This window comes from Cinclus cinclus, chromosome 3 (assembly GCF_963662255.1).
Source record: "Cinclus cinclus chromosome 3, bCinCin1.1, whole genome shotgun sequence".
In the NCBI taxonomy this organism is placed as follows: Eukaryota; Metazoa; Chordata; class Aves; order Passeriformes; family Cinclidae; genus Cinclus; species Cinclus cinclus.
The window spans coordinates 108,857,175-108,928,714 of record NC_085048.1 but is presented as its reverse complement, the minus strand read 5'-3'; the positions used below and the strand labels follow the sequence as shown (position 1 = coordinate 108,928,714).

The window sequence follows — 71,540 nt, the reverse complement described above, 5'->3', positions numbered from 1 at the left end:
AAACCTACAACAATTTTGGTGGGAAGGCCCCTTTAACCACCATCTAGTCCAACCCCTGGGAAACGGAACATCTTCATCTGGATCAGGTTCCTCAGAGCCCCATGTAAACTGGCCTTGAACACCTTCATAGATAAATCAACAACAGCTTCTCTGGAAAAACCCTTGCAGCATTTCATTGCCTTCATTATAAAATAAATTCTACCTAATATCTAATCTAAATCTACCTTCTTCCAGTTTAAAAATCAAACTGCAGTGATGCTTCCCCTAAGAAACAAGGAGAAGCCAGTGTTGCTATGCTTTCGTTTTCCTGTTTCAGAGGCAGGCTGGGCAAGTTCCCAAAAGAAAGTGCAGATAAGCTTGGGTGGTGCCCTGGGGCTGAGTGCTGCCCCCGAAGGTCCCTGCTGCCGCCCTCGGGGCAGCGCACACAGCGCTGCAGCCAGAGCCCCTCAGCCGGGATTCACTGGGGAATGCTGCTTGCTCCTGGGGCTACAACAGAAGCACTGCCTCAGGGCTTCAGCACAGCTCTACAGTGCCAGCTCCTTGGAGGGGAGTGGCTCGAGAAGGATCTCTGGTCTTTTCATCAGAAGGTGCTGAATTTGGTTTCTTCCAGGTTGCACCTTGGTGGAAAAGCATTCTTCTGCATTCACATTGCCTGGAAGCTGCTCTTCAGAACAGAGTCTGAAGGGCAGGCGACTTTCCAAGACTGAATTTTCTACTCTGAAAGATTTTAGAGGTGAAGGTGGGAAGCTGATACTCTGTTACTAAGTGAGGCCATGGGCAAGACAATTAATGCCTCTGTGTTTTTCTCTGCAAAATGGAAATCATTCCTATGCAAGCTTCCACTCAGATGCAAGTGCAACAGCCCCCCAGTCTGATTGCAACACTGTGCAGAGGGTAAGGAAGAGCTCAAAAAGGACCAGCAGTGTAGACACCACTTACTTGCTTCAGCTGCATCCCTGGGCTCAACTCTCAGTGGAGGCAGCTTTAAGGATGATAAAATTTCATTCCTCTTCTTCATCTCATTCTCAAAAATCTCAGTTTTCTTCTGCTCTAACTTCTTTTCAGCCAACTTGCACAATGAAGAACGAACCTAGTTGCAATGGAAATACATCACAGACTGTAAGCAGAGACACACAAACCAGGCACATCATCTCATCGGGAGCATAGAGTCCACAGAGTGCCACAGACATTAATCCAGCTCCATATGCATTCCAATAGTTTCAGGAGAATGTCTCCCATCCTCACCTTGGCAATTATACACCGTCAGGTGGAACACTTTAGTGCCACAGCCTTACTCTGCTCCAACTGTGACAGGAAACCCTACTTGAAACATGGAAGTCATAGGAATGCTCCAAGACAAAGGAAGAGCTCCCATGAGCAATGAGCAGGCAGTTCAGTTCCTACAGGCCATGGCAGGAGAATAAAAGCCATGTGCATTATGCAGCAAGGAGGGGTAATTAGCTGATGCTTAACACTCATGGCCAGGAAGTGCAGCTGTTTGTCACTTCCTGGCTTCTGAAAGACTGAGCTCTGAAAGACTCTCAACGACTTGGTCTCTGAGACCAGGAGACCAAAAGGAGGAGGGAGTCATGTGAAAACAATTTGGAGGAGCATTGATATTAAGGAGCAGAAAATGTGAAAATGAGAGGGCTGTGAGATACAGCCAGAAAGATAACCAGGAGACATCAAACTGTCCCGTTTTATTTTGCAGCCTTGCTTATACTCAATATTAGCATTTTGCTTCTCTGCTTCTGAGGGTGCCCTTTGAATTAGCTCACTCCTGTGAAGCTTGATCTGCCATTCAGAACTTCTCTGAAATGGCCTTTGCATATAAAGAATGCTTCAGGCATGACCTTGGCACCATCTCCATGCAGTGACTTTTCCACAACTGGAAACAGCCAAGCAATTGCTCAAATAGCTGTCAAATATATTCCCAAGAGAATCCCCAACCCCCAAGAGTGGAAGATTATGGTTTTCAGAGGCATTTTGGGCCAAGCACTAAACAGCCACTGGAATGGAAGTCTGCTCATCCCTGTTCTTATCCCTTACCTTTCCAAAGCCCTCTCTCAGGTCTCTGTCACTTGTTAGACCAGGACTGGTGGGATGATCCATCTCCTTGAGCTGGCTCAGTGGGAGGCCTGGTACTGGAAGCAAAGGTTCCTGTAAATCTCTGGCACACTTCAATTGCCCAAAAATGTCATGCTTGGCAACAGGCAAGACAGGTTCCAGATTACAGAGCTCTAACAGGGCACAGAGATGGTGCAGGAAAGCAGCAAGCTACATATGCCTAGACCCTCTCCCAGTGGATGGGCTCCTGGAAGGAGACATGACATTGCTCTGTGGATCAGCAGACTGAAACCTGCTGCCTCAGCCCCTAGTTGCTGGAGAGCCTCTGTGTTTGATAGAGAAGGGCAGAGATGGAGATTGCTCTTGACAGAGATTCTTATCTGCCCTTATGCTGATTTTAGTAAACATCTTCTTTCTGGTTCCGAAAAGTAGTCCCAGGTTCTAAACCTGTATGCTTTCAGATCAACATTTTGGGGCAGCAGGGAGCCCAGAGCCCTGTGCTTCCCAGCAATGGCTCAGCTGCACATGCAGCCTCCTGCTCCTCTCCCTGCCCCACAGCTCAGTAGCCCTACAGCTCCACGGGTCACTGGCAGCAGCACAGCTCATGGCAGGGGGCACCTGCAGGGCACAACTGCTCCCTGGCAATGTGCACAGGCTCTCCAGGCTGGCACAAGACCCTTCCTCCCACCAGAGAGCGGCCCAGCTCCCACCTTACCTCTGTGGGAGGCTGAGCCATGCTGGTCTGTCCCCTTGTCCTCCTCCCTGGCAGTGACCCTGGGGACAGCGCTGCTCAGCTGCCTCTGCCGGGGCTCCTGGGCCAAGGCCCCCTGAGCCGGCCGGGAGCCCACACCTCCATTCCCAACGCCGGGGTTCCGCACATAGGTCTGCATGCCAAACACCTCAGCGAGTTTCCTTGGGAACAGAGGCATCCCAGGTCCTATCACACACCAAGAGCTCTTTGCCTTCATTCTCTGCGTTTCTGTTGTAGACTCAGAAGAAGCTGTAGACAGGTACAAGAGAAGAAGCGAGTTAATTGAACTCACTCCTTTACAATCAACCCATCTAAAGAGTGGGGAATTCAAAGAGCACTTCAGCTACTGAAATGATTAGTTGTTTTTTTTATTTTTCATGAAACTTATGTCTAACTAACTTGAATTTCTCTGAACAATGTGGATCTTGCAAGCCAGGAGAGATGGGTTCTATGACTTGATGTGCTGCTCGTTGTCTCCACACTACTACAGGATTCCTTTCCTTCCAAAGAGTTGGAAACTCACAGTAGTCTCTAGAATTTGACACTATCTAGGAAGTGATTGTTTTCAAAAGTAGATTTCAGGTTATTGTTTCTGTAACTCCCAATCAGTTCTAGGCTGGGTTTTTTATTCTGGGGATCTTTTTAATTCCTCTTTGTAACAAAGGAAGTGGTGGTACACAATCAAGATCACTACATGTTACATGCAAAAAGGGCTTTGCTTTCCCAATTACATGTCCCCAGTACTCTGCAAGCCCATAGTTATAGGGAATAAAGTGGTCATCCAGAAGTTTCACTTTTGCTCTACTTCACTCTTTGACGGGTTTATTCCTTGCTTTCTTTCCTGCACAGACACCTAAGCCCAACATAAACATGACCTGCCTCAAAACATTTCTGATCATGGCTGACACTGACAACTGAAGGTTTTCAAAATGGAAATAGCAGAGGGCAGGACATTCTGAAATACTCTTCAACAGAGCTGTTAGATATAAGGCAACTAATTATTTTGATGTGGCTAAACACGGGGTAAAATCATGTAGCAGCCAAGCAATAAGAGTGGAATAACATTCTTTAAACTGGGTTGTTTTCTCCTGTAGAATGTTCTACTGAGTTATAAAAGAAAGGCAGGTAAGGTTTAATGACATAGCTCGTTTCTAGTCCAGAGTAAATCCAACAAAACTGTCACCTTACTTATTGAGCAATACTTCTCCCTAGCTGCATTAAGCATTCCAGCTGCATATCACCAATTAAGGAGTCATTCCAAAGGAGCCTACCCAGGATTTCTCAGAAATAACCCTGCGCAAAGGGACCCGGCCTCTGATCCCTTTTTCTCCATCAGCAAAAGTCTTTCTTCAAATTTCATCTCTCCTATCATTACCTGCCCAGTGATGGCAAAGGAACAACAACAACAGGCTTTGCTGGAGGCTTTCAACTCAAAGGCATTGGCTGGCACAGATGCACCAGAGACCGCAGTTTGTCTGGCACAATTCTACTTGTCAGGGATCAGGCAAGGCAGGGACAGGGGGACGAGGCAGAAGGCATCTCCTCCCCCAGCCTCAGCCTGCAACACTGACACAGGCAGAGAGAGTCAGGGAAGAGATTTGTCATTGTGAACATTCCACAGGTGGCTTTGGGCTTGTGCTGTCAGAGGATGACAAACTCCTGGTTTGAAAGACAGGTGTTTGCTGAGGAAAGCAGAAGCCTCCCTTTGAACTGAAAAATGTGATCCTTCCTTCCTACAGATTATTATGATTTTGAAATTAAGGGAGCTCTCAGGCAAAGATATGGGGGTAGGAATAACAGTTCTTTACTAGTATATGTAACAAGACAAACAAGAACAACAACAGCTATGAAATTACCCACAAACAGAACAGTAACTCAGTCCCAGTCCCTTTCTGGCTGCAGGCACCTTTTCCCTGAGCTGCAGTTCCCTGCTGCTGGGCCGGTCCCGCAGAGCTGCAGGAGGACTGGGGGTGATGGCAGCGCTGTCCCAGGTGGGGAAGAGAGATGGAGAGAGTCCTTCGCTCACGGCGTCGGTCCTGGAGGATGGCTCCCGGCGCTGGGATGGCAGGGATGGGACAGAGGAGGCAATCGTCCTTCTTGTCCGAACTCCGCGGGGAAAATGGGCCGAGGCCCAGCCTTCGGCTTCCACTTCTGGCTGTTTGAATCCCGCGGGGTTACCCTCTCCCCTCTCCCCTCCCCTCCCCTCCCCCTCGACACCAGGGCCCAGTCAACAGGTATCTTAGCATGACAATGGGGAAAATTCCACAGAGGGAAAAGGGAAAGAACCAACCCCCAACATTATCCACCCCAAATTTTCTCCTACCATCATGCTACATCAAATTAAAATCTTCAAATTATAGACATCCATACAGTTACAGATACAGGCACAGTATTGTAGGTAGTTCACCCTAAAACAAGGTCTCCTTGGGGTATGCATCGGGTCTCTCCATCCCTTTGCATGATGCACCAGGTGCAACCTGGCCCTTGAGCAAAAACCACCTCACGAATTGCATTGTCTTTGCTGGATGCAGAGTTCACCCAAACAATTTTTCCTAGCATACCTCTCATGTGCACCATTGGAACCTTGTGCCCGTCTGGTGTTCTCAAGGGCTCAGACTGGGCAGGGCCTGCTCGAATAGTGGAACCTCGGGTGTTCACTAACCATGTGGCCTTTGGTAGATTAATCTCCCAGTTCTTGAAAGTCCCCCCACCCAGTGCCTTCAAGGTGGTTTTAAGCAATCCATTGCACCGTTCCACTTTCCCAGCGGCTGGTGCGTGATAAGGAATGTGGTACACCCGCTCGATGCCGTGTTCTCTGGCCCAGGTGTTTATGAGGCTGTTCTTGAAATGAGTCCCATTGCCTGACTCAATTCTCTCAGAGGTACCATGTCTCCAAAGGACTTGCTTTTCCAGGCCCAGGATGGTGTTGCGGGCGGTGGCACGAGGCACAGGGTAGGTCTCCAACCATCCAGTGGTGGCTTCCACCATGGTCAGCACATAGCGCTTGCCTTGGTGTGTCTGAGGCAGTGTGATGTAATCAATCTGCCAGGCCTCCCCATACTTATATTTGGACCACCGCCCCCCATACCAGAGGGGCTTCACTCGCTTGGCTTGCCTGATGGCAGCACACGTCTCACAGTCATGGATAACCTGGGAAATACTGTCCATGGTGAGATCCACCCCTCGGTCTCGTGCCCACTTATAGGTAGCATCTCTGCCTTGATGACCTGAGGCATCGTGGGCCCATCGAGCCAGGAACAATTCTCCCTTATGTTGCCAGTCTAAGTCTATCTGTGACACCTCTATCCTTGCAGCCTGATCTACTTGCTCATTGTGTCGGTGCTCCTCATTAGCCCGACTCTTGGGGACATGGGCATCTACATAATGGACTTTTACGGGTAGCTTCTCTACCTGAGTGGCAATGTCTTTCCACTCATCAGCAGCCCAGATTGGTTTTCCCCTACGTTGCCAGTTAGCTTTTTTCCATCTTTCCAGCCAACCCCACAGAGCATTGGCTACCATCCATGAATCAGTGAAAAGGTAAAGCTTTGGCCACTTCTCTCTTTCAGCAATGTCCAGGGCCAGCTGAATGGCTTTGAGTTCAGCAAGTTGACTTGATCCACCTTCTCCTTCAGTAGCTTGTGCAACTTGTCGTGTGGGGCTCCATACGGCTGCTTTCCACTTCCGGTTCATCCCCACGATGCGACAGGAACCGTCAGTGAAAAGAGCGTAGCGAGTTTCATCTGCTGGCAGTTGGTTGTATGGCGGGGCTTCATCAGCCCGGGTCACTTGTTCTTGCTCCTCTTCATCAGCAAGACCAAAATTTTCACCTTCTGGCCAGTTTGTAATTATTTCCAAAATCCCAGGGCGATTTGGGTTTCCAATACGGGTGCGCTGTGTGATGAGGGCGATCCACTTGCTCCATGTGGCATCGGTGGTGTGATGGGTAGAGGGGACCTTCCCTTTAAACATCCACCCCAGCACTGGTAGTCGGGGAGCCAGGAGGAGCTGTGCTTCTGTGCCAATCACCTCTGAGGCAGCTTGAACTCCTTCATAAGCAGCCAAGATCTCCTTCTCTGTTGGGGTGTAGTTGGCTTCAGACCCTCTGTAACTTCGGCTCCAGAATCCCAGAGGTCGGCCTCGGGTCTCACCAGGTACCTTCTGCCAAAGGCTCCAGGACAAGCCCTTGTTCCCGGCTGCAGAGTAGAGCACATTCTTCACCTCTGGTCCTGTCCTGACTGGGCTGAGGGCTACCGCATGAGCAATCTCCTGCTTGATCTGGGCAAAGGCTTGCTACTGCTCAGGGCCCCAGTGGAATTCATTCTTCCGGGTGACCAGGTAGAGAGGGCTGATGATCTGGCTGTACTCAGGAATGTGCATTCTCCAAAAGCCTATGGCACCTAGGAAAGCTTGTGTTTCCTTCTTGTTGGTTGGTGGAGACGTCGCGGTGATCTTATTGATGACCTCAGTGGGGATTTGGCGCCGCCCATCTTGCCACTTTACTCCCAGGAACTGGATCTCTCGGGCAGGACCTTTGACTTTGCTCCTCTTGATGGCAAAACCAGCTCCCAGCAGAATTTGGATGATCTTCTCTCCTTTCTCAAATATTTCCATTGCCCTGTTCCTCCACACAATGATGTCATCAATGTATTGCAGATGTTCTGGAGCTTCACCCTTTTCCAGTGCAGCCTGGATCAGTCCATGGCAGATGGTGGGGCTGTGTTTCCACCCCTGGGGCAGTCGGTTCCAGGTGTACTGCACGCCCCTCCAGGTGAAAGCAAACGGAGACCTGCACTCTGCTGCCAGAGGAATGGAGAAAAATGCATTGGCAATGTCAATGGTGGCGTACCACTTTGCTGCCTTGGACTCCAGCTCGTACTGGAGTTCCAGCATGTCCGGCACGGCAGCGTTCAGCGGTGGAGTCACTTCATTCAATGCATGATAGTCCACAGTCAATCTCCATTCTCTGTCAGACTTGCGCACAGGCCAGATGGGGCTGTTGAAGGGTGAGTGGGTTTTGCTGACCACCCCTTGGCCCTCCAGCTCACGGATCATCTTGTGGATGGGGATCATGGCATCTCGATTTGTCCCGTACTGCCGGTGGTGCACTGTCGAGGTGACAATTGGCACTTGCTGCTCCTTCACCTTCAGGAGTCCCACTGCAGATGGGTTCTCTGGCAGTCCAAGCAAGGTGTTCAATTGCTTAAGGTTTTCTCCCTCTACAGCAGCTATTCCAAAAGCCCACCTGAGTCCCTTTGGGTCTTTGTAATAACCATTCCTGAGGAAGTCTGTGCCAAGAATACACGGTGCCTCTGGGCCAGTCACAATTGGATGCTTCTGCCACTCCTTCCCAGTCAGGCTCACCTCAGCCTCCAGCAAAGTCAATTCCTGTGATCCCCCCACCACCCCAGCAATAGAAACAGGCTCCTCCCCCACATGTTCTGATGGTATTAGGGTGCACTGTGAACCAGTATCAACTAATGCCCTATGTTTTTATGGCTCTGATGTGCCAGGCCATCGGATCCACACCATCCAAAAGACCCGGTTTTCCCGTGCCTCTCCCTGGCTAGAGGCAGGGCCCCTCTAGCACTGGTTATTATTTCCTTCCTGGGCATACATATTGGAAGTTCCCTCAAGGGGATCTGACAAATCATCCTCCCTTTTGTGGTACCCTGCATCTTGGTTATGGGAAGTTGAGGCTACCTTCACTTTAGTGGAGCTCCCTTGGTTAGTGTTTCCCTCCCTGAGTTGACGCACCGGTGCTGCCAGGGCAGAAGTGGGTTTCCTATCCCATCTTCTCATGTCTTCCCCATGGTCATGCAGAAAGAACCACAGGTCAGCTCGTGGGTGTACCCTCTCTCCCTACCTGGGGGACGTTGGGCTCTAACTCTGGCATCTGTGACTCGCACTGGTGCTGCACTGACCTTCCTCATCTCTTCCCTCACCCCACTTATCTCCTCCTTAAACTCCTCTCTGAGTTCCCTAATCACGGCACAGACCTGAGCCTGCATTGGGCCATTCATTATACTCTCAAAATTTCTGAGCTTATTGGCAACAGAACCCACTGTCTCGTGGTTGGTGTCAGCATTAATGGCTGCAATGAATGTGGTGTATTGAGATGGCCCCAGGTGTGCCAGATTCCACAACATCTGCCCTGTGCACCTGACCTTGTCGGGGTCATTGTCATGTTGTCCACTCCTCCCAAAGAGTATCTCCAGTACTGCCACTTCTCTCAGCTGTTGGATCCCCTCCTCAGCGGTCTTCCAGCGCATTCTATGGTGGTGCTCTTGCATTCTCTCTCTATGGACAAACCTCTCTCTTACACTCATTAAAAGCCGCTCCCAGAGGGAAAGGGGGCCTGGTTCCCTTACGAATACGTGATCCACACCTGAGTCCTGGGTCAGGGGTCCCAAATTCCTTGCCTCAGTACCATCCAGCTGCACACCTGTACCCATAAGGTCCCAGACCTGCACTAACCACGTTGTAAAAGCCTCACGGCCCCTTCGTACAACGTCTTTACGCAGATTACGGAGACTCTCGTATGACAGGGACTCTGTGATGATCTCAACCTCTGGCTCCCCTGCTGGTTGTGAGGACCCTGTTTTCTGATCCTTATAATCCAGGTGCTTTGTTTTCACCTTAGACTTTCTAGTTTCCATGGGGGCAATTGCTGCTGGTTGTGAGTGCCCTTGCAGTTCAGCTGGAACCTGGAGAGATGTAACATTTGTGGGTTCCACTGCTGCACCATCAGGTTCTCCCTCTTTAAGGCAGGGGGAGTTTCTCAAGAGCTGGGGAAAGGTACTCCTTCAGCATTTGGCCCATCTCCTTCACTAGAAACCCCACCCACTCTGGGTGGTTCCTTTCTGAGGTGAGCTCTGGGGCAGAGTCAGGCTCAGGGGCAACATCCTTAACCTCTGGGGCAGAATCCTTAGTCTCTGGGGCAGGGGCAGGGTCAGGGTCAGGCTCTGGGGCAGAATCCTTAGTCTCTGGGGCAGAGCCAGGCTGTGGGGAAGAATCCCTATTTCTTGGGGGACGTATCAGGGTTGTCATCCAAGTCATTCTCCCCTCATCTCGGAATGTTAAATAGAACAGGTTTACAAGGCCTATTAGCAATGTCAGCCACTGTATGATATCATTACTACTTACAAGAGATTTGAACCCATCAAAAGCTGGTGGAGCAGACCCAAAAAACTGTGTAAGGGGTTGGGACAAAATTTTTCTTGGTGTCATATCCTCACAGTATGTACCATTATTAATGTAACCCCAAAACCATACAGTTAGAGTGTGATAGCCCTGAATCCATGTGCCCACCTTCCAGAGGAAGTTAAAAATCCATGAATTTCTCACGTTATCAGCCCACAAAATGAACTGGATAATAGTTACAGCAGCCTGAGTTATAGGACCCATGTTCAAGTAAGGGATTGCAAATGGGAGAGATAAAGCTGTGGCCACATGGAGCCCAAACCATGGTAAGCTGGACAACATGATGCCACCTAACACAAAACTGAGGTAACTCAAGAACTGTTATTCCTTTTTCGCCCTTTCCTCTCAATGCCCTTGGGCCTCATGTTGGGTGGCCAAAATCTGTCCTGGTTTGAAAGACAGGTGTTTGCTGAGGAAAGCAGAAGCCTCCCTTTGAACTGAAAAATGTGATCCTTCCTTCCTACAGATTATTATGATTTTGAAATTAAGGGAGCTCTCAGGCAAAGATATGGGAGTAGGAATAACAGTTCTTTACTAGTATATGTAACAAGACAAACAAGAACAACAACAGCTATGAAATTACCCACAAACAGAACAGTAACTCAGTCCCAGTCCCTTTCTGGCTGCAGGCACCTTTTCCCTGAGCTGCAGTTCCCTGCTGCTGGGCAGGTCCCGCAGAGCTGCAGGAGGACTGGGGGTGATGGCAGTGCTGTCCCAGGTGGGGGAGAGAGATGGAGAGAGCCCTCCGCTCACGGCGTCGGTCCCGGAGGATGGCTCCTGACGCTGGGATGGCAGGGATGGGACAGAGGAGGCAATCGTCCTTCTTGTCCGAACTCCGCGGGGAAAATGGGCCGAGGCCCAGCCTTCGGCTTCCACTTCTGGCAGTTTGAATCTCGCAGGGTTACCCTCTCCCCTCCCCTCCCCTCCCCTCCCCTCCCCTCCCCTCCCCTCCCCTCCCCTCCCCTCCCCTCCCCTCCCCCTTGACACCAGGGCCCAGTCAACAGGTATCTTAGCATGACAATGGGGAAAATTCCACAGAGGGAAAAGGGAAAGAACCAACCCCTAACACAAACTCAGACCCTGCATAGGCTGCATCCATTTGGAAGTTTCCATGACCATGATTGCAATTTCAAAAGGAATTTCTATAGCAGGATGTTTCCCTATTTCCCCTAAAGCAAAATCAGGTCATGACCATCAATCTCCTATGGATCTGAAAGGTTTCAGCTGAAAATCTGCCCCAAGGACAGGTGTTTTCACTTTACTGGGCAAGAGAAATGAGTGGGAATATTTCTAATTTCCAGAAAAATGCATAATTTTTTTCTGCAAATTGTGACATGAGAAACACTGCATGGAGATAAAAGGCATGTGCAGGATGGAGAGGAATGCTTCCTTTTCCTGCACTGCACTTCCAGGGTCCCAAGGTCCCACTGCAGCTCCTCCCACTCAAGACTTCACAATGGAGGAATTCTCACTGCACCACCACAGCACACTCCCAGTGACTGCACTCCAGGAGAGTCCACTGAGCCCATCAAGGAGTGAAACAAATTTAAAGAAATTCTTAAAGGAATGGATTTTAATAAACCGTGCAAAATGTCATGTCCAAGTCCAGATTCCAATAGTCATTTTAGGAGAAACATGCCCTGTACCTCCCTGCATGTTCAGACTTCGTCTCTTTGATACTGCGGCTTGATCTTGGCCTGGAGAAAATGGAAAACACAAGAACATATCAGGAGGGAGAAAGAAAAAGGAAGGAAGAGTTGTAGCATGACAGCAGGCAAACCTTTCAAGCTTGGTCACCCTGATGAAGGAGAAAATGCAACACATCAAGCCAACAAGATGCAAAGCTCATTAATTGTCCTTAAGCATTCAGTTGCTGCAGTCACTGGCCAGAGCTGGCCAGGCTCCAGCTGAAATATAACAGTCTTTCCTCAGCATACATCATAACTCCCCAATTGTGCTGTCTTTTCTTTTGGAGCCAAGGGGCTCCTACAGCCTCCCTCAAGCAGCAAGAGCTGCCAAGCTGAGACACGAGTCTGCATGGAGGGCAGCTACTTTGGTTCTGCTGACAAAGCTTGGCTTTGCCTGCTTGTGGCTTTCACTGGTACCAGTCTCATGCTACATGTGGTCCGAACACGGCAGTATCCTGAGAAGGATATTCCACCTCCTTGCTCTCTCAAGAAGGAAAAGCCTTTTACCAACTCAACTGCTAGGCAAGTGTATTCACATTGCACTTTCAATGCACTACCAAAGCTTTCCAGTTGGAATGACATTTTTGTGACTCCTTCATTATTGCTGTCCTTCAGATAAGCTACATTGACAGCTACATTTTCTCACATATATTCAAGCCAATATCTTCCCATCAGGTACAGTACTATAACTCTTCTGTACCTCCTTGCCCTCTCTGTTTTAAACCCAGACCTAAATATTAAACATTGATAGGATTTTACATCTATACCCGGAAAATATAGCTGGGTTCTCATTTCACAGCGCCGTCCCAGGCACAGAGAAATTATGCCTGACATATACAGAAGCAGCACGTAAAGACAGAGACACCCCTCCAGCATCCAATATTTGGCCAAACAGAGTTTTCCAGTGCTGAAGTTGCCAGTCAAGGATCACAGTATTCAAAGATCTGCAGGATCCAGAGCTGTGCAATACAGCTCCCAAATGACACCACAAACATTACAGAGGGAATCAATACCAAGCCCAGCAGAGGACCCATCTTCAGATGCTTTTAAGCCCTGCCTCCTCTTCCCCACCACCACCACCTCTGCTCTTGGGACACATGGTGTGGGGTTTGACATGGAGCTGGATCATCACAGATGGGCCAAATGGTGAATACACAGAGGTTTGCCTAAATACATGGGAGAGAGCTGACTGTGCAAAGGAACCTCACAAGATGGCAAGAGGGAGCTGAATTGCAGAGTGGAGCAGCAGACACCTTGGATTACCTCATCTCCTGGGACTCTTGGACATCCAGCTGCACAGAGCTGTGCAGAGACCCTGCAGCACTGCCAACACGGGGACTGACTGCCTTGGGTATAGGGGGGACGAAAGGCAGTCCCAATGACCCCTTCTTCATATCCCCACCTCTGGGATACAGCAAGGATGCCTGGAAAGAGTGGTACAAAGTGCTGAGATGAAGCATTCAGCCCTTCCTCACTGATGGCTGAAGACATTTAGCCATGCTTTTAACTGGGACCTGGCAGGGAAAGACCAGTCAAACTGCTGGAGTAGCTTGGCCTAGCATGGGGAATGAAAAGGCAAGTGGTGAGGGCGTGCTCATGCCCTAGACTTGCCAACTCTCTCCTTGGGCTCAGTTCACTGCAAGTGTGGCTATGATCCCAGCTGGAATCCACATGTTTGGTATCAAGATGTTCGGCAGAGCCACGGCCTCCACTGGCCTTTTGGATGGTATGGGAACAGGTTCAGATCACTGTTCTCTCCCTGTCCCTTAGGCACCTCACAGCCAGTGCTGATCTCCAGCCAAGTCTCCACAAAGCCATTCTGCAGGATGTCAAAACCTGCTTTTCTCAAGCCCCTCAATTCTTCTGCTGCTGCCCTTCCCTCTTACAGTTGCCCAGCAGCCTTTCAGCCCAGAAGCTGCTGAGCTCTCGCGATGCTCCGTGCTCTCCAGCTCCCACACCTCCATCATCTCAGGCTCACTGGCATTTAGGAAGTTCAGCAGAGCTCCCTGCCCTGCTGCTCTCTGGAAGGTCTCTGCCTGCCCAACTTTCTCCAGGGCCCCCATGCCATGGCCAGGAAGGGAGGTGGAGGCAGTGGAGACAGATGCACGCCCTTCCTCAGTATCCCATCATTTCTGGCACAACTAAAGGGCCAAATCAGGACCTATTTGCACTGCAGTGGAAGGATTAGATCCTGTCAGGAATACATTGGGCCTTTCCTCAGCAAGGCTGGAATCAAGTACATCACCCTTTGATTGGACATTCTGTTTGCCAGAGCTGTTGCTCATCTGCCTCCTCCTGCACCCCATGGCAAACCCAAAACAACTGCAGGTGCTGGCCCTGCTGCAAAGGCAATCGTGTACCTGGGCTTTGAGCTCCTCTCCCCATGGCCACCTCCCATTCCTTCCCTCTGGACAAAGCCATGCCAGAGCACACAGCTGCCCAGAAGCTGACGAAATCTAGAAATAGCATCAGAGACAGCTGTGTACAAGGCCATGGCTGTACAACTCAAAAGCTGAGACCACCTGGAACTGACTTTGTAGCACTGCCTGTTCCAGCAAACTCCTTTTTCCTTAGCAATCAGACACAGCTGAAAGAAAACATATCCCAGACACAGACATGGTTCAAAAATACATGTAGGTTATAAAATCTAACATGCTTGCTTGGCAGATTGGACAACATAAGCAGCTTGGCCTGATTCTTGGGCTTTTCTCAGGCATAAGTCAGACAAGGAATTATGACAGAGCCCAGAAACCATTCAAAGACCGCTCCTGCCTTTGATGCATGCTGAGGATGTGAAGTTTGCACTACACACCCATTGCAAAGGCAGCGTGTTCTCTGACACTTCCCAGAAATGCAGTGTCCAGCTGAGCTCGTCTTGGCTCAGCTGCTTCCATGTGCTCACACCACAGGAAAAGCTCTCTGAGCTCTGCTTACAGTGCAGAAACAGAAAATCTATCACACAGGACTTAGCTTGGTCTCCTTACCATCTGTTCTTTTCCCTCTGAACTCAGCTCCCTGTTATTTCTAACTTCATCCTCACAGCCAGTGTCGTTTCTCCCAGTCTCGTGCTCTCCTCTGGACACTGTGCTTGGCTTGGTGGAAGGAGAGTCCTTCTGGATGGGAGGCAATGGCTTGGAGGGAAGGAGCATAGAGGGATTTGCCAGGGAAAACCTCTTGGCAAGAGGGTAGCCTGTCAGGCCTGCAAAGCGGACACACAAAATGTAACAAGAGGCTGCAATGCAAACTTAAAACATCAGAAGCTCCATGTTTCATGGGACACATTTCCTGGAAACTTTCCTGGAAACTTGCTGCACAGGGAAACATGCACCTGACAGCAGCCACCTGAGGCAGGCCACAGGATCACACCCTGAGCCACTTCCACAAAGCTCCCAGGGGAACTCCCTGGCCTCTGGGCTGCCCTGGGACAGCAGGGAGCCCAGAGCCCTGTGCTTCCCAGCAATGGCTCAGCTGCACATGCAGCCTCCTGCTCCTCTCCCTGCCCCACAGCTCAGCAGCCCTACAGCTCCACGGGGCACTGGCAGCAGCACAGCTCATGGCAGGGGGCACCTGCAGGGCACAACTGCTCCCTGGCAATGTGCACAGGCTCTCCAGGCTGGCACAAGACCCTTCCTCCCACCAGAGAGCGGCCCAGCTCCCACCTTACCTCTGTGGGAGGCTGAGCCAGCCTCACAGGGGAACAAGTGAGTTAGGTGAACTCCCACTTTTACAATCAATCTGTCTAATGGATGAGGAACACACGGGAGTTTTGAATTAATCAGAAAATCACTTTGTGGTTTTTTGTTGTTGTTGATGTTTTTTCCATGAAACTACCATCACTGTAATTCCTCTGAACGGTATGGAGCTGGCAAGCCAGGAGAGAGAGCTTCTACTCCTTTCCTTATGTATTACTCATTGCCCATCAAGTACTTTGGGATCCCTTTCCTTCCAAACAGTTGGCAAACCACAGTGATCACAAGTATTTGACAATTACACCTAGGAAGTAGTTGTTTTCAGATGCTAGTTTTCAGGGCCTTTGTTTCTCTAAGTCCCACTCGGTTCTGGGTTGGGTTTTCTTGGTTGCTTTTATTTCGCTTTACAACAAAGGAAGTGATGGTACAAGAACAATGGCACCCCATGTTACAAGTAAAGGAAGCTTTGCGCTCCCCATTACATATCCTCAGTATTCAAGGAGCCCAAATCTTTAGGGAACAAATTAGCTTTCAAATGTTCCACTTCTGCTCAAATACTTGTCCCGTGGGTTTTATTCCCTGCTTTCTTTCCTGCAGACACACCCAAATTCAGTATAAACAAGACCTGCATCAAAACATTTCTCATCATGGCAGTTAAAAGCAATTCAAACTTTCCTTAATGGGAATGGAAGACGGCAGATCATAAAAAGAAGAACATCCTTAAACCAATCTTTTATTTATCCATAGAGAATGTACAGGTCAATTTATGAAAGCACAACAGGTAATATTTAATGAAATTGCACATTTCTAATCCAAAATGAATCCAGCAAAAATGTCACCTTACTTACTGAGTAATACTTCTCCCTAGCTGCATTAAGCATTCCAGCTGCATATCACCAATTAAGGAGTCATTCCAAAGGGGCAAAACCCAGGATTTCTCAGAAATAACCCAGAGCAAAGGGACCTGGAAATCTCATCTGCTTTCTTCATCAGCTAATTATTTCTTCAAATTTCATCTCTCCTATCGTGACGTGCCCCAAAATGGCAAAGGAACAACAACAACAGGCTTTGATGGAGGCTTTCAACTCAAACGCATTGGCTGGCACAGACGCACCAGAGACCGCAGTTTGTCTGGCACAATTCTACTTGTCATGGATCAGGCAAGGCAGGGACAGAGGGACAAGTCAGAAGGCATCTCCTCCCCCAGCCTCAGCCTGCAACACTGACACAGGCAGAGAGAGTCAGGCAAGAGATTTGTCATTGTGAACATTCCACAGGTGGCTCTGGGCTTGTGCTGTCAGAGGATGACAGACTCAGACCCTGCATAGGCTGCATCCCTTTGGAAGTTTCCATCTCCATAACTGGAAAATTCAAAAGGACTTTCTCTCACAGAAGGTTTCCCCTCTTTCTCCCAGAGCAAAACCAGGCAATGGCTTTGATAGTCCATGACTCTCTTTCAGATGTCAAAGGTTTCAGCTCAGAATCTGCCCCAAGGAAATGTTTTCACCTTCAAGGGCAGGAGGAAGGATTGAGAGGATTTCTAATTTCCTGATAAATGCCTTCTTCTTCTCTGCTAATTCTGACATGAGAAAGACTGCATGGAGATAAAAGGTGTGTGCTGGATGGACAGAAATGTTTCCTTTTCCTGCACTGCACTTCCAGGGCCCCAAGGTCCCAATCCAGCTCTTGCCACTCAAGATTCACAATGCAGGAATTTTCATTGCACCACTGCAGCACACTCCCAGTGACTGGGCTCTGGGATAGTCCACTGAGCCCATCAAGGAATTCAAATGAGTTTAAAGAAATTTTTAAAAGAATGATTTTTAACAAAGCTTTCAAAATATCACCTCTAATTCAAGGCTCTAGTAGTAATTTTAAGACAGACATGCCCTGTACCTACCTGCATGTTCAGACTTCTTCTCTCTGATGCTGCTGATTGATCGTGGCCTTAAAAAATGGAAAACACAAGAACATATGAGGAGGGAGAAAGAGAAGGGAAGGAACATGTGTAGCAATCCTTCCTTGCTTGGTGCCTCTGATGAAGGAGAAAATGCAACACATCAAGCCAACAAGATGCAAAGCTCATTAATTGTCCTTAAGCATTCAGTTGCTGCAGCCAGGCAGAGCTGGCCAAGCTCCAGCTGAAACTCAGCAGTCATTCCTCAACTTACACCATAACTCCCCAGTTCTGCTGTCTTTCCTTTTGGAGCCAAGGGGCTCCTACAGCCTCCCTCAAGCAGCAGGAGCTGCCAAGCTGAGACACGAGTCTGCATGGAGGGCAGCTACTTTGGTTCTGCTGACAAAGCTTGACTTTGCCTGCTTGTGGCTTTCACTGGTACCAGTCTCATGCTACATGTGGTCCGAACACGGCAGTATCCTGAGAAGGATATTCCACCTCCTTGCTCTCTCAAGAAGGAAAAGCCTTTTACCAACTCAACTACTAGGCAAGTGTATTCACATTGCACTTTCAATGCACTACCAAAGCTTTCCAGTTGGAATGACATTTTTGTGACTCCTTCATTATTGCTGTCCTTCAGATAAGCTACATTGACAGCTACATTTTCTCACATATATTCAAGCCAATATCTTCCCATCAGGTACAATACTATAACTCTTCTGTATATCCTTACTGTCCCTGTTTTAATCCCAGACCTAAATATTAAACATTGATAGGATTTTACATCTATACCCGGAAAATATAGCTGGGTTCTCATTTCACAGCGCCGTCCCAGGCACAGAGAAATTATGCCTGACATATACAGAAGCAGCACGTAAAGACAGAGACACCCCTCCAGCATCCAATATTTGGCCAAACAGAGTTTTCCAGTGCTGAAGTTGCCAGTCAAGGATCACAGTATTCAAAGATCTGCAGGATCCAGAGCCATGCAATACAGCTCCCAAATGACACCACAAACATTACAGAGGGAATCAATACCAAGCCCAGCAGAGGACCCATCTTCAGGTGCTTTTAAGCCCTGCCTCCTCTTCCCCACCACCACCACCTCTGCTCTTGGGACACATGGTGTGGGGTTTGACATGGAGCTGGATCATCACAGATGAGCCACATGGTGAATACACAGAGGTTTGCCTAAATACATGGGAGAGAGCTGACTGTGCAAAGGAACCTCACAAGATGGCAAGAGGGAGCTGAATTGCAGAGTGGAGCAGCAGACACCTTGGATTACCTCATCTCCTGGGACTCTTGGACATCCAGCTGCACAGAGCTGCGCAGAGACCCTGCAGCACTGCCAACACTGGGACTGAGTGCCTTGGGTATAGGGGGGATCAAAGGCAGTCCCAATGACCCCTTCTTCATATCCCCACCTCTGGGATACAGCAAGGATGCCTGGAAAGAGTGGTACACAGTGCTCAAATATAGCATCCAGCCTTGCCCTCATTCATGACTCAAGACAGTTACACATGCCCTGACAGGAAAAGTCAATATCATATATAGCAGATTGTCCTAGGAAGGGGAAGGGTGGCATAGGAAAGGGAATTGGTGAGGGAGAGACCATCCCAGCAGGAATCCACATGGTTGGTATCACCATGTTCTGCAGTGCCACTGCCTCCACTGGCCTTTTGGATGGTATGGGAACAGGTTCAGATCACTGTTCTCTCCCTGCCCCTTAGGCACCTCACAGCCAGTGCTGATCACCAACCAAGTCCCCACAAAGCCATTCTGCAGGATGTCAGAACCTGCTTTTCTCAAGCCCCTCAATTCTTCTGCTGCTGCCCTTCCCTCTTACAGTTGCCCAGCAGCCTTTCAGCCCAGAAGCTGCTGAGCTCTCGCGATGCTCCGTGCTCTCCAGCTCCCACACCTCCATCATCTCAGGCTCACTGGCATTTAGGAAGTTCAGCAGAGCTCCCTGCCCTGCTGCTCTCTGGAAGGTCTCTGCCTGCCCAAATTTCTCCAGGGCCCCCATGCCATGGCCAGGAAGGGAGGTGGAGGCAGTGGAGACAGATGAACGCCCTTCCTCAGTATCCCATCATTTCTGGCACAACTAAAGGGCCAAATCAGGACCTGTTTGAACTGCAGTGGAAGGATTACATCCTGTCAGGAATACATTGGGCCCTTCCTCAGCAAGGCTGGAATCAAGTACACAAGCCTTTGATTGGACATTTTGTTTGCCAGAGCTGTTGCTCATCTGCCTCCTCCTGCACCCCATGGCAAACCCAAAACAAATGCAGGGGCTGGCCCTGCTGCAAAGGCAATCGTGTACCTGGGCTTGGGGCTGCTCTCCCCATGGCCACCTCCCATCCCTTCCCTCTGGACAAAGCCATGCCAGAGCACACAGCTGCCCAGAAGCTGACGAAATCTAGAAATAGCATCAGAGACAACTGTGTAGAAGGCCATGGCTGTACAACTCAAAAGCTGAGACCACCTGGAACTGACTTTGTAGCACTGCCTGTTCCAGCAAACAACTTCTTCCTTCCCAGCCAGACAGATTTGGCAGAAAAAAAAACACCAAGGCTTAGACATGGTTCAAAGTTACCCTTACGTTACTAAATGCAGAAGGATGGTTTCCCTTTTGGGCAACTTTTGCTGCCCTGACTTGCTTTTGGTGTTTTCTCAGCCATATTACAGAGGAAAAGCCATGACAGAACCCAGAAACCATTCAAAGACCTCTCCTGCTATTGGTACATGCTGAGGACTGTGAAGTCTGCACTACACACTCATTGCAAAGACAGCCTGAAGTGCAGTGTCCAGCTGAGCTCTTCCTTGGCTGAGCTGCCTCCATGGGCTTAGCCCACAGGAAAAGCTCTCAGACTCCCTCCTCTTGATGCTTTAAGTTTTAGCTTTCACTTTCCTCAGATTCTGTGCTGACTTGGTGTGGGACTCTGAACTTCGTATTAAGTGTTGGTAGGTTCTCTTCTCAGGGCAGTTAGACACAGCAATCTTTTTCCAGCTTAAGAATCAAGGACAACCATTACCCAAAAATCATAAACAATGGGAAAGCACCGGGAGTGGACCAGAAGGATGGGACTTGGTGACCTGAAGCTGTAACTGGACAATTAACCCCTACTATATAAGTTGACCAAAGGTTATAAAAGTGTAAAAACTCATGAGCGGGATCCATCTTGGATCCCTCCTGGGTGTAGCCCGGGCCAGGCTCTTGTACTGCCCAAGGTGTATCCTTTTAAGGCCTCTTAATTATCACCTACTGTATTCCTTTAACTATGCGTGGTCTCTCTTCCAGATCAGCCTCTCTAGGAATCACTACAGTGCAGAAATTGAAAATCTATCACACAGGACTTAGCTTGGTATCCTTACCTCACTCCCTTTTCCCTCTGAACTCAGCTCCGGGCTGTTTCTACTGATATCTTTGTAGCCAGTGCCATCTTTCCCTTTCTCTTCCTCTCCATTGCACATTATGATTGGCTTGCAGGAAGGAGAGCCCTTCCGGATGGGAGGCAACGGCTTGGAGGGAAGGAGCATAGAGGGAGGTGACCCAGAAAGATTCTCGGCAATAAAGTCACCACTCAGGCCTGCAAAGTGGGAAAACAAAATGTAACAGAGGCTGCAATGTAAACCTAAAACATCAGAAGCTCCATGTTTCATGGGACACATTTCCTGGAAACTATCCTGGAAACTTGCTGCACAGGGAAACATGCACCTGACAGCAGCCACCTGAGGCAGGCCACAGGATACCCTGAGCCACTTCCACAGAGCTCCCAGGGGAACTCCCTGGCCTCTGGGCTGCCCTGGGACAGCAGGGAGCCCAGAGCCCTGTGCTTCCCAGCAATGGCTCAGCTGCACATGCAGCCTCCTGCTCCTCTCCCTGCCCCACAGCTCAGCAGCCCTACAGCTCCACGGGGCACTGGCAGCAGCACAGCTCATGGCAGGGGGCACCTGCAGGGCACAACTGCTCCCTGGCAATGTGCACAGGCTCTCCAGGCTGGCACAAGACCCTTCCTCCCACCAGAGAGCGGCCCAGCTCCCACCTTACCTCTGTGGGAGGCTGAGCCAGGCTCACGAGGGAAAAAGTGAGTTAGGTGAACTCCCACCTTTACAAACAATCATCTAATTGATGAGGAATACAAGGGAGTTTTGAATTAATCAGAAAATCACTTTGTGGTTTTTTGTTGTTGTTGATGTTTTTTCCATGAAACTAGCATCACTGTAATTCCTCTGAACGGTATGGAGCTGGCAAGCCAGGAGAGAGAGCTTCTACTCCTTTCTTTATGTATTACTCATTGCCCATCAAGTACTTTGGGATCCCTTTCCTTCCAAACAGTTGGCAAACCACAGTGATCACAAGTATTTGACAATTACACCTAGGAAGTAGTTGTTTTCAGATGCTAGTTTTCAGGGCCTTTGTTTCTCTAAGTCCCACTCGGTTCTGGGTTGGGTTTTCTTGGTTGCTTTTATTTCGCTTTACAACAAAGGAAGTGATGGTACAAGAACAATGGCACCCCATGTTACAAGTAAAGGAAGCTTTGCGCTCCCCATTACATATCCTCAGTATTCAAGGAGCCCAAATCTTTAGGGAACAAATTAGCTTTCAAACGTTCCACTTCTGCTCAAATACTTGTCCCGTGGGTTTATTCCCTGCTTTCTTTCCTGCAGACACACCCAAATCCAGTATAAACAAGACCTGCATCAAAACATTTCTCATCATGGCAGTTAAAAGCAATTCAAACTTTCCTTAATGGAAATGGAAGACGGCAGATCATAAAAAGAAGAACATCCTTAAACCAATCTTTTATTTATCCATAGAGAATGTACAGGTCAATTTATGAAAGCACAACAGGTAATATTTAACGAAATTGCACATTTCTAGTCCAAAATGAATCCAGCAAAAACATCACCTTACTTACTGAGCAATACTTCTCCCTAGCTGCATTAAGCATTCCAGCTGCATATCACCAATTAAGGAGTCATTCCAAAGGGGCAAAACCCAGGATTTCTCAGAAATAACCCAGAGCAAAGGGACCTGGAAATCTCATCTGCTTTCTTCATCAGCTAATTATGTCTTCAAATTTCATCTCTCCTATCGTGACGTGCCCCAAAATGGCAAAGGAACAACAACAACAGGCTTTGCTGGAGGCTTTCAACTCAAAGGCATTGGCTGACACAGACGCACCAGAGACCGCATTTTGTCTGGCACAATTCTACTTGTCAGGGATCAGGCAAGGCAGGGACAGGGGGACAAGGCAGAAGGCATCTCCTCCCCCAGCCTCAGCCTGCAACACTGACACAGACAGAGAGAGTCAGGCAAGAGATTTGTCATTGTGAACATTCCACAGGTGGCTCTGGGCTTGTGCTGTCAGAGGATGACAGACTCAGACCCTGCATAGGCTGCATCCCTTTGGAAGTTTCCATCTCCATAACTGGAAAATTCAAAAGGACTTTCTCTCACAGAAGGTTTCCCCTCTTTCTCCCAGAGCAAAACCAGGCAATGGCTTTGATAGGCCATGACTCTCTTTCAGATGTCAAAGGTTTCAGTTCAGAATCTGCCTCAAGGAAATGTTATCTCCTTCAAGGGCAGGAGGAAGGAGTGAGAGGATTTCTAATTTCCTGATAAATGCCTTCTTCTTCTCTGCTAATTCTGACATGAGAAAGACTGCATGGAGATAAAAGGTGTGTGCTGGATGGACAGGAATGTTTCCTTTTCCTGCACTGCACTTCCAGGGCCCCAAGGTCCCAATCCAGCTCTTGCCACTCAAGATTCACAATGCAGGAATTTTCACTACACCACTGCAGCACACTCCCAGTGACTGGGCTCTGGGATAGTCCACTGAGCCCATCAAGGAATTCAAATGAGTTTAAAGAAATTTTTAAAAGAATGATTTTTAACAAAGCTTTCAAAATATCACCTCTAATTCAAGGCTCTAGTAGTAATTTTAAGACAGACATGCCCTGTACCTACCTGCATGTTCAGACTTCTTCTCTCTGATGCTGCTGCTTGATCGTGGCCTTGAGAAAATGGAAAACACAAGAACATATGAGGAGGGAGAAAGAGAAGGGAAGGAACAGGTGTAGCAATCCTTCCTTGCTTGGTCCCTCTGATGAAGAAGAAAATGCAACACATCAAGCCAACAAGATGCAAAGCTCATTAATTGTCCTTAAGCATTCAGTTGCTGCAGCCAGGCAGAGCTGGCCAAGCTCCAGCTGAAACTCAGCAGTCATTCCTCAACTTGCACCATAACTCCCCAATTCTGCTGACTTTCCTTTTGGAGCCAAGGGGCTCCTACAGCCTCCCTCAAGCAGCAAGAGCTGCCAAGCTGAGACACGAGTCTGCATGGAGGGCAGCTACTTTGGTTCTGCTGACAAAGCTTGACTTTGCCTGCTTGTGGCTCTCACTGGTACCAGTCTCATGCTACATGTGGTCCGAACACGGCAGTATCCTGAGAAGGATATTCCACCTCCTTGCTCTCTCAAGAAGCAAAAGCCTTTTACCAACTCAACTGCTAGGCAAGTGTATTCACATTGCACTTTCAATGCACTACCAAAGCTTTCCAGTTGGAATGACATTTTTGTGACTCCTTCATTATTGCTGTCCTTCAGATAAGCTACATTGACAGCTACATTTTCTCACATATATTCAAGCCAATATCTTCCCATCAGGTACAGTACTATAACTCTTCTGTACCTCCTTGCCCTCTCTGTTTTAATCCCAGACCTAAATATTAAACATTGATAGGATTTTACATCTATACCCGGAAAATATAGCTGGGTTCTCAATTCACAGTGTCGTCCCAGGCACAGAGAAATTATGCCTGACATTTACAGAAGCAGCACCTAAAGACGGAGACACCCCTCCAGCATACAATATTTGGCCAAACAGAGTTTTCCGGTGCTGAAGTTGCCAGTCAAGGATCACAGTATTCAAAGATCTGCAGGATCCAGAGCCATGCAATACAGCTCCCAAATGACACCACAAACATTACAGAGGGAATCAATACCAAGCCCAGCAGAGGACCCATCTTCAGGTGCTTTTAAGCCCTGCCTCCTCTTCCCCACCACCACCACCTCTGCTCTTGGGACACATGGTGTGGGGTTTGACATGGAGCTGGATCATCACAGATGGGCCAAATGGTGAATACACAGAGGTTTGCCTAAATACATGGGAGACAGCTGACTGTGCAAAGGAACCTCACAAGATGGCAAGAGGGAGCTGAACAGCAGAGTGGAGCAGCAGACACCTTGGCTTACCTCATCTCCTGGGACCCTTGGACATCCAGCTGCAGAGAGCTGAGCAGAGACCCTGCAGCACTGCCAACACTGGGACTGACTGCCTTGGGTATAGGGGGGATCAAAGGCAGTCCCAATGACCCCTTCTTCATATCCCCACCTCTGGGATACAGCAAGGATGCCTGGAAAGAGTGGTACAAAGTGCTGAGATGAAGCATTCAGCCCTTCCTCACTGATGGCTGAAGACATTTAGCCATGCTTTTAACTGGGACCTGGCAGGAAAAGACCAGTCAAACTGCTGGAGTAGCTTGGCCTAGCATGGGGAATGAAAAGGCAAGTGGTGAGGGCGTGCTCATGCCCTAGACTTGCCAACTCTCTCCTTGGGCTCAGTTCACTGCAAGTGTGGCTATGATCCCAGCTGGAATCCACAGGTTTGGTATCAAGATGTTCTGCGGTGCCACGGCCTCCACTGGCCTTTGGGATGGTATGGGAACAGGTTCAGATCACTGTTCTCTCCCTGCCTCTTAGGCACCTCACAGCCAGTGCTGATCTCCAGCCAAGTCCCCACAAAGCCATTCTGCAGGATGTCAAAACCTGCTTTTCTCAAGCCCCTCAATTCTTCTGCTGCTGCCCTTCCCTCTTACAGTAGCCCAGCAGCCTTTCAGCCCAGAAGCTGCTGAGCTCTCGCGATGCTCCGTGCTCTCCAGCTCCCACACCTCCATCATCTCAGGCTCACTGGCATTTAGGAAGTTCAGCAGAGCTCCCTGCCCTGCTGCTCTCTGGAAGGTCTCTGCCTGCCCAACTTTCTCCAGGACCCCCATGCCATGGCCAGGAAGGGAGGTGGAGGCAGTGGAGACAGATGCACGCCCTTCCTCAGTATCCCATCATTTCTGGCACAACTAAAGGGCCAAATCAGGACCTGTTTGAACTGCAGTGGAAGGATTACATCCTGTCAGGAATACATTGGGCCCTTCCTCAGCAAGGCTGGAATCAAGTACACAAGCCTTTGATTGGACATTTTGTTTGCCAGAGCTGTTGCTCATCTGCCTCCTCCTGCACCCCATGGTAAACCCAAAACAACTGCAGGGGCTGGCCCTGCTGCAAAGGCAATCGTGTGCCTGGGCTTGGGGCTGCTCTCCCCATGGCCACCTCCCATCCCTTCCCTCTGGACAAAGCCATGCCAGAGCACACAGCTGCCCAGAAGCTGACGAAATCTAGAAATAGCATCAGAGACAACTGTGTAGAAGGCCATGGCTGTACAACTCAAAAGCTGAGACCACCTGGAACTGACTTTGTAGCACTGCCTGTTCCAGCAAACTCCTTTTTCCTTAGCAAGCAGACACAGCTGATGGAATACATATCCCTGACACAGCCATGGTTCAAAAATACATGTAGGTTATAAAATCTAACATGCTTGCTTGGCAGATTGGACAGCATAAGCAGCTTGGCCTGATTCTTGGCCTTTTCTCAGTCATAAGTCAGACAAGGAATTATGACAGAGCCCAGAAACCATTCAAAGACTTCTCCTGCCATTGATGCATGCTGAGGATGTGAAGTTTGCACTACACACCCATTGCAAAGGCAGCGTGTTCTCTGACACTTCCCAGAAATGCAGTGTCCAGCTGAGCTCGTCTTGGCTCAGCTGCTTCCATGTGCTCACACCACAGGAAAAGCTCTCTGAGCTCTGCTTACAGTGCAGAAAGTGAAAATCTATCACACAGGACTTAGCTCGGTCTCCTTACCATCTGTTCTTTTCCTTCTGAACTCAGCTCCCTGTTATTTCTAATTTTATCCTCGCAGCTGGTGCCGTTTCTCCCGGTCTCGTGCTCTCCTCTGGACACCGTGCTTGGCTTGGTGGAAGGAGAGTCCTTCTGGATGGGAGGCAATGGCTTGGAGGGAAGGAGCATAGAAGGATTTGCCAGGGAAAACTTCTTGGCAAGAGGGTAGCCAGTCAGGCCTGGAAAGTAGAGATATAAAACTGTAACAGAGGCTGCAATGCAAACCTAAAGCATCTGAAGCTCCATATTTCATAGAAGACATTTCCTGGAAACTTTCCTGGAAACTAGCTGCACAGGGAAACATGCACCTGACAGCAGCCACCTGAGGCAGGCCACAGGATCACACCCTGAGCCACTTCCACAGAGCTCCCAGGGGAACACCCTGGCCTCTAGGCTGCTCTGGCCTAGAGCCCAGAGCCCTGTGCTTCCCAGCAATGGCTCAGCTGCACATGCAGCCTCCTGCTCCTCTCCCTGCCCCACAGCTCAGCAGCCCTACAGCTCCACGGGGCACTGGCAGCAGCACAGCTCATGGCAGGGGGCACCTGCAGGGCACAACTGCTCCCTGGCAATGTGCACAGGCTCTCCAGGCTGGCACAAGACCCTTCCTCCCACCAGAGAGCGGCCCAGCTCCCACCTTACCTCTGTGGGAGGCTGAGCCAGCCTCACAAGGGATGAACTGCGTTAGGTGAAGTCCCATCTTTATCATAAACACGTCTAATGGGTGGGGCATTTGCAGGATTCTTGAACTTTGGAGAAAATTTCTTAGGTTTCATTTTTCAAGGACCTAGCCTGTGAACTATTCCTCTGAACACTATTGAGTTACCATGGCTGAACAGAAAGTTGGATGGCTCCAATGGGAAGAGGGGAAAAAAACTCCTTCTCTAGTGTGGCTTCTGTGAACACCCAATAAAGACCCACACAGCTGTGACTGCTGTTTCTGCAAACTACAAAGAGCTCTCAGCAAGCAGGCAGGACTTGCTGGCGTTTTCATAGCACCTTAATATCATTCTCAGTGTTAGACCCAATTAGCAAGCAGAGGAAGAACAGGAAATTTATCTGTTGTGAGACCTGACATTGGTGGCAAACAAAGGAACAGAACTTGCGTCTCATGACCGTGTCCAGTTTGTGGTCAGCTGTGGCCACAGTCCCTGTCCTGACTGAAAGTTTGAGTGATTTGGCTACTGTGAAAAGAAGAGGACGCTAATGACAAAACATAATGAGTAAGCTAATGAGAAAATGTTGTGATGCCAGGGCTGTCCTGGCAAGATCACCTGTAGCTCACAGCCACCAACTCTGACACAGAGCCAGAACTGACCACCATGGACCAATTTTCCCTGAAATCTGGTGGAATTTGTCTCCATTTGACTCGGGCCTTTCAGCTCCTTTCTATCCTCACCTTTTCCTTCCGTGGTCTTTCCTTTTCCAGTAAAATCCATCTTTGAACCCGTGCTTCTGTCTCGCAGAAGTACCTGGGGTTGAATTTGGGAACTGTCTCGGAGCAGACGGCGATAGGAGCTCGGTCCCCAGCCCTAGAACAAGGTGGGGTGACTCCAATCGCCAGCAGTCGGCACAGACGGGCAGAGCCAGACGTGTCTCCTGCCACTGTGTCCGTATCAACCACAACCTTCACAGCCCCTTGCGGGGCTGCCCCTTTGTGACGCGCTGGCCCGTGGTTCTCTCGTTTCCATGGCCACAGAGCCCCCACCCCAGCTCCATCCCTTTCCCTTCCCTTCCCAAGGGCAGCCAGCCCTGGTCTTGGTCGGAGGGTTTGGCACTGTCTAGGAAGTAGCCGCTTTCCTAAGCTGCTTTTCAAGGCCTTTATTTCTGTAATTCCCACTCCGTTCTGCCTTGCAGCTTGTTGGTTGCGGATTTTGATTACTTCTCTTCACAACAAATAAGGTGGTGCCTTCCCCTCAGCAGCCCTGGGGATGTTCCTATGTGAAGCCATCTGTCTCACACGGTTTTAGACAATTTAAAACAGAACACTATGGATAAGCCGTCTCCTCTAAAGTGTTCCAACAATCCCGTTTCCAGCAAGAGGAAGTGAACAGTAAGAGATAAAGGTGGAAAAAAGGCCTGCCTCACCGCCCACACGGCCTGGGGGAGAGACAGCTGGGCCCCGATCTGGCAAGGGCCCCAACCTCGGCTGCTGGGCAAAGGAAAAGGAAAACCACCAGCCCACCACTAACATTACGTACAGCAAACGCCAAAAAACAACCTTACAACCAAAAAACTCATCTCCGCTTTCTGGCCGGGCCCTACAATCCAAGCCCGGCCCCGGCGCGGCCTTAGAAGGCTCCTTATGGTAAAGAGCTCCGGCCGCCCCACCTAAAAACAATCACAGAACCCTCTCCTGCCCCGGCAAAATATTAACTTTTTCACTGCCCAAAATATGACTTTACAAATACTTTATTCTCTGTCCTGTGGAAAAAAAAAAAAGAGAACCAAAATGATAATATGTACAAAAACAGCACAAAAAACACCAAATTCAAAGTACGAGAAGAGTCAAGTCTCAGCTGAGGGAAGGAAGACATAGACTGAAATTCTTCCCTTTTTTTATGCTATAGAAAAGCATCCGTTGTTTCCCTATAACACATAAAAAAATATGGGGTGGATTAAAGATTCTAACTCTAGATGTAAGAAGAAGCGTTGGTGTTAAATTAAATCAATGTTAAAATTGCTGTAAGTGCCCTAGGTTTAAATAGTGAAAAAACCCCTGCTTCTCCCTAGGGAAGAAGAAGAAAAACACCCTCTATTTTTAAAAGTGGAGTAAGCTTTTGTTTCAACTATTATAATCCTTTAAGTGTGCCTCATAAGTTGATATGGTCCTCAGTATTAGTTATGAATTAAAATGTTAGTTGAGAAAAAAAATATTACATAATAACCAGATCTCTATCCTCCCTGACGGCTAAACACTAGAACAGCAAGACCACTTAAAAATGGTTTCTTATGAAAAAATCTCTATAGGCTGAAGAATCTCCTCTCTGAAAGAAACAAGTAAATGACTATTTTAGAAATGGTAAACTAACTGAGTTGTTCTTTGTATGCTGTCAATGTAAAAAAACAAATGTGTGGAAAGAAGAAGAGTAGTCTGAAGTTTTATTCTAATTTTTCTTCTTCTTTTTTCCCCTATAGTTTCTGGTAATAAAGTTTGTCTTTGTACCATTTAAAGCTAAGCCTGTTTTATCTTCCTCCTAATCCTATCTCACAACTAAAAACGTTCAAATTAACAATCCAAAACCACTACACTAAAGCAGTGTCTCCACCCAAACTCAAACTGAACCCAAAACACCCCACTGTGGAGACCCTAAAAGGCATTCCCTAGTTAGGGAGACACGAGAGGCTTCTCTCATAGCAAGCCCTGTTCTGTCATGCCAATGTAGCCCTGTTCTGTTCCCTGGGCCAGCCCCCTGCCCTCTCCCTGTCTCTCAGGCTTTCGGTCACTCCCACCCTGTTTCCCTGTTGGCTCCCATGCCCTAACCCCACCTTTGTGCCACCCCCATGTCTCCTGGTAAGTGCTCCCTGATGCTCCCCCTGCCCAGGACACCCATCTGCTTCAACCTGGACCCTCACCCCGACGTTCCCCTTTGTCTTTGCCTCTGACCCTGGACTATCCACGCAGTGGCTGAAATAAACATCTCCGTGGATCCCATACAAAGGCCCTTGCTGCTCCTTTACCTGCAACCATCTTAACAGCTATCCAGGCTACAACACCTGGGGAGACAAAGGAGACAAGAAGGATGTCCCAGCTCCCAACATTTCCTTTATCCCTACAGTAGCTGTACTCCAATTACTGCACACGAGAGTTTTACTTGATCCCTTTAATGCCAAGGGACCATGAAGGACTTGAACCTTGTTCAAGTCCAGCCTTGCCTGCCTATTTTGGAGTGGAGGGCAAAGACGCAGACATCTTTGGGCGGGGTAGAGCTGAAATTGCATTTTGCTGCTTCTGATTTCCTCCCTGCTTTTGCAGCAGAGGGACATCTTTGTCCCTGCAAACCACTCCCCTTTCCAAGTGAAATGTGGGCCTGGCTACCAACTCCAGGTTCTTGAAGAGACTGCTGCGGTTGGCAACAGGAATTGTTGCTGAACTTTTTGTGTTACTTAAACCCCCCCACCAATTCCACCAAGTGGATGAGGAAAGAGGCAAAGAGATTTCGGTGGAAGAAGGGAGGCCAAAAGCTTGAAAAAAGGATGAAAGAAATGCTCCGATGATGATGATGATGTTAGTAACAAGAATGATTTATTTTTGGCAGCAAATGAACACCCGCTGCCGTCCAGCCCTCCCAGACTGGCAGGTCGAGCGGTGCCGTTTCCATGGCATGAGCTGCTGGTAGCCTGGGGACAGAAACCAGAAAGCCACGGTCAGTGGCAGCAGGCTCCTGTCCCCCCTGTCCCACCACGGCCTGTGCTCAGGCCAGGCTGCTGGCTGTGCTCAGAGCCCAAACCTCCCAGCCCATTCCCTCCTTGTTAGAGGAGAGCAGCGTGGCAGGACACGCTCCACCTCTTCTGCTCAAGCATGGCACAACAACCTCCTCAGCAGCTGCAAGAGCGACATTCTCGTGTGCCTGCTGCCATTTGCCCTAAGCCCTTCTGCCACCCGAGCTGTGGAACCGGGTACCCACCTCTGGAGACCTGCTGCCAGGAGAGGAGCCGATCACACACAAGGTCCTTATCCTTTTGCAGGGGACATCCACACCGTGGACCCTCCCCGGCTAGCACCGGCACGGGATGCACTCCACGGACGGTGCCGGTGCTTCTCCATCTGGTCTGGACACAAGCTGCAATCTTTCTGGAAAAAACACAAGAACAATTGCATGAAAGTCATTTCAAAACAAGACCTGGAAACAAGAAAAAGCACCAAAGGTTGTCACCGTTTCACGGGCCTGGGGAAGGTCTGACCGCTCTTTATGATACTAAAATCTCTCCAGTGGTGGGGAAAAACCCTACCTTTCCCACCTGTATGCCCACCCCTTCCTCAAGGGCCTGCAAAGCAGAGCAGCTGGGCCATGGCTAAAGAACCCGTCCCCCTCTGCTGCTCCCTATCCCCATGGATGCATGCTTTTGTCAGGCCGGATGCCCCCACCCCAGCCTGTGCCATGCTGGCAGGAAGAAGCTGTCAGCGAGGCCAGGAGCCGGCTCCCCTTCCACAACATCCATCCCCTGCCCCACCAAAAAGCAGCTGAGCAGTTGGCAGAAAGATTAATATTGTCCACTGCCACCCCAAGGGGAACCACCGGCACGTGGCCAGGCTGAGCCCTGCCATGCCTGGAGGCACGAGCATCCCCCCACCCCTGCACCGCCTGGGGACTCATCTTGATTTCGTCGGGGTGCAGAGCGTGTCCTCTAGGAAGGGGCTGCAACCAAAGCCCATCAGCTTTGCCCTGCCAGTGGCCAGCTCGAGGACGGCGTTCTCCAGCTCTGCGCTGATCTCCAGAAGAACACGCCAGATGTGCCTTGGCTCGCGGGGACATCACGAGGCCATTGAGCTGCAGGGGGATGTTTCCCCTTTTCCACTCTGTGGCAACTTCACTGCACTGTGCCACAATTTCTCCAATAGGATGGGGAGCCCTGAGCCGCTCCCTCCACAAATCGCCGGGGACCTGAGGAAGCACCTCCTTGGCTGTGCTCTCTGCTCCATGCCAGGGCCACTGGGAAATGCTCTGGGGAATTCTTTGAGAGCCACGAGACACGAGCAGCTGCTGCTTGCGGGCATCCTGGATTCTACTGTGCAGAGGGATGGATCTCTGCTGTCTCCTGGGCCAGGTGGGGCTTCTGCACCCAAGAATGTTCTAAAAGGTCATCCAAGGATGGCCTGTCTGCAGGGTCCATGGATAAGCACCACCTGATCAGGTGCTGGCACTCTGCAGAGAGAAACCAGAAACTGCTGGTCAGCTCCTGTCCATGCTCTGCCAGATTTCACAGTGCCCACAGCACACTAAGAGTGCTCAGAGCTGTTCGCACAGCTTCCCATCCATCCTCTCTTCTGGAAGAGAGCAGCAGAGGTACACCTGCCACCTCGTCCAGCTCAGCCCAGGAGATGAACCTCCTCCCCAGCTGCAACAGCAGGACACTTATGTGCCACCTGCCCTCTCCCAAAGCCGTTCTTGCTCCCGTGCCTTGAAGGCCCATCCCCACCTTGAGACACCCGGGGCGGGAAGAAGAGCTGTCCCCGGATGATGTCCTCTCTGCTTTTGAAAGGAAGGTGCCTGCACACCAGCTGATAGAGCAGGATGCCCAGGGACCAGATGGTGGCTGGCTGGCCATGGTAGCGGCCAAAGAGGATCCACTCCGGTGGGTAGTACTCCCGCGTTCCTATGGCACACGGGCACAGCTCATCAGGCCAATGTTGATTGCTCCCTCCCAGCCACCTCCTGCCAAAATGCAACTTGGCTGCAGCCGGCTGAAGCAGCATTCCCCCTCCCTCCCTCCCTGTGTGTTCCACCTGGGGAAGCACAGGGGAGAAGCTCCACTGCCCGGCTGGCCCCTGGCTTTGGGCTCACCGGCCATCTGGGTGTAGAAGGTGTCCTGCAGGATCGTGCCGCAGCCGAAGTCGATGAGCTTCGCCTCGCCGGTGGCCAGGTCAACGAGCACGTTCTCGGCCTTGATGTCGCGGTGCAGGACGCCACGGCTGGTGCAGTGCCGCACGGCCCCCAGCACCTGCCGGAACAGCGCCCGCGCCACGGGCTCTGGCAGGAACCCCCCCCGCGTGCAGCAGGTGCCAGAGGTCCTGACAGCGCTCCGGACGCTCCATGACCAGCGCGAAGCCGTCGGGCAGCTCGAACCAGTCCAGGAGCCGCACGATGCCGCGGAAGCCGGGCCACGACGCCATCCAGAGCAGCACCAGCTCCAGGGGCACAAGGGCGCCGTCGTGCTGCGGGGGAGCCGCCATGCCGTCAGCGGCGCCGATGCTGCGCTCGCCTTCGCCACCCCCTGCCCGGCGCCGCCGCAGCTCCCATTGCCCATGGCCCGGGACGCTGCGCGGCCCCCGCTCGCTCCGCGCTCGCTCCCATCGCAGCGTCCCGGCTCCCACCCGGCCGGGCCTGGCCTTACCCCGTCCGCCACGCCCCGCCGCCTGCTCCCGCTGGCCCCGCTCACTCACCAGCCGCGCCCACTCCAAGACGCGGTCCCGGGACACTCGCTTGATGGCCACCTGCAAGCCAAGGCGAGCGGAGGGCTCAGCTCGCCGCCCGCCGCTCGCCGCCCCCCTCCCCGCTCCGAGCCGGCCCCGTCTCTTACCGGGACGCCGTCGGCGAGCCGGGTCCCGGCGTAAACGCTGCCGAAGCCGCCGCTCCCCAGCAGCGGGCCCTCCCGGTACAGCTGCTCCAGGGGAGGCTTCTCCGCCCGTGCGGACGGCACCGCGCTCTCGGCATTCTGCCCGGGGCACCCGCCCGCCCCGGCCGCCACTGCTTCCCGAGCCGCCCCGGGCTCCGGCGCCTCGGGGCCGGCGGCCGAACTGCCGGGCGGCGAGGCTCGCTCGGGGGAATGCGCCGGTGGCGGGGCGGGAGCCGGGCGGCTGCGGGCCAGCTGTGGGCGGAACCGCGGGAGGGGCCTCGGTCGGGGCCGGGCCAGCGCCAGGGCCCGCGCCAGGCGGAGCCAAGAGACGGTGCTACTCCACCACCGCCACCAGTGCAGCGAGGAGCTCGTCCACAGGCTCTTCAAAAGGTGCCACAGGCGGTACGGACTGAGCCCCGCGGAGGTGGCACCGCGGCGTGCCCGACAGGGGCGGGCAGGGGGCCGGCTCGCCCACGGCCGCCTTGCGGGGCGCGGCATGAGCCGGGCTGGGAGAGGCGCAACAAGGACGGGACCGAACGGGATCACAGGGAGTCTGAGAGGGAGAAGGGCACGGAGGGCGAGCGGGAACTCGAGCGGAAAACCGATCGAGATAGGCGCTGTTGCTGCTGTTGCTGCTGTTGCTGCTGCTGCTGCTGCTGCTGCTGCTGCTGCTGCTGCTGCTGCTGCTGCTGCTGCGGAGCCGCCGGAGCGCGCGGCCGTTCTGCCGTTGCCTCCGCGAACCCAACGGAGGAGCCGCCGCGCGCCCCGTGGAACACAGGAAACAAAGTAAGAATAAATGAAGCTAATTCCTATTAGAGAAATAGCCAAATAAAGCAGTGGAGGAGTAAAGAAGACTGTTGGCTGGTGGCTTTCTTGTTTGAGTGAGATGAAGCATTTTGTGGGGAAGAATTGCCTCTTCTGACAATTTTGCCAGTGTGGGCTGGAGCGGAGCTTTTAAATTTCAAGTAGCAAAGAGAAATCGTGTCAGTATTGTCATCCCTTTTCATTCTCTGCTGAGACACTTGCAGGCTGCCCAAAGACATCGTCTGCAATATGGAACTTGGACCCAAATGGATTGTTAAGTGTGTCTGGATGTCACCAAATCTATGGGAATGACAAAAACTCTCCAGCAATATTTTTAGTGTTAGAGAATCTAGGAACAATGATATTCTGACCACGATGTGGTTCTGGCCGGGATGTGAAACAGAAATAATTTAATCCACAGGTAGCCCTGGTGTGCACAGAAATTTTGTTTGTTTATTTCCTGTCAGTGTTAGTGGCAGAAGCATCCATTGCTCAGTTTGGGAAGGCTGACCCCTGACATGGACTCTCCTCAACTGTGTCTCTGCCTCTGACACTAGAGAACACTGAGTGCCTTGAGAGCTCGTGTTGCCTGTGCAATGCTCCAGCTGACTGCCACCAGAAGCTGTGGACGTTCTTTTGGTATCTGATGCAGAAAAGGAGTTCTCCATAATACCATGCTACTTAAACCCACATTGGGATGCGGCTGTGTAGTGGCTCACCATGGAGCAGATTGCCTGCTTTGTCACTGCCAGCCCTGCTGATCCTGCAAGGGACCCTAGTGTATCCCATGCCTGTTTTGCCTGCAAGCAAAGCTTGGCTTGCCTTAGTAGTGTGGAGTAAATAGAGAAGTAATAAAATGGACAATTAAACAAGTTACTTTGGAGGAGATCCTCATGCTTTCACACATCAGCCCTGCACCTCATGCTCCGTATCCTAGTTTGAATGGACAGGTGTGTGCTAGGGAAAAAGCAGGACCTTCCCTTGAAATGGAGAAAGTAAAATCCTTCCCACTGAGTCAGTATAATTTTGAAATCAAGAGGTTCTCAGGGAAAGATAGGGGGACAGGAAGAACAGTTCTCTACTAAATATACAACAAGGCCAATCTAAACAACAATAACTATGAAATTAACAGGAACCCAGTCACAGTTCCTTTGGTTGTGTGCTCTTTTCCCCTCTGGTGGAGTTACCATCACCATTGGCAGTGAGCTCTGGCAGGTTCCCAGTGGACAGGGCAGGTGTGTGGATCCCTGCACAGCTGCAGGAGAGCTGGGGGTGATGGCAGCTGTGTCTCAGATGGGAAGGGTGGAGGAGAGACTCTGCTCACGAATCCTTGGAGCAGTGTCGGTCCCGGTGCTCCAACAGGATGCTTGGAGATAGCAAACTGAAGCAGGACAGCATCCTGGCAGGGGTGTGAGGTCCAACACCAGAAGAGGCAGCTCCTGGCACTGGGATGGCGCGGTGAGGTTTCCCAGCTGCCTTCCTCCTTCCAGAGCCAAAAAGGGGTGAGTACCAGTAACTGCCCCCCCACCCTCCTTTACCTGCTTCGAATCTTGTGGCCTTGGCCTCCTTCCCCACACTGGCCCCGCCCTCCCAGAGAAACTCACAAAATCAGGGAGGCTCTCCCTTCCCCATCTCAAGGTCTCAAGGACCTGGCCATCCTTAGCATGTCAATGGGAAAAAATATAAAACTATAAAATATAAAAAAACAAAACATACCACCAAAAATATACACAATAAAAAATATAACAACAAAATTATTAAGATACAATCAAAATATATTTATTGAAACCTACAGATAACTATCAGAACATATGTACATCTGGAACTATACAGGCTAATGCATAAATCCTTGTCTTCAAACGCTCTTTGGATAGGCAGCAGCTTCTTCCTGGGCTTGGAGGAAAGAGCTCTTCTGGACAGCAGGAAAGGACTTTGTGGGTAAATGCACAAAAGAATGTCCAGAGAAAACTTGGTGGAAACACAGGAGCCAGGCAGGTCTGCAAAATGGAGACACAAAATGTAACAGAGGCTGCAATGCAAACCTAAAGCATCTGAAGCTCCATATTTCATAGAACACATTTCTTGGAAATTCATAAATAGCTGCACAGGGAAACATTCACCTACCATCACCCTCTGGAGGCAGGCCAGGGGCACACCCTGAGCCACTTCCACAGATCTCCCAGGGGAACTCCCTGGCCTCTGGGCTGCCCTGGGACAGCAGGGAGCCCAGAGCCCTGTGCTTCCCAGCAATGGCTCAGCTGCACATGCAGCCTCCTGCTCCTCTCCCTGCCCCACAGCTCAGCAGCCCTACAGCTCCACGGGGCACTGGCAGCAGCACAGCTCATGGCAGGGTGCACCTGCAGGGCACAACTGCTCCCTGGCAATGTGCACAGGCTCTCCAGGCTGGCACAAGACCCTTCCTCCCACCAGAGAGCGGCCCAGCTCCCACCTTACCTCGGTGGGAGGCTTGAGCCATGCTAGTCCTTCACTTTGTCCTCAATCCAGAGTGTCTTCAGGCCCCTGAGCATGCCATGACTAGGAAGGGCAGTGGAGAGAGCAGGGGCAGATGCACACCCTTCCTGAGTATTTTGTCAATTTTGGCCCAGCTAAAAGGTCAGAAGCGCAGGTGTCCATCTCAGCACTTGGTCAACTTGCTGGAGAACATCAAGCCTTCACCAGCCCAGGATGCTGGAGAGGTTTTCCTGGACATGTGGGGGCTGGCTGGCAGCACGCTTCTTCAGCTTGGTGCCCATCACCTCGTAGAGGGCAGAGGCGAGCCTGGTGACCACCGTGCGCACATTGGCGCTGCGGACAGGCAGCGCCTTGTTCTCCAGGAAGGACCAGAGCACGGGCAGGGCGTAGCGCTGGACCACTTCAGGGCTCCTGGCATAAACCCCTTCCACAAGCACTGCCGGGACAGAGACACAAGCTTCTGAAACAACAACCTTAATGCAAACAAGGATCCACCTCGAGATTTGCTTCTTGGAAGCCTCTCTGGCTAAGAGCAGTGAAATAGCACACAGAGCCCCACGATCTAGAAATGGCCAAAGCAGCTGATCCTCCCCAAAATAGAACCACCAACACCTCAGGAGTACTGTCTCCAAACAAATACTTGCACCTGTGGCAGAACTTGTACCTTTACTGAATCATTTCACAATCTGTTTCAACATCAAGAATGACTAAAATGTCAACTTCCCTTTCATTTCCATTAGGAAGTTGTCTAAACCCACACTGAAGATTTGGAAATGCACCATGGAGATTCAATTGAAAGGTTTCTAAGAAAAAGGACAATTCCATCTTTGTGACCCTTGATGTCAAAGTGCCAGAATCCAATCTGGCTCTTCCCTTTGCTCAGTGGCACACAGCAAAGGGCACTATTAGACCACACTTCCAAACTCCAGCCCACCAGACATGGGTGCTGCTTGACAGCTAGATTAGAAACATCAGTGACTAGCTGCTGTCTTTGGCACAATGCTTTTGTGCCTTCCAACAAACAGCTGCTTCAAACCTCAGGGTGTCTTAGGTAATTACCCAGACCTCATTGCTGTGGCATTTGTGCATCTCCACATTTTAATGTCATTCCCCCTCCCAATGTTAATGGCATTTTTCTTGCAATGTGCACTGCAATAGTAGAATGTAGAGAGAAAAATGCAACACAGATGAATGAAATTTAACCACAACACGAGTGTCTTCTCCCTTTCTCTCTGAAGCCTACTCCCTGCTCAATTTCTGAACTGAACTTTGTCAAACACAGACAAAACATTGACAACCAACAGGCTCCTTGCATGGCAGATGTGGCTGAGACATCAAAACCTGAAATGCTCTGGACACCATTCTTATTTTCTGATCAGGCAAAATGTTATGCAGTAACCACTTCTTATTCTGTGGTGGAAGAGACTTCATTTTCTCTATGCTCGTAATCCACCAGCAATCATCAACATTTAAACACTTCCTGAAAGTGCCCAAAACCAATTCTGCCAAGCAGGAAAAGGGTTATGGCATCCATTTCAAAATGGGTGTTAATTTCAGTTAAAATCCAATTCAAGACATTGGTCACAATGGAACTTGAGAAAACATTGTTTGTTCCCACTAAATCTCAGAGAGAACATCTGCTCTTCCTAAGAGTCCTAATTTATGTTTATTTCCATTATTTCAAGAAGAGATCAAAATATCTCCAAAACTAAATTCCCTCTTCCTAGACATCTACTTTATCCCAATGCCCTTTCAAGGGCTTTTGACATTCTCAATCACCGAACACTGCGCATTTGAGATTGCTGAAGAAGACACCAAGTCTATGAAACCTTGCATTTAAAGATGCTGGCACACTTAGCAGTGCATTTAGACCCCGTTAAAGCAAGGCTGTAAATCATCTTGTCCACTATATAGAGAGATTATCACTTTTCCAATCCTGGGCTGTTGCTGACATAGCAAGCTCCTCTGAGGAATCAATTATCAGCTGCATTTGTAGCATTTTGGACAGCACTGACACAGGAAGACACTGTTTGCACACCCTGAAATGCTCAGTCCAATGCCACTTTGACAGCACAGGCAGGGAGCCTCAGCACTCTGCTTCTGCCCCTCTGGCCCCAAAGGCTGCCTTGCACCAAATCCATGCCCCTAATCTGGGTGCTGAGTTTTGACCTAAGCTGTGACCCCCAGGCACTGCAGGGTTCAGTCTCAAAACTTTTCAAGAGCAAGATGAGAATTCTGTGAGGACAAAAGAAACGGATTGCCTGAAACAGCACTTGCTACATTTTCCCTAAAGGACCAGAGATGACCCTGAGCTCCCAAGAGAAGAGCCAGCTCGGGTATTTTTAACCCCTCCCTTTCCTGGAGGTGGGCTCTGAGATGCCCCAGTGAGAGCTGGGCCCCAAGGCCGAGCGCCACCCCCGTGCCAGGTACTGCACACCTCTGCAGCAGCCAGGGAAAACCTGCCAAACACAGCTGCCATGGGCATTGGGCAGGAGGGACAAGCTCAGCACCTCCTGATTTGGAGCAGCTACTCTACTGTCTATTGCCAGGAATGCCCTGGAAATGCTCCCTGGGGAGACCTCTTGGCTTAGCAGAGGCCATACCTGTGATACGCTCTGTCACATCCAGCAGAGCTTGGCCACTCAGCTGACTCCATTGGTGGCTGAACTCTTTCATCAGTGCTACTTTATCTACAAGAGAAACACACGTTTCTGCTCACTCTTCTGAGGTCCTAGGAGAAAGGAGAGTGGGGAGGGGAAGGGCAGGGGCAGCCCCAATTTATAAAATCAAGTAATTTTCTGCTGATGTACTTCTTTCCTTCCAGCCTACTTGAGGGGGGTTCAAATTCCCAAAGAAAACCTCTCCGTTCACATTTGTCAATGCAAAGTTGTCTGCTGGACCGGGAGCTACGTTAAACATTTCAGATCAAGGACCTCAAGTGTTCAATCACACGTAAGCAGTGAAAAGGTTTTGAACTCCAGAGCAAACAGGAAGAAGCCCAGACTTGGGATACACAAAGGCACAGCGTCAGGCAGTTCAGGAGTTCGCAGAGCAGCTGAGGTGGAGAAAGTGGAAACTCCCCTTGAAGATCTGCCTCTTCAACACTCCATTTGTCAGGCATATTTCTCCCGAGCAGCATTTTCAGTGCTGACATAAATCTCTGTGACAAAGGAATTTAGAGCAGTCCTTGCCTGTGTAGGTATTTGCCACAGCCATCCTGCCCCATGAAAACAACATGTGGAACAAGACATCACTGACAGCTGGATTTCTATCTGCTTGTTTTAAGGAAATGCACTTGGTGAATCATAAGTGTCCCATTTGAAAAAGGAAGACAAATGGGAAAGGTGGAACGGAGGCAGCTAATGCCTATAATGTGGAGCCTTCCAGGGGGCTGCTCTGCAGAAGCTCTGATGGGCCAGTGTCCCTTCATGGCAACAGCAAAGCTATTCATTTGGGAAATCTAATGGGGTCCAAGCAAACTCCAAAATCCCCTTTGCCTCTGAATTGTAGCAAAGCTGTAGTCCAGGACCTCCTCTCCAGACAAGCAGCACAGAGCCAAGGGCTCCTGGCACTTGTGGGAAATGCTGATGCACATTCAAGCCTCTTGGGGGACTGGTGCCTAAGGACTGCACCCCCACAGCTTCTGGTGGATGTCAGCTGCAGTGTTCCACGGGCAACAAGAGCTCTCATGGCACTCAGTGTTCTCTTGTGTCAGAGAGGCAGAGACACAGTTGAGGAGAGTCCATGTCAGCCTTACCAAAATGAGAAACGGATTTTTCCAGCGCTTTCACAGCTGCAGCATGAACCCCGGCATCCTTTGAGTTCAGGCTCTTTAGTATTCCTTCCACTAAACGGACAATCACGGGGTTCAAGGCATCTTCCAGAATGGCTATCATTTCTGCCAGCACGTCCAGCGCCATCTGCTTCACTCTCTTGTGCGTGTCAGATATTCTCAGGACAAAATGATCAAAAATCTGTGAAGAGAACAAGCAGCAAGAAAGCTGGATTAAAATGTCCTTGTTTGGAGAGGGGATGTAGAAATGAGCATTCAATACCCGAGAAGGTTACACACCATCTTTACCAAGTGCAATAGAGACAAGGATGGAAACGAGTAGCCACAGTTCTTTGTGGCACAAACACAGTGTTTGTGCAAGACAGGATGGAGTTTACCAAAGTGTTCTTTTAGAAACATTTGGGTTATACCAACCCAGCCTGATACTTCTCTTCCCCATCCAAAGCCATTTTTTGTCAAGAGAAGAATTGCCATGCTTTCAGTGGCTGGATTCCTTTCATTGAACCCAGCCGGGAGTAGGAGACAGCAAAGGTTAGAGCAGTGGAAAATTCTGTCATCATGTGATGAACAACATCAATAGGCACCTGCCAGACAAATACAGCTGGACTGAAAGAATTTGTCCTGCATGCTGGACCTGAATTAAATTTGTCTGGGTAAGAGGGACCAGCCTGTCCCAACAAGGCAGGATGTAGTGCCAAGACAGACTGAATTAACTTCATTGCTACAGGCTTGGGAGAGGAGCTGAAGGGAAGGAACAGTGAAGATACCCTACATACTTGGACAATGTTTGTGGTGATGAGCTTGGGGCTGTTTTTGCACAGGTCTAGGAGGAGTGCCACTCCTTCCATCCGTGTCTCAAACCCCTTGGCTTCCAGGAGATCATCAAGCTTCTGGAGCATCTCCATTTCATCCACAGCTGGAGGCAACGTGACCTGGACTTTTGGATGGTGTAGGAGGCGTCCATCCGAGGTCGACTTCACCCTGGAAAATAAAAGCAAATGATGGCTTGTTGGTGATAATACCTGCAGATAATTGTGAGCAAAACATCCAGAGGTGCTTTACTCATGATGTGATTTCAAGCTAGAGAATCATGAGGCTCTGAAAAGAGCATGGACTTCATGACAATCATTATGGGAGAAAATCTGCAAAGTAACATTTTCGCCAGTTCTCACTCAGGAAAACCAAGGATGAGATGCATCTGATCTATCTTCAGGTGGCTTCCCAGGCACACAGGTTGCATTGCTTTGTGGAGAACGAGAGACACTAATTCCATGTTTAAATGCCTGCTCATATGGGAGGTGTGTGTCTTGCAAGAAGGAAACTCATCACTCTGCAGAAATGTCTCTACACCAGGCATGACAGTCTGAAAGAGGAGCTCAGATGCATCTGAGCAGATGACCAGGGGCATATCTGAAGGATCCAGAAAATCAGTAACAGAGATAAAAACAGATGCCAGACATCCCAGCACTATGCTCACATTAAGTTTGCATTCCTAGAGTCTAGATCTATAACTTAACAAACCCACTGGGAACAATTCTCTTGGATCAACTTGTCTCTCCCATGAGCATGGGAAGATCCTAGCTATGCTACTGAGGCATGTGGTCACTTTCCTGCCACTGCTGAGCATCACAGAGCTAAATAAATCTGTTCTGTTATCAGAGAACAGGTACAAGTAGCTCTGCCACTGGCATGAAGACACAGCAAGGACCAAATCCCTGTCTTAAGTGCAGATTGCAGCACAGGAGGAAATCAACCAAACATGCTGTCCATCCAGCAAACTATATGAAGGACAAGAATATCAAGACAAAAAGTCCCTATTGAGACACCTTTTGACCAAAGTTGCTCAGGAGTTGCCTTGCTACTTACTACTCAAACTTGGTTCTGTGTGAGGGTAAGAAAACCATGACTCAGACAAGCCAATCCACTTAAATGGGAACTGCTTGTTTGGGGAATGGCATCTTGACCCTAGACTGGGATTTCTCCTCAAAACACCCATCTGAAAAAGACTCCACTCAGATGTAAAAAGCCCTGGTTGAATTTACTTGTCCCAAGTCGGGCAGCAGAGACATGGCCCTCTCCTATCCTCCACAACACAGCCCTTGCCACTGCCCTGACTTGTCTGTGCTGCAACCAATGAGTGTCTTTCTGTCGCCTCATTTCTGTGGAAACCCCTGCAGAGATGTTTGTTCAGTGTAACACAGAAGTAGACATTTTTATTAAAGAGCATTTGTAGGGAAAGGAAACAATCTCTGGCACAGGCCATCTCTGCCAGAACGATTTTCCTGAAGAAGAGAAATGTCAAGCTTGTTGTGTGCTTTGTCACATCTAACAAAAGTGCTCAGTACCGTTGACTAGAAGGAAATGTGGCCTGGGGCTTCTTTGAGATATTGCTCCTCATCTTCATGGGGCTCTTGACACATGGGCGTTCACCCTTCTGCTCTTCCATCCCCTACAAGGACACAGAGAAACCCCACCAACATTTCGAATATAGAATAGGAAACCGTCTGCTTAAAAACACAAGTTAGAACCAGGATCACTGCTACCAAGGCTTAGGGAAATATTTGCAAACCTACAGAAGGAAACAGACCAGAGATTCAGTGATGCCAACTCTTTGTTTGCAATAGCCCAAGGCAGGTTATGGGTGCTGCCATAGTGAGCAGCAGTTTAAACTCCCCAATTCATGAGTCTCGAGCATAAATGCGAATAATGGAAACTGGTAGGCACCAAGAGATCTTATAGGAAAAAGCAGAAAAATTAGGACTCTTTGGGGTGGGCCAATTTTGTTGGAAGGTGATTTGGTTCAACACTCGCTCTCCCTGTTTGTGCACAAAGGACACGCTCCCTTCTATAACGTAGATAAAAACAATGAAAGTCCCCCCCCAGACAAATGATTTTCCTCTGGATGCTGCTGGATTCACCAAGCTTCTTCCAGCTCCACAGGGCTTGACAGCAGGGCAGTATTCCCAAAAGACAGACGGTAATTGTAGCAATTAGGATTGACTGGGACATCTGCTGCAGTTTTGGAAATTCTCTTGGCACTACTGCTTCCAGTGTCTTTTGCAAAGACTCTGTTCTCCTCAGAAGCACTTTTCTCACTTCATTGCTTTACTGGGAGCAGAGCAGGGACAGCAGGGTGGGGAGTTATGCTTAAATGTAAACCCACTTTCTCCTCTTCCCCTTTCCTCTTTGTGACCAATAGTCAAAATATTCAAAGCCCCACTTTTCCCCTAAGAATATCAGCTCCTTTGTGGTCTGCAGATGAACAGGCTGGGGATTAACAGCTCATTCCCAGGAGCAAAATGATTGAGCAGAAGGGGAATGAGATAAAGACAGATTAGGTATGTTTGATGTCCTATTAGCTGTGGCTATACTTGCACAAAGGAGACATTTCTCCTGCCAAGCACTTACTTTCTTCTTAATTCTTCTCAGAATATCTTCCAGGTCACAGGCAGGAATGGATCGCTCCAAAAGCATTTTACATTTTGGATGATTTATCAACATCTTCACCATCTCCTGTCCATAATGCCTATGGAAGGAAGGAGGGAAGGAAGGAAGGAGGAAGGGAGGAAGGGAGAAAGGGAGGAAGGGAGGAAGGGAGGAAGGATTCCAGGAAGGAAGGATTCCAGGAAGGAAGGAAGGAAGGATTCCAGGAAGGATTCCAGGAAGGAAGGAAGGATTCCAGGAAGGAAGGATTCCAGGAAGGAAGTAAGGAAGGAAGGAAATCGAACAAACAAAGGAAACTTGTTAACAGAAGAGGCTGATACCTTAATGTCATCCTTTGCAATCCTTGCATGAGATGGCATTACCTACTCAGCAAAGTGAGAGAAAAATATCATTTCACTCTGAAACTGTGGGTGTGCTTCTGTGGGATCAAAGGATCCCAGGGAACAAGTGAAACACATCTGTTTTGTTGTCAGATCCCATTAGAAGTACCTTGCTGCCATTGCTCAATAATTTGCCTTCCATTAACTGGCAGAGAATCCAGCACAAAACACCTCAGGCCTCCTATTGACTATTCTATATGTGTGCAGAGCAGCAGCTAGTTGCTCCTGTATTTTTGGCAGCTATTAATTGAATCATCAAAGTAAGGGGATTTGGGTGGCTTGGGTTGATTTTGCCACTAGGAAACCAGTTTTCCTCCAGAAGAAATTTAGAGGTCATTGAGCCACAGACAAAAGCATTCTAGAAAGCTGCAGAAGAGGTTTAGACAGACTGAATACATTAGCCCTGAAATACTTCTAGAAAAGTTTTAAGTTAACGAGAAAGATCTGCTTTGGGTCTTTCAGTGATGAACATGAGGCAACATTTTGGCTCTGTGTTGTGCACCTAAGATCAAACAAAACTGTTTGACTGCCAAATCTGAGCTCTTTTGATCTCAGGAAAGAATCCTTCAAGTCACAGGAAGTTGGCAATGCTCCTTCTTGCTGGACAACCTCAGCTTACCCACTACAGTCATTCCCCCAGGTAATCCAGAGCAGTGGTCACAGCACCAAGGCTGACACAGCTCGAGAAGCGTTTGGACCATGCTCTTGGGCACATGGAGTGACTCTTGGCATGTCCTGCACATGGCTGGCAGCTGGACTCCATGGCCCCAGTGGATCCCATACAGCTCTGGGTATTCCATGCCTCTATGGCCTTTATCCACACCGTGAGGTAACTTAATATTTCCTTTCGTTACCACTCTTTTGTGGTTTTACCTTTCTAGACAGACACAAGACAGTTTTCCTGTGTGAGGAGGTGAAATGAAGATGGTTACCTTGTGTCCTTGTGGCAGTCCTGAGCAAGCGTCCCTGCCGCGTGCGCCAGCCTCTCAGCCCTGGGTGTGCCTGCGAGCTTCGTGACTCCAATTTTCTCCATCAAGGACAGCAGCAGTTGCGCCGCACACTTCCGCACCTGGGCGTGGCGGCTCCTGGCAAGAGGAGAGCAAACACTGGGGCACAGGGAGAAGGAGCAACAGCAGCACAGGCCTTGGCCAGAGCGTGCTCCCTGCCACTGCTGCGGGAAGGAGGCCTGGCTTCTCCCTGCAGCTTCAGACACCTGTAGAAGCTTCTGTCCTCAGAGAAACTCAAATTAGCATTGGACACAAGGACTGTCTGCAAGGAAGACGGAGGAATTCAGTCTCCCTGCACTACCTGATACTCAGTGTCTTTGCCACAATTTCCACTGAGAAAGATAAAAAAATAGATTACATATGAATTCTTTAGAAATGAAAGACCATTCATGCTAACCTATCAGAGGGCACCCATTACACAGAGCTGCAGCAGGACTGAGGCTCATTCCAGCCATTTATCCCCAAATCTGCAGAGCTTTGGAAAAATACAGATGCAGAGAAAACACACTGTGGGCCGTGAAGTTGCAGAATATGCAGCAATGCAGCCTGTTTCTTTTGTGAGGATTGGCAAGGGGTACATCTGAATGTTTTATCCTATTGCAAAGATGGGGAAAATGTGGCAATCAATTTACCCAGATTGTCCAGTTCTAGAGAGTGTCTTTTGATAATTATCAGGCTCAGCACAAACACTTAAGGCAGCATTTGCATCAGCTATTCCATAGTAGTGGGCCTGTGAAGGTGTATGTGCAGTGATTCATCATCTCAAGGCTAACATGAAACATCAGTTTGATTAGAAAGTAGAGCTCTATGGCCAGGACAGTCATTCAGGACTCCTTTTGGCAGGAGCTGCACCTGCTGTGCAGGCTGTGTCACAGCCAGCACATTCTCCCCTAGGTGCTCCATACCCCAGCAAGTACCCTCCTTATTTCTCCAGTTAATGGCATCATGAGGATGCATGTTTTTTCCCAGGGCCTCTGTGCTTACTGCAGTGAAACACCACAGAGCTCTCACAGATGAAAACTGCAATTGTCCCTCTTCCCACAGAAGCACAAGGCTCTATCCTTAGCCTTTGCAGGCACTTGCACTTCCCCACCATTCACCACATCTAGGCAACTCTGACAGACTGGGAGGACTCCAGGAAGCAGAGGGAAGATGAGTCAGAAGAGGTTTAGGTTGCATATCAGGAAAAGCTTTTTCACCCACAGGGTGCCTGGGACACTGGAACAGGCTCCCCAGGGCAGTGGTCAACAGCATCAAGCCTGACAGAGTTCAAGCAGCATTTGGACAACAATCTCAGGCACATGGTGTGACTCTTGGGGTGCTCTGTGCAAAGCCAGGAACTGGATTTAATCATCCTCATGGCCTCGTCCAACTTCCCATATTCTACAGCTCTTTCATTCTGAGAACTCATAGGCTGAGGGAGGGCAGAAATATGGGACAAGAGGAAAGAAATGAGGTGGATTGGAGAATCCAGTCACTGAGTTGACAGAAGATGCAGGATACAGGACCCTTCCCTCCCACCATTCCCATTCTTTCTCTCATCCCTTCCCCCACCTAGAAGTACTCTAGAAGGTGAAGAATATCACTGAAAGAAGAACCTACTTGACTCCACTGTCCAGGAGAGCAGTCATTGCTCGTGCAGGAGTCACATTCTCCACCATGATCCCCAGGGTGTGACTGGCTGCTTTCTCAACAAACTCTGGCGAATTACACATCATGTGCAGAAGGACCCGAGCCACCTCATCCACCTCAGAGTCCATGTCCTTCTTCAAGGTCACAAAGAGCTCTCCCAGAGTGACAATGGCCGAGTAGGACACCTTTGAGCGGAGGTTGGTCACCTGGGGAAGTCATGAGGGGAAACATAAGAATGACCTCGGAAAGAAAACCAGTTGCCTTAGACAGACGACTCAGGAAATGACAACACATCCCACTGTGTCCAGAGGAACATAAAAGCACAATAAGAGCAGAAGAGCACATGCACAGCATGACACTTCCACTGGCACCAATATCTGGCCTCAGACTTGCATGTAACAGGCCTAAAAATAAGAAATTTCATAAAGTATCTACTTAAGCCTTCTTTAATGTCAACTGCTTTCCCTTTAGGCTCTTTTCTTTGAAACACAAAGAACCAAATTAAAGTAAGGGCTGCTTTCAAACCATAAAGGCGTCAGTCATAAAGATAAAAGAGTCACGTGCTCCTGTTCAAAAAAGCAACACCAGCAGTTGAAGCACTCAGCCAGGAAACAGAAAACACACGCTCAGGTCTACAGACTAATTTGCAGTGTTGAATGACAGCTCGGGCAGAGACTAGGACTCTGAAAATAACATAATTAGAGTATCTTTTTCTGCATTTGCACATTTCATGATCATGGCAGCTCACTCAAAGATGAGTGTCAGATACCCGACCTACCAGTGAATACAACTACATCTACACACAGATCCCATAGAAAGCTGACAGACATTAGAAATACAAGATCTAAAAAGAGAAATGAAGGCAGTCTCTGAGCACACATGGAGATGAACAAGCACATAGCTACTCTACACACCGTGTATGAAGTACAGGGCACAATTCACAAGAGTGTTCTCACCTCACTGGTAACTGCCAAGCAAATGTCACGAAGCCTTGAAAGCAGGACTTCTGAATGGGACCCAGCCAGGAGTTTGATGCTGACCAGTCCCTTCTCCTTCATCTCCCTGAAAGGCAAGTACCAAAAAGATGGATTTTTCTCTCCACCCAAGAACTAGGCAGCACCCTCTGAAATTACCAGGCTGGCAGCTCAGTCAAACAATGGGAGGTGCTTTTCAAGGAGTACTTAATGAAATTGTGGAGCTCCTTCCCGCAGGATGTTGTTGCTGTCAAAAGCATACACAAATCCAAGAGACAAATAGAGGGGTTTCAGTGTCTTCATTTGTGGCTCTTTTACAAGACAGCCTTTCTGAAATGTCTGGCCCATGGAGTCCCTATGACACAGTTTCCTAGAAGCTGTGAGACTGGGTCATGCTCCTGTTTCTTGTCACCTCCCTATACCTGTCCCTAAGACACAATCCCCTTGGGCAGTTATTGGGGCATTTTCCTTCTTTTTCATCCCCAGCAGGCAGTTCAGCAATAAAAGTCTGCACTGGCACTCTGGAGCTCAGTTTCCATGCTACAATCCAGGCTTGTTTCTCACTCACTCCACTCCACCTCCACATTCCCCAGAAAAGGAGCAGCAGGGTGTCCCATAAGATTCCACGCCTGGGAAAGAACAGTTGAAACTCTGCCTTTTCCCAGAATCCCCTACCAAAAACAATGCCCACTACAGCAACATGTTATTTAAAAGGTGTAAACAACTCTGCCTCTCAGCACTTGCTCTAGGCAGCCCTGAGCTACAGGAAGGTGTGTGAGGCATCAGGGCTGCAGCACAGGGCTGGTGTCCAATCCCATGGGCACCCCTGAGGGTCACCAGGACCCCCCACACCTGCAGAAGCTCTCTTGTACCTCAAAGGGCACCAAACAAAAAGGGGGAAGAGGAAGCAAAAGAGAATTGCAAAGCAAATGTGACTGCACAAAGAGATGCATGTGGCAGATTTTTCATGCTTATCCCATTGTGAATGGAGTCCGTACCCCTGTGTGAATGAAGCATCCAACAGTGAGTTTATGCTAACCCCGACATCACAACCAATATCACCAAAAATTTAACTAGCATCACCTAACATTCGTAGGGTTATCACCTCTGGGCCTCCTTCTCTCTGTGTCTAATTGTGGGACACATGTTGAGTATTGGCAAAACACCTCCAGCCCATATGAAGCAGTGAGAAGAAAAAAGTTGAATTCAAAAAGTGCAAGATTCCTAGAGGGTTTCATTGCTTTCTCCTTCCCTTCTGCCATGAGCCTTTCAGGAGTAAAGACAGGCTGGGGATTTGAAAGCACAAATCAGTCCATTTCTCAGAAAGAGCGACTCCCTGGAGCTGCTTCTGGGACTCACATGCAGGAAGTCACAGGGAGACCCTGTCAGCTGCCATTGCTGTCAGCACTGGGAGCAGAGAGAAATCTTACTCAGTCCCACTGGGCCAGTGCCCCAAGGCACCCAAATCTCTACACTCAAAACTGCTGCCATCCTGCTGCTGCCTTCAGCCAGCAAATCATCTCATCCCACAGCTTCCTCTCTTCCCTCAAGATTTCCTTTGCAGCTCCATGGAGCAGCAGGCAAAGCGAGGGAGCAGCACAGAGTGGCAGCAGCTGGAGCACAGCTGCAGACCGAGGCCAAGCAAAGGCTGCTCTCAAATCTTGATCCTCTCACTGCTCTGGAGTGGTTTCAGCAGAGTCCTTTGCCCTCTGGGCTGTCGGGGCTCAGAGGCACTGGCAAGATCCACTTGTAAGCTTCCTTAACGCTAAGAGGGAGACAGAGTGACCGGGGCCTTTCTTACCAGTCATCGCTGCCCAGCCAGGAGAGTGCCTGGAGCAAGGACTGCTGTGGGTCAGCAGAGGCTGTGTCCTTGTGCCCACGCTCACGGAGCAGCTCCTGTCGGCGCTCGGCACCAGTGGCCGTCTGCGAGGTCACTGTGAGGAGAGGGTCAGCCCTGAGCGCTGCAGCCCCGGGCAAGGCACCCCGCCATGGAGCGGCCTGCAGCCCCAGCTCCCAGCCAGGCTTCCATGTGCTGCAAACTGGCACTGCCTCACACACCTCCCTGCTGTCTGCCTCCTTGGGCTCCTTGCTTTCTCCCAGCCCCCCCAGCTGGGCACAGCTCCAGGCTAAACCTGACAATTGCCCACACAGTGCCAGCTCCCAAGTGCCACAGGTAGCACAGCCAGCGGCAGGTTCCTGAGGCCGCAGAGCTCCCACTCCCTGCCAGACAGGGACGACCAGTGGGAATGGCTACACCTAGAGGGAACCCCCCAGGGGCCTCTCTTGTCCCAGCGCCCTCATTTCCCCCAGCCCTGAGGACTGAGGCACTCTGCAACTCCCTGAGGAAACTCCTGCAGCTGCCCTGCCACAGCACCAAGCCAAGCCGGAACAACCCAGGCTCAATTCTGGTCAGTTCTCAACGTGGAAGTAGCATCACTTGAAAAGAGCATTCCAATTATTATTCCTTGCTCCCTTCTTTTTATCTCACCCTAGTTGGGATGATAGCACAGGCAACCTTGGAGCACCAGGCAGCCCCTCCTGACTGTCACCTCCTACCAGCAGCCACTGTGTTTGGCTGCAGTGACACAGGAGGCACTGCTTGTTCCCTCTTGGAATTGCAGGCCATGGGATGGTGGCAGCCAGGAGCCATTGATCACTTCAGGGAGCAGCAGCACGACTGTACCAAGGCACTGACTGCCATGCAGAGACAACCCTTACTGGGATAGCAGAAAAGCTGGCTGCAGAGTTGGACAACAGCACAGGCAGAGGGCCCCGATGGGGAGTGGTCAACTGATGGTGGTGGTACTCGTAGGTGCACAGTCAGCACACCCTGGCACACTGCCCCCAGCTCATCTCTCCACTTACAGCTGTCTCCTGGCACCAGCGCTGTAGTTTGGATTATCAGGATGGACAAAAGCCCGAGCTTAGGCCTTTACCTCTACTTTATTCAGCTCAACTTTCCAATGCATCTCTAAGAACCGACTACTGCAAGACAACCAAGCTGGAGGAACTCAAATGTGGATTTGGTGCTCATTCTCAGGACAGGCTATGGACCAAAGAGCCCAGTTGTGCTGGCTGAGGCAGGAGGCACTTTGTGCTCCTTTTGCAAGGAAATAACTATATGGGAAAAAGCTGCCATGGAGCAGACTTACCTGAGGAGTTGCATGGGACACTGCCTTCCTCTTGGATGATGGGCATAGTGGGCAGTAAGGGCATCTTGTCCTGCTTCCTCAAGACCTTCTTCTTCAAGGCATTACCAGGGTGTTTTCTCTGCACACTGGAAGCTGTGCCATTGACAGCTGCTTGGCTGAGGCCTGCAGGGACCAAAGAGGAGCTTGTAAGTGGAGGGTGCTGGACAGGGTCACTATGGAAAGGGCCAGAAAATTTGCTGGAGCTGGGTAACATCTCTGTGTTATCCCAAAGAACTTCAAGTAGAACACTGGCACGCTAGTATGGGACAAGGATCATACAATCACCCAGGAAAACCTACAACAATTTTGGTGGGAAGGCCCCTTTAACCACCATCTAGTCCAACCCCTGGGAAACGGAACATCTTCATCTGGATCAGGTTCCTCAGAGCCCCATGTAAACTGGCCTTGAACACCTTCATAGATAAATCAACAACAGCTTCTCTGGAAAAACCCTTGCAGCATTTCATTGCCTTCATTATAAAATAAATTCTACCTAATATCTAATCTAAATCTACCTTCTTCGAATTTCAAACCAAACTGCAGTGATGCTTCCCCTAAGAAACAAGGAGAAGCCAGTATTGCTATGCTTTCGTTTTCCTGTTTCAGAGGCAGGCTGGGCAAGTTCCCAAAAGAAAGTGCAGATAAGCTTGGGTGGTGCCCTGGGGCTGAGTGCTGCCCCCGAAGGTCCCTGCTGCCGCCCTCGGGGCAGCGCACACAGCGCTGCAGCCAGAGCCCCTCAGCCGGGATTCACTGGGGAATGCTGCTTGCTCCTGGGGCTACAACAGAAGCACTGCCTCAGGGCTTCAGCACAGCTCTACAGTGCCAGCTCCTTGGAGGGGAGTGGCTCGAGAAGGATCTCTGGTCTTTTCATCAGAAGGTGCTGAATTTGGTTTCTTCCAGGTTGCACCTTGGTGGAAAAGCATTCTTCTGCATTCACATTGCCTGGAAGCTGCTCTTCAGAACAGAGTCTGAAGGGCAGGTGACTTTCCAAGACTGAATTTTCTACTCTGAAAGATTTTAGAGGTGAAGGTGGGAAGCTGATACTCTGTTACTAAGTGAGGCCATGGGCAAGACAATTAATGCCTCTGTGTTTTTCTCTGCAAAATGGAAATCATTCCTATGCAAGCTTCCACTCAGATGCAAGTGCAACAGCCCCCCAGTCTGATTGCAACACTGTGCAGAGGGTAAGGAAGAGCTCAAAAAGAACCAGCAGTGTAGACACCACTTACTTGCTTCAGCTGCATCCCTGGGCTCAACTCTCAGTGGAGGCAGCTTTAAGGATGATAAAATTTCATTCCTCTTCTTCATCTCATTCTCAAAAATCTCAGTTTTCTTCTGCTCTAACTTCTTTTCAGCCAACTTGCACAATGAAGAACGAACCTAGTTGCAATGGAAATACATCACAGACTGTAAGCAGAGACACACAAACCAGGCACATCATCTCATTGGGAGCATAGAGTCCACAGAGTGCCACAGACATTAATCCAGCTCCATATGCATTCCAATAGTTTCAGGAGAATGTCTCCCATCCTCACCTTGGCAATTATACACAGTGAGGTGGAACACTTTAGTGCCACAGCCTTACTCTGCTCCAACTGTGACAGGAAACCCTACTTGAAACATGGAAGTCATAGGAATGCTCCAAGACAAAGGAAGAGCTCCCATGAGCAATGAGCAGGCAGTTCAGTTCCTACAGGCCATGGCAGGAGAATAAAAGCCATGTGCATTATGCAGCAAGGAGGTGTAATTAGCTGATGCTTAACACTCATGGCCAGGAAGTGCAGCTGTTTGTCACTTCCTGGCTTCTGAAAGACTGAGCTCTGAAGGACTCTCAACGACTTGGTCTCTGAGACCAGGAGACCAAAAGGAGGAGGGAGTCATGTGAAAACAATTTGGAGGAACATGGATATTAAGGAGCAGAAAATGTGAGAATGAGAGGGCTGTGAGATACAGCCAGAAAGGTAACCAGGAGACATCAAACTGTCCCGTTTTTATTTTGCAGCCTTGCTTATACTCAACGTTAGCATCTTTGCTTCTCTGCTTCTGAGGGTGCCCTTTGCCCACATTCACTGGTTTACAGTTTGCTCTGCCAATCAGAACTTCTCTAAAATGGCCTTTGCATATAAAGAATGCTTCGGGCATGACCTTGGCACCATCTCCAGGCAGTGACTTTGGCACCACTGGAAGTAGCCAAGCAATTGCTCAGTAGCCGTCAAATATATTCCCAAGACAATCCCCAACCCCCAAGAGTGGAGGATCATGGTTTTCAGAGGCATTTTGGGCCAAGCACTAAACAGCCACTGGAATCGCAGTCTGCTCATCCTTGTTCTTATCCCTTACCTTTCCAAAGCCCTCTCTCAGGTCTCTGTCACTTGTTAGACCAGGACTGCTGGGATGATCCATCTCCTTGAGCTGGCTCAGTGGGCGGCCTGGTACTGGAAGCAAAGGTTCCTGTAAATCTCTGGCACACTTCAATTGCCCAAAAATGTCATGCTTGGCAACAGGCAAGACAGGTTCCAGATTACAGAGCTCTAACAGGGCACAGAGATGGTGCATGAGAGCAGCAAGGTACATATGCCTAGACCCTCTCCCAGTGGATGGGCTCCTGGAAGGAGACATGACATTACTCTGTGGGCCAGCAGACTGAAACCTGCTGCCTCAGCCCCTGGTTGCTGGAGAGCCTCTGTGTTTGATAGAGAAGGGCAGAGATGGAGATTGCTCTTGACAGAGATTCTTATCTGCCCTTATGCTGATTTTAGTAAACATCTTTCTGGTTCCTAAAAGTAGTCCCAGGTTCTAAACCTGTATGCTTTCAGATCAACATTTTGGGGCACCAGGGAACCCAGAGCCCTGTGCTTCCCAGCAATGGCTCAGCTGCACATGCAGCCTCCTGCTCCTCTCCCTGCCCCACAGCTCAGCAGCCCTACAGCTCCACGGGGCACTGGCAGCAGCACAGCTCATGGCAGGGGGCACCTGCAGGGCACAACTGCTCCCTGGCAATGTGCACAGGCTCTCCAGGCTGGCACAAGACCCTTCCTCCCACCAGAGAGCGGCCCAGCTCCCACCTTACCTCTGTGGGAGGCTGAGCCATGCTGGCCCTTCCCCTTGTCCTCCTCCCTGGCAGTGACCCTGGGGACAGCGCTGCTCAGCTGCCTCTGCCGGGGCTCCTGGGCCAAGGCCCCCTGAGCCGGCCGGGAGCCCACACCTCCATTCCCAGCACTGGGCTTCCGCATGCAGGTCTCCAATCTGAGCAATTCATCGTTTTTCCTTGGGAGCAGGGGCATCCCAGCTCCTGTCACACACCAAGAGCTCTTTCCCTTCATCCTCTGGTTTTGTGTCGTAGACTCAGAAGGATCTGTAGATCAAGTACAGGAAAAGAAGTGAGTTAATTGAACTCACTCCTTTACAATCAACTCATCTAATGGGTAGCGAATTCAAACTTTATTTTTTTGACTGTAAACATTTGTTGTTTCTTTATTTTTCATGAATCTAGCATAATTTGAATTTCTCTGAACAATGTGGAGCTGGCAAGCCAGGAGAGATGGGTTCTATGCCTGTTGCCTCCCCACTACTCCAGGAATCATTTCCTTCCAAAGAGTTGGAAACTCCCACTGGTCTCTGGAATTTGACACTGTCTAGGAAGTGATTGTTTTCCAATCCTGTTATCAGGGCCATTGTTTCTGTAACTCCCACTCAATTCTATTTTAGGTTTTACACTTCCGTGTTTTCTTTATTTCTCTTTCAAACAAAGGAATTGCTGGTACACAAACTTTGGCACCACATGTTAGATGCAAAAGAAGCTTTGCTTTCCCAATTAGATGTCCTCAGGAATATGCAAGCCCCTCACTGAAGGGAATAAAGAGATCATCCAGAAGTTTCACTTTTGTTCTACTTCACTCTTGGAGGACTTTATTCCCTACCTTCTTTCCTGCAGAAACACCCAAGCCCAACATAGATATGACCTGTCTCAAAAAATTTCTGATCACGGCAGATACTGACAAATTAGATTTTGTCTAATGGCGGGTCATTCTCAAATACTCTCCAACACAGCTCTTAGAACTATTTCTTTACATGGCTTCACAGGGGATAAAATCATGTAGCAGCCAAGCAGTAGGGGAAGAATAAGTGCCTCATACCAAGATTTTATTTCCCTTGTAGGATGTCAGGACAATTACAAAACTACAACCGGTAAGGGTTAATGCTATAGCTAATTTCTAGTCCAGAATAAATCCAGCAAAAATGCCACCTTACTTATTGAGCAATACTTCTCCCTAGCTGCATTAAGCATTCCAGCTGCATATCACCAATTAAGGAGTCATTCCAAAGGGCCTCTGCCCAGGATTTGGCAGAACTAATCCTGAGCAAAGGGGCCTGGGCATCTGATCCCTTTTTCTGCATCAGCACAACTATTTCTTCAAATCTCAACTCTCCTATCATGACATGCCCCAAAATGGCAAAGGAACAACAACAACAGGCTTTGCTGGAGGCTTTCAACTCAAAGGCATTGGCTGGCACAGACGCACCAGAGACCGCATTTTGTCTGGCACAATTCTACTTGTCAGGGATCAGGCAAGGCAGGGACAGGGGGACAAGGCAGAAGGCATCTCCTCCCTCAGCCTCAGCCTGCAACACTGACACAGGCAGAGGCAGTGGGGCAAGAGATTTGCCATGGTGAACCTGCCATAGGTGGCTTTGGGCTTGTGCTGTCAGAGGATGACAAACTCAGACCCTGCATATGCTGCATCCATTTGGAAGATTCCTTCTCCTGAAATGCAAAATTCAACAGGATTTTCTGTCATAGGAGGTTTCCTGATTTCCCCCTGTGCAAATCCAGGTGGTGTCCATGAATCTGCCTTAGATCTCAAAGAGTCCAGCTGAGAAATTGCCCAAAGGAAAGGTTTTCTCCTTGAAGGGCAGGAGGAAGGAAAGGGAACATTTCTCATTTCCTGCTAAATGAGGATTTCCTTCTTTTTCTCTCCTAATTGCAACACTACAAAGACTGCATGGAGATAAAATGCAAATGCAGGATGGAGAAGAATGTTTTCTTTTCCCACACTACAATTCCAGTGCCCCAAAGTACCACTCTAGCTCCTGCCACTCAACACTTCACAATGCAGGAATTTTCATTGTACCACCGGAGCGCACTCCCAGTTACTGGGCTCTGGGACAGTCCACTGAGGCCATCAAGGAATTGAAACAAATTTAAAGAAATTCTTAAAACCATGGTTCATAACCAAGTTTTCAAGATGTCACCTCTGATTCAATATGCCAATGGTCATTTTAGGACCGACATGCCCTGTACCTACCTGCATGTTCAGACTTCTCTTTGATGCTGCCGCTCGGTCTTGGCCTTGAGAAAGGGAGAACAAAAGCACATATGAGGAGGGAGAAAGAGAAGGGAGGGAAGAGGTGTAGCATGAGAGGAGGCAATCTTTCCTAGCTTGTTCACTCTGATGAAGGAGGAAATGCAAGAGACATCAAGCCAACAAGATGCAAAGCTGATTAATTGTCCTTAAGCTTTCAGTTGCTGCAGTCAGACAGAGCTGGCCAAGCTCCAGCTGAAACACAGCAGTCATTCTCCAACTTGCATCATAACTCCCCAATTGTGGTGTCTCTCCTTTTGAAACCTGGGGGGCTCCTACAGCCTCTCTGAAGCAGCAAAGGTTGCTAAGCTGAGACACGAGTCTGTATGGAGGGCAGCTACTTTGCTTCTGCTGACAAAGCTTGGCTTTGCCTGCTCATGCCTTGCGCTGGTGCCAGTCTCGTGCTACATGTGGTCAGAGCACTGGAGTGTTCTGAGAAGGATATTCCACCTCCTTGCTTTTTGAATAAGAAAACTACTTTTTCCAACTCAGCTGATAGCCAAGGATATTCAGATTGCACTTTCAAAGCCCTACCTAAGCTCTTCAATAGGAATGATACTCCTGAGTCCTTCTTTCTTCTTATTTATCCTTCTTTCTAACTCAGATAAGCATGACAGCTACATTTTATCACACATTTCCAAACCAATCTTTCCATCAGGTACAGTGCTAGAACTCTTCTCTAGCACCATGACCTCTTGGATTTTAAATCCAGGCCTCTATATTAAACACTGATTAAATCGTACATCTATAACCCAAAACTTCCCTGGAATCTCAGTTCACAGTGGAGGCCAAGGAAGATAGAAGTTATGCCTGACATTGTCTTTGGGATCCCTTCCCTTCCAAACAGATGCCAACCCACAGAGATGTCCAGAATCTGACAATAACTCCCAGGAGGTAATTGCTTTCCTAAGCTAGATTTCATGGCCTTTCTATTTGCAACTCCCACTGAGTTCTGGATTGGGTTTTATGTGCTGTTTATATTTCTCTTTACAACAAAGGAATGTTGCAACATGAACAACAGCACCCCGTGTTAAAAGTAAAAAAAGCAATACTAGAATTCGCAGACCCCTCTCCAGCAGCCAATATTTCTACAAGCATATGCTTGTGGGTGCTGAAGGTGGCAGTCACGGATTATAGTATTCTATCACCTTCAGGAGACAGACCCATGCAATACAGTTCCCAAATGACACCACAAACATTACAGAGGGAATCAATACCAAGCCCAGCAGAGGACCCATCTTCAGATGCTTTTAAGCCCTGCCTCCTCTTCCCCACCACCACCACCTCTGCCCTTGTGACATGCGGTGTGGGGTTTGACATGGAGCTGGATCATCACAGATGGGCCACATGGTGAATACACAGAGGTTTCCCTAAGTACATGGGAGAGAGCTGACTGTGCAAAGGAACCTCACAAGATGGCAAGAGGGAGCTGAACAGCAGAGTGGAGCAGCAGACACCTTGGCTTACCTCATCTCCTGGGACCCTTGGACATCCAGCTGCACAGAGCTGAGCAGAGACCCTGCAGCACTGCCAACACTGGGACTGACTGCCTTGGGTATAGGGGGGACCAAAGGAAGCCCCAATGACCCCTTCTTCATATCCCCACCTCTGGGATACAGCAAGGATGCCTGGAAAGAGTGGTACACAGTGCTCAAATATAGCATCCAGCCTTGCCCTCATTCATGACTCAAGACAGTTACACATGCCCTGACAGGAAAAGTCAATATCATATATAGCAGATTGTCCTAGGAAGGGGAAGGGTGGCATAGGAAAGGGAATTGGTGAGGGAGAGACCATCCCAGCAGGAATCCACATGTTTGGCATCAGCATGTTCTGCAGTGCCACTGCCTCCACTGGCCTTTTGGATGGTATGGGAATGGGTTCAGATCACTGTTCTCTCCCTGCCCCTTAGGCACCTCACAGCCAGTGCTGATCACCAGCCAAGTCCCCACAAAGCCATTCTGCAGGATGTCAGAACCTGCTTTTCTCAAACCCCTCAATTCTTCTGCTGCTGCCCTTCCCTCTTACAGTTGCCCAGCAGCCTTTCAGCCCAGAAGCTGCTGAGCTCTCGCGATGCTCCGTGCTCTCCAGCTCCCACACCTCCATCATCTCAGGCTCACTGGCATTTAGGAAGTTCAGCAGAGCTCCCTGCCCTGCTGCTCTCTGCAAGGTCTCTGCTTGCCCAAGTTGCTCCAGGGCCCCCATGCCATGACCAGGAAGGAGGGTGGAGGTAGGAGGGGCAGGTGCACACCATTCTTTAAGTGTCCCTTCCTTTCTGGCACAACTAAAGCCCCAAATCAAGTCCTCTTCAAACTATAGTTAAAGGACCACATCCTGTCAGGGATACACTGGGCCCTTCCTCAGCAAGGCTGGAATCAAGTACATCAGCCTTTGATTGGACATTCTGTTTGCCAGAGCTGTTGCTCATTTGCCTCCTCCTGCACCCCATGGCAAACCCAGAACAACTGCAGGTGCTGGCCCTGCTGCAAAGGCAATCGTGTGCCTGGGCTTGGGGCTGCTCTCCCCATGGCCACCTCCCATCCCTTCTCTCTGGACAAAGCCATGCCACAGCACACAGCTGCCCAGAAGCTGAAGAAATCTAGAAATAGCATCAGAGACAACTGTGTAGGAGGCCATGGCTGTACAGCTCAAACGCTGTGTCAACCTGGAACTGACTTTGCAGGACTGCCTGTTCCAGCAAACTCCTTTTTCCATCCCCACCAGACAGAGCTGATGGAAACCACCACCAAAACATAGACATGGTTCACAGATACCCGTAGGTTACTGAATGCAGGAGGATTGCTTAGCTGGAGCAGACAACTTTAGCAGCGCTGCCTTCTTGTTGGTGTTTCCTCAGCTACAAGACAGAGGAGCAACCATGACAGAACCCAGAAACCATTCAAAGCCCTCTCCTGCTATAGATACACAGTGAGGACTTGAAATCTGCACTACACACCCATTTGCAAAGACAGCCTGAAGTGCAGAGTCCAGCTGAGACCTTCCTTTACTCAGGGGTTTCCCTTGCCTCACACCATAGGAAAAAGTCTCAAAACTCTGCCTGCAGCACATAATCTGAAAATCTATCACATGGACTTATCTTGGTCTTCTTACCTTATGCATTTTTCCCTCTGAATCCAGCTCCTGCTTGTTCTTACTGTCACTGGTGCTGCTGCCATTTTTCCCACCCTCCTGCTCCACACTGCAGATTTTAATTGGTTTAGAAGAACGAGAGCTCTTCTGGATGGGAGGCAACGGTTTAGAGGGAAGGAGCATGGAGGGAGATGGCCGGAACAACTTGGAAAACATGAACCTAGTCAGGCCTGCAATGTGGAGACACAAAATAGAACAGAGGCTGAGATGCAAAGCTAAAGCATCTAATGCTCCATATACCATGGAACACATTTCCTCAAAACTTTTAAACAGCTGCACAGGGAAACATGCACGTAACAGCAGCCACGTGAGGCAGGCCAGGGGCACACCCTGAGCCACTTCGCAGAGTAACCAGGGGAACTCCATGGCCTCTAGGCTGCTCTGGGACAGCAGGGAGCCCAGAGCCCTGTGCTTCCCAGCAATGGCTCAGCTGCACATGCAGCCTCCTGCTCCTCTCCCTGCCCCACAGCTCAGCAGCCCCACAGCTCCACGGGGCACTGGCAGCAGCACAGCTCATGGCAGGGGGCACCTGCAGGGCACAACTGCTCCCTGGCAATGTGCACAGGCTCTCCAGGCTGGCACAAGACCCTTCCTCCCACCAGAGAGCGGCCCAGCTCCCACCTTACCTCGGTGGGAGGCTGAGCCATGCTCACAAGGGAACAAGTGAGTTAGGTGAACTCCCACCTGTAGAACCAATACATCTAATGGATGAGGCAACCAAGGGGTCTTTTTAGTTATTCAGAAAATTGCTTTGCTTTTATTTTTCAGGAAATTAGTATCACTTTAATTACTCTGAACAGTATGGTGCTGGCAAGCCAGGAAAGAGAGCTTCTACTGCATTGCTTATGTGTTTCTCATTGCCACCCCACTACTTAGGGATCTCTTTCCTTCCAAACAGCTGGCAACCCACAGTGGTCTCCAGAATTTGACAATTACACCTAGGAAATCATTCCTTTCCAACGCTAGATTTCATGGCACTTGTTTCTGTAACACCCACTCAGTTCTGGGTTGGCATTGTTGGTTGCCTTTATTTCCTTTTGCAACAAAGGAAGGGCAGGCTCATGAATGATGGCAACCCACATTAGAGGTAAAAGATGCTTTGCCTTCCCCATTGCTTGTCCCCAGTATTCAAGGAGCCCATATCTGTGGGGGACACACTGGCTTGCAAACATTCTGTTTTTGCGAAGCTTTATTGCTTCATGGGTTTTGCTTCATGGGTTTTTTCCCTGCTTTCTTTCCTGCAGAGAACCCAAAACCCAACATAAGACCTACATCCAAACATTTCTGATCATTGCAGTTAAAAACAATTCCAAATTCTCTTGGTGGAAATGCCATAGGGCAGATCATCAAAAGAAGACCTTGTATAAATCTGTATTTCTTTATCCCTGTAGATGGAACAGGTCATTTGTAAAAGCACACCAGATAAGGAGTAATGATACAGCTCATTGCCAGTCCAGAACTAATCCAGCAAAAATGTCACCTTACTTATTGAGCAATACTTCTCCCTAGCTGCATTAAGCATTCCAACTGCATATCACCAATTAAGGAGTCATTCCAAAGGGCCTCTGCCCAGGATTTGGCAGAACTAACCCAGAGCAAAGGGGCCTGGGCATCTGATCCCTTTTTCTGCATCAGCACAACTATTTCTTCAAATCTCAACTCTCCTATCATGACATGCCCCAAAATGGCAAAGGAACAACAACAACAACAGGCTTTGATGGAGGCTTTCAACTCAAAGGCATTGGCTGGCACAGATGCACCAGAGACCGCATTTTGTCTGGCACAATTCTACTTGTCAGGGATCAGGCAAGGCAGGGACAGGGGGACAAGGCAGAAGGCATCTCCTCCCCCAGCCTCATCTTGCAACACTGACACAGGCAGAGGCAGTCGGGCAAGAGATTTGCCATGGTGAACCTGCCATAGGTGGCTTTGGGCCTGTGCTGTCAGAGGATGACAAACTCAGACCCTGCATATGCTGCATCCATTTGGAATTGTCCTTCTCCAAAACTGGAAAATTCAAAAGGACTTTCTCTCACAGGAGGTTTCCCTATTTCTCCCAGTGAAAAACCAGGCAATTTCCATGACTTTCCTTCCGATCTCAAAGGGTTCAGCTCAGAATATACCCCAAGTTAAAGGTTTTCTCCTTGAAGGGCAGGAGGAAGGAGTGGGAATATTTCTCATTTCCTGCTAAATGCTTTCTTTTTTTGGTTCTAATTGCAACACTAGAAAGGCTTCAGGGAGATAAAAGGCAGGCAAAGAATGGAGAGGAATGTTTTGTTTCCTGCAATGCATTTCCAGGGCCTCAAGATACCACTCCAGCTTATGCCACCTAAGACTTCACATTAGAGGAGTTTTCAGAGCATCCCCGGAGCATAATCCCAGTGACTGGGCTCTGGGACAGTCCACTGAGGCCATCAAGGAATTGAAACAAATTTAAAGAAATTCTTAAAACCATGGTTCATAACCAAGTTTTCAAGATGTCACCTCTGATTCAATATGCCAATGGTCATTTTAGGACCGACATGCCCTGTACCTACCTGCATGTTCAGACTTCTCTTTGATGCTGCCGCTCGGTCTTGGCCTTGAGAAAGGGAGAACAAAAGCACATATGAGGAGGGAGAAAGAGAAGGGAGGGAAGAGGTGTAGCATGAGAGGAGGCAATCTTTCCTAGCTTGTTCACTCTGATGAAGGAGGAAATGCAAGAGACATCAAGCCAACAAGATGCAAAGCTGATTAATTGTCCTTAAGCTTTCAGTTGCTGCAGTCAGACAGAGCTGGCCAAGCTCCAGCTGAAACACAGCAGTCATTCTCCAACTTGCATCATAGCTCCCCAATTGTGGTGTCTCTCCTTTTGAAACTTGGCGGGCTCCTACAGCCTCTCTGAAGCAGCAAAGGTTGCTAAGCTGAGACACGAGTCTGTATGGAGGGCAGCTACTTTGCTTCTGCTGACAAAGCTTGGCTTTGCCTGCTCATGCCTTGCGCTGGTGCCAGTCTCGTGCTACATGTGGTCAGAGCACTGGAGTGTTCTGAGAAGGATATTCCACCTCCTTGATCTTCCAAGAAGGAAAAGGCCTTTTCCAACTCAGCTGATAGCCAAGGATATTCAGATTGCACTTTTAAAGCCCTACCTAAGCTTTTCAATAGGAATGATATTTCTGTGACACATTCATTATTGTAATCACTCGGATAAGCTTGACAGCTACATTTCCTCAAACATATCCAAGCCAATATCTTTCCATCAGGTACCATCCTATAAAACTTCTTTAGAACCTTTCCCTCTTTGATTTTAAGGCAAGATCTAAGCATTAAACATTGATTGGCTTACACATCTATAAACCAAACTTCTCTGGGAGCTCATTTCAGACCGGAGGCCAAGAAACAGACAAGTTCCACAGCATGTTTACAGAGGCAGCACCTGACTGTCCAGACGCCTCTCCAGCAGCTAATATTTGGCAAAACGTAATTTTTGCGTGCTGAACTTCAGACTCAAGGATCACAGTATTCTATCATCTTCAGGAGACAGACCCATGCAATACAGTTCCCAAATGACACCACAAACATTACAGAGGGAATCAATACCAAGCCCAGCAGAGGACCCATCTTCAGATGCTTTTAAGCCCTGCCTCCTCTTCCCCACCACCACCACCTCTGCTCTTGGGACACATGGTGTGGGGTTTGACATGGAGCTGGATCATCACAGATGGGCCAAATGGTGAATACACAGAGGTTTGCCTAAGTACATGGGAGAGAGCTGACTGTGCAAAGGAACCTCACAAGATGGCAAGAGGGAGCTGAACAGCAGAGTGGAGCAGCAGACACCTTGGCTTACCTCATCTCCTGGGACCCTTGGACATCCAGCTGCAGAGAGCTGCGCAGAGACCCTGCAGCACTGCCAACACTGGGACTGACTGCCTTGGGTATAGGGGGGACCAAAGGCAGCCCCAATGACCCCTTCTTCATATCCCCACCTCTGGGATACAGCAAGGATGCCTGGAAAGAGTGGTACACAGTGCTCAAATATAGCATCCACCCTTGCCCTCATTCATGACTCAAGACAGTTACACATGCCCTGACAGGAAAAGTCAATATCATATATAGCAGATTGTCCTAGGAAGGGGAAGGGTGGCATAGGAAAGGGAATTGGTGAGGGAGAGACCATCTCCCCAATTTGCCACCTCTCTCTTCCTGCTCATTTGTCTGCAATTGCAGCTACACTCCCAGCTGGAATCCACATGGTTGGTATCACCAAGTTCTGCAGTGCCACTGCCTCCACTGGCCTTTTGGATGGTATGGGAACGGGTTCAGATCACTGTTCTCTCCCTGTCTCTTAGGCACCTCACAGCCAGTGCTGATCACCAACCAAGTCCCCACAAAGCCATTCTGCAGGTTGTCAGAACCTGCTTTTCTCAAACCCCTCAATTCTTCTGCTGCTGCCCTTCCCTCTTACAGTTGCCCAGCAGCCTTTCAGCCCAGAAGCTGCTGAGCTCTCGCGATGCTCCGTGCTCTCCAGCTCCCACACCTCCATCATCTCAGGCTCACTGGCATTTAGGAAGTTCAGCAGAGCTCCCTGCCCTGCTGCTCTCTGCAAGGTCTCTGCTTGCCCAAGTTGCTCCAGGGCCCCCATGCCATGACCAGGAAGGAGGGTGGAGGTAGGAGGGGCAGGTGCACACCATTCTTTAAGTGTCCCTTCCTTTCTGGCACAACTAAAGCCCCAAATCAAGTCCTCTTCAAACTACAGTTAAAGGACCACATCCTGTCAGGGATACACTGGGCCCTTCCTCAGCAAGGCTGGAATCAAGTACATCAGCCTTTGATTGGACATTCTGTTTGCCAGAGCTGTTGCTCATTTGCCTCCTCCTGCACCCCATGGCAAACCCAGAACAACTGCAGGTGCTGGCCCTGCTGCAAAGGCAATCGTGTGCCTGGGCTTGGGGCTGCTCTCCCCATGGCCACCTCCCATCCCTTCTCTCTGGACAAAGCCATGCCACAGCACACAGCTGCCCAGAAGCTGAAGAAATCTAGAAATAGCATCAGAGACAACTGTGTAGGAGGCCATGGCTGTACAGCTCAAATGCTGTGTCAACCTGGAACTGACTTTGCAGGACTGCCTGTTCCAGCAAACTCCTTTTTCCATCCCCACCAGACAGAGCTGATGGAAACCACCACCAAGACATAGATATGGTTCACAGATACCCGTGGGTTACTGAATGCAGGAGGATTGCTTAGCTGGAGCAGACAACTTTAGCAGCGCTGCCTTCTTGTTGGTGTTTTCTCAGCTACAAGACAGAGGAGCAACCATGACAGAGCCCAGAAACCTTTCAAAGCCCTCTCCTGCTATAGATACACAGTGAGGACTTGAAATCTGCACTACACACCCATTGCAAAGACAGCCTGAAGTGCAGAGTCCAGCTGAGATCCTACTTTGCTCACCTTCTTCCTTAGGCTCACACCACAGTTAATGGTCTCCGATCTCTGCTTACAGGACATAAACTGAAAATCTGCCACACAGGACATATCTTGGTTGCCTTACCTTATGTGCTTTTCCCTCTGAATCCTGGTCCCGGTTGTTTCTAATATTGTCCTCCTTGTAGCCAGTGCCATTTTTCCCATTGTCCCGCTCTCGTCTGGACATCATATTTGACTTGGTTGAAGGAGAGCCCTTCTGGATGGGAGGCAATGGCTTGGAGGGAAGGAGCATAGAAGGATTTGCCAGGGAAAACCTCTTGGCAAGAGGGTAGCCAGTCAGGCCTGCAAAGTGGAGACACAAAATGTAACAAGAGGCTGCAAAGCAAAACAAAAGCATCTGAAGTTCCATGTTTCATGGGACACATTTCCTGGAAACTTTCCTGGAAAATAGCTTCAAAAGGAAACCTGCTCCTGCCATCAGCCCCTTGAGGCAGGCCAAGGGCACACCCTGAGCCACTTCCACAGAGCTCCCAGGGGAACTCCCTGGCCTCTGGGCTGCCCTGGGACAGCAGGGAGCCCAGAGCCCTGAGCTTCCCAGCAATGGCTCAGCTGCACATGCAGCCTCCTGCTCCTCTCCCTGCCCCACAGCTCAGCAGCCCTACAGCTCCACGGGGCACTGGCAGCAGCACAGCTCATGGCAGGGGGCACCTGCAGGGCACAACTGCTCCCTGGCAATGTGCACAGGCTCTCCAGGCTGGCACAAGACCCTTCCTCCCACCAGAGAGTGGCCCAGCTCCCACCTTACCTCGGTGGGAGGCTGAGACACTCTCACAAGGGAAGAAGTGACGTTGGTCAATGCCCACCTCTATCCCAGCATCAACACGTCTAACGGGTGTGGCACTTAAGGGATATTTGATATTTTTAAAAACAATTGTTTGGTTTTAGTTTTCCTTAGATTAGCCTGTGTTTAATTCCTCCAAACACTATTGAGTTAGCAAGTCTGAAGTGAAAGGTGCAAGGATCCAATAATAACAGGGGAATAAGGATCCCTTCTAGAGATTGGCTTTGTCAAAACCCAGGAAAGACCCTCACAGCGACGAATGCTATTTCTGCAAGCTACAGAGACCTCTCAGCATGCAGGCAGGCCTTGCTGGGGTTTTTATATTATCCTGTCATCCTCAGTGTTGGACCCAATCACCAAGCAGAGGAAGAACAGGAAATTTATCAGTAGTGAGACCCAACGTTGATGGCAAAGAAAGAAGCAGAATTTGCATCACATGACCACGTTGTATTTGTCATGGCCACAGTCCCTGTCCTGGCTGACAGTATGAGTGATTTGGCTACTGTCAAAAAGCAGGAAGCAGAGTAAACTAAAGGTAGAATGTTATGATGCCAGGGCTGTCCTTGCAAGATCACCTGTAGCTCACAGCCACCAACTCTGACACAGAGCCAGAACTGACCACCATGGACCAATTTTCCCTGAAATCTGGTGGAATTTGTCTCCATTTGACTCGGGCCTTTCAGCTCCTTTCTATCCTCACCTTTTCCTTCCGTGGTCTTTCCTTTTCCAGTAAAATCCATCTTTGAACCCGTGCTTCTGTCTCGCAGAAGTACCTGGGGTTGAATTTGGGAACTGTCTCGGAGCAGACGGCGATAGGAGCTCGGTCCCCAGCCCTAGAACAAGGTGGGGTGACTCCAATCGCCAGCAGTCGGCACAGACAGGCAGAGCCAGACGTGTCTCCTGCCACTGTGTCCGTGTCAACCACAACCTTCACAGCCCCTTGCGGGGCTGCCCCTTTGTGACGCGCTGGCCCGTGGTTCTCTCGTTTCCATGGCCACAGAGCCCCCACCCCAGCTCCATCCCCTTCCCTTCCCTTCCCAAGGGCAGTCAGCCCTGGGCCCGGCCAGGCCAGGTCGGAGGGTTTGGCACTGTCTAGGAAGTAGCTGCTTTCCTAAGCTGCTTTTCAAGGCCTTTATTTCTGTAATTCCCACTCCGTTCTGCCTTGCAGCTTGTTGGTTGCGGATTTTGATTACTTCTCTTCACAACAAATAAAGTGGTGCCTTCCCCTCAGCAGCCCTGGGGATGTTCCTATGTGAAGCCATCTGTCTCACACGGTTTTAGACAATTTAAAACAGAACACTATGGATAAGCCGTCTCCTCTGAAGTGTTCCAACAATCCCGTTTCCAGCAAGAGGAAGTGAACAGTAAGAGATAAAGGTGGAAAAAAGGCCTGCCTCACCGCCCACACGGCCTGGGGGAGAGACAGCTGGGCCCCGATCTGGCAAGGGCCCCAACCTCGGCTGCTGGCAAAAGGAAAAGGAAAACCACCAGCCCACCACTAACATCACGTACAGCAAACGCCAAAAAACAACCTTACAACCAAAAAACTCATCTCCGCTTTCTGGCCGGGCCCTACAATCCCAGCCCGGCCCCGGCGCGGCCTTAGAAGGCTCCTTATCGTAAAGAGCTCCGGCCGCCCCACCTAAAAACAATCACAGAACCCTCTCCTGCCCCGGCAAAATATTAACTTTTTCACTGCCCAAAATATGACTTTACAAATACTTTATTCTCTGTCCTGTGGGAAAAAAAAAAAGAGAACCAAAATGATAATATGTACAAAAACAGCACAAAAAACACCAAATTCAAAGTACGAGAAGAGTCAAGTCTCAGCTGAGGGAAGGAAGACATAGACTGAAATTCTTCCCTTTTTTTTATGCTATAGAAAAGCATCCGTTGTTTCCCTATAACACATAAAAAAATATGGGGTGGATTAAAGATTCTAACTCTAGATGTAAGAAGAAGCGTTGGTGTTAAATTAAATCAATGTTAAAATTGCTGTAAGTGCCCTAGGTTTAAATAGTGAAAAAACCCCTGCTTCTCCCTAGGGAAGAAGAAGAAAAACACCCTCTATTTTTAAAAGTGGAGTAAGCTTTTGTTTCAACTATTATAATCCTTTAAGTGTGCCTCATAAGTTGATATGGTCCTCAGTATTAGTTATGAATTAAAATGTTAGTTGAGAAAAAAAATATTACATAATAACCAGATCTCTATCCTCCCTGACGGCTAAACACTAGAACAGCAAGACCACTTACAAATGGTTTCTTATGAAAAAATCTCTATAGGCTGAAGAATCTCCTCTCTGAAAGAAACAAGTAAATGACTATTTTAGAAAAGGTAAACGAACTGAGTTGTTCTTTGTATGCTGTCAATGCAAAAAAAACAAATGTGTGGAAAGAAGAAGAGTAGTCTGAAGTTTTATTCTAATTTTTCTTCTTCTTTTTTCCCCTATAGTTTCTGGTAATAAAGTTTGTCTTTGTACCATTTAATGCTAAGCCTGTTTTATCTTCCTCCTAATCCTATCTCACAACTAAAAACGTTCAAATTAACAATCCAAAACCACTACACTAAAGCAGTATCTCCACCCAAACTCAAACTGAACCCAAAACACCCCACTGTGGAGACCCTAAAAGGCATTCCCTAGTTAGGGAGACACGAGAGGCTTCTCTCATAGCAAGCCCTGTTCTGTCATGCCAATGTAGCCCTGTTCTGTTCCCTGGGCCAGCCCCCTGCCCTCTCCCTGTCTCTCAGGCTTTTGGTCACTCCCACCCTGTTTCCCTGTTGGCTCCCATGCCCTAACCCCACCTTTGTGCCACCCCCATGTCCCCTGGTAAGTGCTCCCTGATGCTCCCCCTGCCCAGGACACCCATCTGCTTCAACCTGGACCCTCACCCCGACGTTCCCCTTTGTCTTTGCCTCTGACCCTGGACTATCCACGCAGTGGCTGAAATAAGCATCTCCGTGGATCCCATACAAAGGCCCTTGCTGCTCCTTTACCTGCAACCATCTTAACAGCTATCCAGGCTACAACACCTGCGGAGACAAAGGAGACAAGAAGGATGTCCCAGCTCCCAACATTTCCTTTATCCCTACAGTAGCTGTACTCCAATTACTGCATACGAGAGTTTTACTTGATCCCTTTAATGCCAAGAGACCATGAAGGACTTGAACCTTGTTCAAGTCCAGCCTTGCCTGCCTATTTTGGAGTGGAGGGCAAAGACGCAGACAACTTTGGGCGGGGGTAGAGCTGAAATTGCATTTTGCTGCTTCTGATTTCCTCCCTGCTTTTGCAGCAGAGGGACATCTTTGTCCCTGCAAACCACTCTCCTTTCCAAGTGAAATGTGGGCCTGGCTACCAACTCCAGGTTCTTGAAGAGACTGCTGCAGTTGGCAACAGGAATTGTTGCTGAACTTTTTGTGTTACTTAAACCCCCCCACCCATTCCACCAAGTGGATGAGGAAAGAGGCAAAGAGATTTCGGTGGAAGAAGGGAGGCCAAAAGCTTGAAAAAAGGATGAAAGAAATGCTCCGATGATGATGATGATGATGTTAGTAACAAGAATGATTTGTTTTTGGCAGCAAATGAACACCTGCTGCCGTCCAGCCCTCCCAGACTGGCAGGTCGAGCGGTGCCGTTTCCATGGCATGAGCTGCTGGTAGCCTGGGGACAGAAACCAGAAAGCCACGGTCAGTGGCAGCAGGCTCCTTTCCCCCCTGTCCCACCACGGCCTATGCTCAGGCCAGGCTGCTGGCTGTGCTCAGAGCCCAAACCTCCCAGCCCATTCCCTCCTTGTTAGAGGAGAGCAGCGTGGCAGGACACGCTCCACCTCTTCTGCTCAAGCATGGCACAACAACCTCCTCAGCAGCTGCAAGAGCGACATTCTCGTGTGCCTGCTGCCGTTTGCCCTAAGCCCTTCTGCCACCCGAGCTGTGGAACCGGGTACCCACCTCTGGAGACCTGCTGCCAGGAGAGGAGCCGATCCCACACAAGGTCCTCATCCTTTTGCAGGGGACATCCACACCGTGGACCCTCCCCGGCTAGCACCGGCACGGGATGCACTCCACGGACGGTGCCGGTGCTTCTCCATCTGGTCTGGACACAAGTGGCAATCTTTCTGGAAAAAACAAAGAACAATTGCATGAAAGTCATTTCAAAACAAGACCTGGAAACAAGAAAAAGCACCAAAGGTTGTCACCGTTTCACGGGCCTGGGGAAGGTCTGACCGCTCTTTATGATACTAAAATCTCTCCAGTGGTGGGGAAAAACCCTACCTTTCCCACCTGTATGCCTACCCCTTCCTCAAGGGCCTGCAAAGCAGAGCAGCTGGGCCATGGCTAAAGAACCCGTCCCCCTCTGCTGCTCCCTATCCACATGGATGCATGCTTTTGTCAGGCCGGATGCCCCCACCCCAGCCTGTGCCATGCTGGCAGGAAGAAGCTGTCAGCGAGGCCAGGAGCCGGCTCCCCTTCCACAACATCCATCCCCTGCCCCACCAAAAAGCAGCTGAGCAGTTGGCAGAAAGATTAATATTGTCCACTGCCACCCCATGGGGAACCTCCGGCACGTGGCCAGGCTGAGCCCTGCCATGCCTGGAGGCACGAGCATCCCCCCACCCCTGCACCGCCTGGGGACTCATCTTGATTTCGTCGGGGTGCAGAGCGTGTCCTCTAGGAAGGGGCTGCAACCAAAGCCCATCAGCTTTGCCCTGCCAGTGGCCAGCTCGAGAACGGCGTTCTCCTGCTCTGCGCTGATCTCCAGAAGAACACACCAGATGTGCCTTGGCTCGCGGGGACATCACGAGGCCATTGAGCTGCAGGGGGATGTTTCCCCTCTTCCACTCTGTGGCAACTTCACTGCACTGTGCCACAATTTCTCCAATAGGATGGGGAGCCCTGAGCCGCTCCCTCCACAAATCGCCGGGGACCTGAGGAAGCACCTCCTTGGCTGTGGTCTCTGCTCCATGCCAGGGCCACTGGGAAATGCTCTGGGGAATTCTTTGAGAGCCACAAGACACGAGCAGCTGCTGCTTGCGGGCATCCTGGATTCTACTGTGCAGAGGGATGGATCTCTGCTGTCTCCTGGGCCAGGTGGGGCTTCTGCACCCAAGAATGTTCTGAAAGGTCATCCAAGGATGGCCTGTCTGCAGGGTCCATGGATAAGCACCACCTGATCAGGTGCTGGCACTCTGCAGAGAGAAACCAGAAACTGCTGGTCAGCTCCTGTCCATGCTCTGCCAGATTTCACAGTGCCCACAGCACACTAAGAGTGCTCAGAGCTGTTCGCACAGCTTCCCATCCATCCTCTCTTCTGGAAGAGAGCAGCAGAGGCACACGTGCCGCCTCGTCCAGCTCAGCCCAGGAGATGAACCTCCTCCCCAGCTGCAACAGCAGGACACTTATGTGCCACCTGCCCTCTCCCAAAGCCGTTCTTGCTCCCGTGCCTTGAAGGCCCATCCCCACCTTGAGACACCCGGGGCGGGAAGAAGAGCTGTCCCCGGA

The 71,540-nt window shown here is 49.7% G+C and overlaps 2 protein-coding genes across 2 annotated transcripts in view; both read right to left on the bottom strand.

The window, feature by feature from the left end:
• Positions 1 to 20,184: 20,184 nt before the first annotated feature.
• LOC134041986 (serine/threonine-protein kinase pim-1-like) lies at positions 20,185 to 33,656 on the bottom strand (the record flags this gene model as incomplete). The annotated part of the gene is given in 8 exon segments (XM_062489057.1): positions 20,185 to 20,268; positions 20,671 to 20,817; positions 32,058 to 32,176; positions 32,451 to 32,627; positions 32,816 to 33,023; positions 33,025 to 33,186; positions 33,415 to 33,465; positions 33,552 to 33,656. Coding segments are annotated over 8 exon segments (1,053 nt in total), but the record flags the coding sequence as incomplete, so codon positions are not given.
• Positions 33,657 to 71,108: 37,452 nt separating this feature from the next.
• Positions 71,109 to 71,540, bottom strand: part of LOC134042273 (serine/threonine-protein kinase pim-1-like) — a gene marked incomplete at both ends in the record, with an annotated part of 1,633 nt that continues 1,201 nt past the window's right edge. The window contains 2 exons of the mRNA XM_062489448.1: positions 71,109 to 71,227; positions 71,502 to 71,540. The exon at positions 71,502 to 71,540 is cut by the window's right edge and continues 138 nt beyond it. Coding sequence (XP_062345432.1) covers positions 71,109 to 71,227; positions 71,502 to 71,540 — 158 coding nt within the window. The remainder of the gene's footprint in view (positions 71,228 to 71,501) is intronic.